Here is a 72089-nt window from a genome sequence, read left to right as displayed (position 1 = left end):
AGGAAGGGGCGCTTCTGTGGCTGGTGGGGAAATAGTAGAGGGTGCTGCTGTAACCGGTGATGAAGTAAAAAGGGGTTATGCTGTTACTAGTGGGGATATAGTCTAAGGAGGAAGACTGGGCTGTGGGTACCTGAGCAATATCGGGTCCAGAACTGCCGAGGCTGCGTGCAGTGTTGCAGAGGGGGAGGAAAGGGAAGCCAGACAGGACTCATGACCTGGAGAAGCAGGGGGATGAGAGAGAGTGTAGCGCGGGAAAAGTCAGAGAGTTCCCGCCGGAGAAAGGAGAAGGCAGGGGCCAACTGCGCTCTGCGAAGTGACGTGAAGCGTGGAGCAGAGACCCGGCAGGGGTTCAGTGAGGGCTCCCGCGCAGCATTGAGCGTGCAGAGTTGGGCGCTGAGCAAAGCAGCGTGGCGTGGGTGCACTGAGGAACGAGCACCAGGAACAGGATCGTGGGGTGCGTATCCAGCTATTGGTGGGTGTTCAGCAGAGCACATGCCGAGTAGAGACTTGTGCAGAGCTTGACACTTCGGCTTTGCAGATTAATGAACTAGGGGCTCAATGGGCAAAACCGGAGACCCCCTGTTGCCGCCAGAACAGGGACTGTGTGTTGGGCGGGGAAGCCTGAAGACGCAGCGTCGGCCTCCGCTGGCATTCCATCACCCATCGGACTGCACGCGACTAAAGGACAGAAGAGTCACGATAAGCTGAATTTGATAGCAAGACTGTTGTGTTGTATCACAATTATACTGTTTTCACCTGCTTCCCCTCTCCCTGTTACCTGCCTGTTATCTGTGAGGAGTTTATTGCTGTAAATTAAACCACACTCTTGTTAACCCTTGCTCTGCATCCAGGCGTTACTGCATCCTTGTACCTGCTTACAATAGAAAAAGGTGCTGCTGTAACAAGTGGGGAAGTAGGAAGAGACACTGCAGTGACTAGTGAGAAAATAGGAATAGGTGCTGCTGTAACCAGTGCTGAAGTAAAAAGAGCCCCAGCTGTCATTAGTGGGGAACTAGAATGGAGCACTGCTGTGACAAGTGGTGAAGTAAAAATAGGCTCTGCTTTGACTAGAGGGGAGGTAGGAAGGAGCACTGCTGTGACTATTTGTAAAGTAAAAGAGGATCTACTGTGACTAGTGGGGAAGTAGGAAGAGGCACAGCTGTGATTAGTGGGGAAGTAGGAAAGAGCACTGCTGTGACCAGTGATGAAGTAAAAAGAGGCTCTGCAGTGACTAGTGGGGAAGTAGGAAGGAGGGCAATGCCGTGGCCCCTACCCATTTACTTCTCATACTGTCTCCATTTACAGGGTGGACCATTTATATGGGTACACCATGGTAGACCATGTATATGGATACACCTAAATAAAATAGGAATGGTTGGTGATATCAACTTCCTGTTTGTGGCACATTAGTATATGGGAGGGGGAAGTTTTCAAGATGGGTGGTGACCATAGTGGCCATTTTGAAATCGGCCATTTTGGATGCAACTTTATAAATAGTCCACCCAGGTGTATCCATATAAATGGATAAATGGCCCACCTTGTATATATACAGTATAGTATAAAAGGGGCTCTGCTGCGACTAGAGGAGAACCAAGAAATAGAGCTGTTGTGACCAATTCAAATATAGGAGATTTTGATTAGACTGCCAGGAAAACAATCTAAGACTAGATTAGGCATTCACTGTTACAGTATGTATATATTTTCCTAAATGGGCAATAATCACCACCTGGCTAGGTTGTGTGATTTTTTTAGGGTTTTCTGATGCTTTGACACATAAGCACCCTGCAAATGTCACCTGCAAATTATTCCAGCAAAACTATTCTAAATAGAGCTTGTTCTATTCGAGCTCTGCCGTGGGCACTAGCAGTAGTTTCCACCCACCTATGGGGGAGTGGGGGATTACCACACTCTGGGGAAATTGTGTAACAAATTGTGGGGTCCATTTTCTTCTTTTACTACTTATAAAAAAAAAATTTGTGGCTAAAACCTCTTTGTGAAAAATATCTATTGTTTTGTTTTTATTGCCCAACAAATTTGAGGGATCAAAATTCTAGCTACGCCTCTAGAAGAATTACTTAACGAGAGCAGCTTCCAAAACGTAGTCCTTTCTGAAGTTTTCTGCTCTTCTGGCACCTCAGGGGCTCTGCAAATATGACATGGTGTCGTCAATCCATTCCAGACAAATTTGTACTCCAAAAATCAAATAGCGCTTTCACTTTTTCGAGCCCTGCATAAAGATAGGTTTTGAAAATACCCTTGAAAATCTGAAAAATTGCCACCAACCTTTTAAGTTTTCTAACATCCCTAAAAAATCAAGAGTTTTTTTTTTTTTTTAAAGAATGCCAGCAGAAGGTAGACATATGGTAAATGTTAGCAATTAACTTTTTTTGTGGTATTTGTGGACGCAAACTTTACAAAATAAAAATTCAAAGTTTAAAAATTGTAATTTTTCAGCAAATTTCAAATATTTTTAGAAACGAGCAACATATTTTACATAAATTTACTACTAACAAAGTGCAGTGTCATGAAAGAAAATCTAATATTTATAAAAGATATTAGCACATAAAGTGACACATTTACGTGCATTTTATTTTTATCAGTTATTTATTTTCAGTTATTTGCTACACACAGCAACAATGAAATTATCATTGAGCAATTAGTGCACTGTGGGACTGACTCTAGACTTTAGGGATCCACAGTAACTTCTGATGTTTATTGTTAATTGCTTGTTACTGTGAACATAGAGCAATCTCAAAATTTACCTATAAGTAAAAAACTATGATAGTACCAAGCAATGGTCGCAATTTTTTAATTTATTTTCAATGAACTTGTTCATTAGTGAAACAGTCATATTGCATGCTGGACCGGTAAACTCTGATTTTACTATTTTACTGTGAATGTTGTTCCACTAAAAGTCACTGTCATGTTGCCAGTACAACATAACGTCCGTTTTTTGGGTACGAGTGGTATCCGTGAATTTCACAGATAGCACTAGTACCTTTGATAGGCTATGGGGCCATTCACATTCTCATGCCAAATATGCAGAAAATATCAGTTACATGTTTGATTGTGATCTGAGGGTTGGATCAGAATAGACAATGTAAGTCAATGGATCCATGGAAAAATTGGACTGCACTCGGATGAGTGTGGCCTGATTTTCAAGGACTGTCAGAATGGAAAAGTTGGAGAAATTGTTGTTGTTTTTTTCAATTTATTTACCTATGAGAAAACCTGATGATACTCGTACCACACTCAAAGTTTGATTAGAATAATAATAAAAAAAATCGGACGTCTCAATGAGGCCTAAGTGGCTTTGGAAGTTATGAGAGCTAGCTGACTTACATAGTAATTACGGTTCACCATATTCCGGAAGAACAATTTCTGCAATAATAATTAGAAGATTTCATATGGTTTAGATCTACAGAATGATGGGATTGAGAAAACTAACATGAAAACTACTAGTTCCATGTGGTACAGTGGCATGTACAGGTGCTTCTCACAAAATTAGAATATCATCAAAAAGTTAATTTATTTCAGTTCTTCAATACAAAAAGTGAATATTATATAGAGTCATTACAAACAGAGTGATCTATTCCAAGTGTTTATTTCTGTTAATGTTGCTGATTATGGCTTACAGCCAATGAAAACTCAAAAGTTATTATCTCAGTAAATTAGAATACTTTATAACACCAGCTTGAAAAAAGATTTTAAAATCCGAAATGTTGACCTACTGAAATGTATGTTCAGTAAATGCACCTTTGGCATACGTAACTGCATTGATGCGGCGTGGCATGGAAGCGATCAGCCTGCGGCACTGCTGAGGTGTTATGGAAGCCCAGTTTGTTTTGATAGCAGCCTTCAGCTTGTCTGCATTGTGGGGTCTGGTGTCTCTCATCTTCCTCTTGACAATACCCCATTGATTCTCTATGGGGTTAAGGTCAGGTGAGTTAGCTGTTTGTAAACCAGGTATTGGTACTTTGGCAGTGTGGACAGGTGCCAAGTCCTGCTGGAGAATGAAATTTCCATCACCAAAAAGCTTGTTGGGAGAAGGAAGCATAAAGTGCTGTAAAATTTCCTGGCTGTGCGGTCTTTGGTCTTGATAAAACACAGTGGACCTACACGAGCAGATGACATGACTCCCCAAACCATCACTGATTGTGGAAACTTCACACTAGACCTCAAGCAGCTTGGATTGTGGCCTCTCCACTCTTCCTCCAGACTCTGGGACCATGATTTCCAAAATGAAATGCAAAATTTACTTTGATCTGAAAACAACACTTTGGACCACTGAGCAACAGTCCAGTTCTTTTTCTCCTTGACCCAGTAAGATGCTTCTGGCGTTGTCTATTGGTCATGAGTGGCTTGACACAAGGAATGTGACACTTGTAGCCCATGCCCTGGATACGTCTGTGTGTGGTGGCTCTGGAAGAAATGACTCCAGCAGTCCACTCCTTGTGAATCTCCCCAAAATTTTTGAATGACCTTTTAACAATCCTTTCAAGGCTGCAGTTATCACGGTTGGATACAGCACTCTGTGAACAGTCAGCTTCTTTAGCAATGATTTTGTGGCTTACCCTCCTTATGGAGTGTGTCAATGACTGCCTTCTGGACATCTGTCAAGTCAGCAGTCTTCCCCATGATTGTGGAGCCTACGAAACAGACTAAGGGACCTTTTAAAATGCTTAAGTAGCCTTTGCAGGTGTTTTTTGTTAATTTTCTAATTTACTGAGATAATGAATTTTGGATTTTCATTGGCTGCAAGCCATAATCATTAACCCCTTCACCCCCGGAGCTTTTTCCGTTTTTCCATTTTCGTTTTTCGCTCCCCTCCTTCCCAGAGCCATAACTTTTTTATTTTTCCGTCAATTTGGCCATGTGAGGGCTTATTTTTTGCGGGACGAGTTGTACTTTTGAACGACATCATTGGTTTTAGCATGTCGTGTACTAGAAAACGGGAAAAAAATTCCAAGTGCAGTGAAATTGCAAAAAAAGTGCAATCCCACACTTGTTTTTTGCTTGCCTATTTTGCTAGGTTCACTAAATGCTAAAACTGACCTGCCATTATGATTCTCCAGGTCACTACGAGTTTATAGACACCTAACATGACTAGGTTATTTTTCACCTAAGTGGTGAAAAAAAATTCCAAACTTTGCAAAAAACAAAACAAAACAAAATTGCGCCATTTTCCGATACTCGTAGCGTCTCCATTTTTCGTGATCTGGGGTCAGGTGAGGGCTTATTTTTTGCGTGCCGAGCTGGCGTTTTTAATGATAGCATTTTGGTGTAGATACGTTCTTTTGATCGCCCGTTATTGCATTTTAATGCAATGTCGTGGCGACCAAAAAAACGTAAATCTGGCGTTTCGAATTTTTTTCTCATTACGCCATTTAGCGATCAGGTTAATGCTTTTTTTTTATTGATAGATCGGGCGATTCTGAACGCGGCGATACCAAATATGTGTAGGTTGGGTTTTTTTTTTATTGATTTATTTTGATTGGGGCGAAAGGGGGGTGATTTAAACTTTTATATTTTTTTTATTTTTTTCACATTTTTAAAAACTTTTTTTTTTTACTTTTGCCATGCTTCAATAGCCTCCATGGGAGGCTAGAAGCAGGCACAGCCCGATCGGCTCTGCTATGCAGCAGTGATCATAAGATCGCTGCTACACAGCAGATTTGCAGGTGTGCTGTGAGCGCCGACCACAGGGGGGCGCTCACAGCCACCGGCAATCAGTAACCATAGAGGTCTCAAGGACCTCTATGGTTACCTTCCTGACACATCGCCGACCCCCGATCATGTGACGGGGGTCGGCGATGCGCTCATATCCGGCCGCACGGCCGGATGCGGTAGTTAAATGCCGCTGTCTGCGCTTGACAGCGGCATTTAACTAGTTAATAGCGGCGGGTGATCGCGATTTCACCCGCCGCTATTGCGCGCACATGTCAGCTGTAAAAAACAGCTGACATGTCGCGACTTTGATGTGCGCTCACCGCCGGAGCGCACATCAAAGCGGGGGTCCCGACATGTGACGTACTATACCGTCACATGTCGGGAAGGGGTTAACATTAACAGAAATAAACACTTGAAATAGATCACTCTGTTAGTAATGACTGTCTATATAATATATGAGTTTCACTTATTGTATTGAAGAACTGAAATAAACGTTTTGATGATATTCTAATTTGTGAGAAGCACCTGCAAAAGTTCATCTTTATATATATTTTCATCTTTTACATTTTAAAAATTGCAAAAAGAAAAATGGGCCCATGCTAAAGTTTTGGGATAGTTAGTACCTAGTAGCACTCACTTTTGTAAGTATCACAGCTTGTAAACGCTTTTTGTAACCAGACAAGGGTCTTTCAATTTTTGTTTGAGGGATTTTCATCCATTCTCCCTTGGAAAATTCTTCCAGTTCTGTGATATTCCTAGCTCATCTAGCCACAAATTTGCAATGATGTTCAGATCAGGGGATTGTGAGGACCAATGTAAAACCTTCAGCTTGCACCTTTTGAGGTAATCTATTGTGGATTTTGTGTTTAGGATCATTATCCATTTGTAGAAGCCATCTTCTTTTCAACTTCAGCTTTTAGATGCTTTTATGTTTGCATCAAGAATTTGTTGAAATTTCATTGAATCCATTCTTCCCTGTATCCTTGAAATGTTTCCCATGCCATTGGCTGGAACACAACCCTTTGATTGATCCACCCCTATGCTTAATGGTTGGCGAGATGTTCTTTTCCTGAAATTCTGTGCCCTTTTTTCTCCACACATACATTTGATCATTGTGACCAAAGAGTTATATTTTAACCTCATCAGTCCACAAGACTTGTTTTCAAAATGCTTGCTTAGATGTTTGCTGACTCTGAGTTTTATGAGGAGGAAGGAGAGGTTTTCTTCCGATGACTCTTCTATGAAAGCCATATTTGTGCAGGTGTCTCTGTACAGTAGAACAATCTTTCTGAATATCTTTTGCAGTCAAGTGGGGAATCTGATTTACCGCTCTAGCAATCCTATGAGCAGCTCTCACTGAAATTTTGCTTGGTTGGACAGCTAATTTGCGCACCTTTCTCTTATGGAGCATTGCCTGTAAGATTCCAAACTTAGCAGTCTCTTTAACCAATGAACACAATGTGACGTATAGATTCATCCTGGAGCACAAAGTGACATGTGCTCATGACGGATATGTATATCATGCTGATCACACGGTACTGCTTCTCTACTGGTGTGATCGACTTCATCCAGGTGATTGTCACTGAATAAATTTGATTCAATGTGACACAGATGTTGCTGATTTCACTAACTTTAGGGGAAAACATGAAAAAAATAGGAAGTAACTTGTGTGGAGTTACTGAAAATCACCAGGATGCACAAATATCTGTAAAAACCTAGAAAAATAATGAAAATCTAGGAAAAAACAATACTGAAAATCTAGTCTTAAAAGCAGGAGTTGAACCTAGGAAGCATAGACCATTGGTAAATTTGATGCCCATTAGGCCAGTTACTCAGTAATGAACTAATCAGAGCATTTCGTCTGTTATTATAATTTGACAGTCATGGGACTCAGTATAATAATAAATGGAGTTTGCAGGTTCTTCTACAGCTGAGGGTCTGGTCTGGTTAAAGTTCAACTCCCAACATCAATAGCGACAGACACAAAGTTGGTGTTTGTTGCTGGACGAGCTCTCTGAGAGTCAGTCCAGGTGGTTTATTCTACATCATTTGCAGATTGTTTTTATAGATTGTCCCTTAATTTTACTAATCTTTCTAGATTTTAATGGATTTTTCCAGCTTTTTAATGATTTTTTCTGAATTCTGGTGTTTTTCACAGAATCCAACTGATTAATAAAATCAGCGTGACAAAAATGTTGCTGATTTCACTGATTTTAGGTGAACACATGAAAAGAATGAGAATGTAAAAAAAACCAAAAAACTCAGCTATTGATGTGAAATAAACCATCTGGGCTCTGATGATTTCCCCAGCAACAATAGGGGCAATGGGAGGAATATCATAATAAATAGAATTCTCAAGTTACTACTGAGCTGAGGGTCTGGTCCAGTGGTTAACGATCTACTCCCAGCGTCAACAGAACAAGAACATGCAGACTTGGGGTTTGTTGCTGGTTGAAGATCTGTCAAAGGCGAGATGAAGTATTTTGCAAATTTTTTTTTTTTCAGATTGTCAGTATTTTCAAGATTTTCAAGCACTGTATTGATTTTCACTGAATTCAACTGATTGAAAGCAAGTGACAAAAATTTTGCTCATTTCATGGTAAACCTGAAAAAAATAGGAAGTGATTACACTGTGTTCCAAATTATTATGCACAAAGAGTTTAGGAGTGATAAGGTTAGAATTTTTTTGTTTGTCATTTAAACTCATTGATGGTGATGTGTGTCAGGGCTCTTTATATCACTGAAAGCAATTGCAGATACCTGTGCATATTAGTTTGGCAGGTGTGTCCAAATAAAGGCATGACTACTTAAGAAGCCTGTTCCACATTATTAAGCAGCCTACATTTTTGGCCAAAATGGGAAAGAAAAAGGATGTGTCGGCTGCTGAGAAGCAACAAATTGTGGAGTATTTAGGTCAAGGCATGACTACAATCAACATTGCCAAGACACTTCATCGTGATCATCGCACAATCAAAAAGTATGTAGCTGATTCCCAGCACACACGTGTGCGTGCTGATAAGGAAAAATTGAGGACCCTTTCCAACAGGCAATTGCGTAAGGTTAAAAGAGCAGCTGCAAAAATGTCTGGTCATAGCAGCAGACAAGTTTTTGAAGCTGCTGGTGCCTCCAACGTCCTCAGAACAACAAGGTGCAGGGTCCTTCAGAGGTGCGTAAGCCATCCTGTTGACCACCTCTACCCACTGCACACAAGCAGAAACAGCTCCAGTGGGCCAAACGATACATGAAGACTGAATTCCAAACTGTTTTGTACACCGATGAGTGCCGTGCAACGCTTGATGGTCCAGATGGATGGAGTGGAGGATGGCTGGCTGATGGACACCCCATGAAAACACGGCTAAGGCGCCAAGGAGGAGGTGGAGTAATATTTTGGGCTGGAATCATGGGGAGAGAGATTGTCGGCCCCTTTATGATCCCTGAAGGGGTAAAGATGAACTCCATAATCTATGTGGAGTTTCTAAAAACACTTCCTGCCATGGTTCAAGAGGAAGAACCGTGCTTTCTGCAGCAAGATCATTTTCATGCATAATAATGCACCGTCTCATGCTGCAAAAAACACATCTGCATCTCTGGCTGCTATGGGCATAAAAGAGGACAAACTTATGGTGTGGCCACCATCTTCCCCTGGCCTCAACCCCATTGAGAACCTCTGTAGCATCATCAAAAGGAGTGTCTATGATGGCGGGAGGCAGTTCACATCTAAGCAACAGCTCTGGGAGGGTATTCTGTCCACATGCAAAACAATTGAAGCAGAAACCATCCAAAAACTGACAAATTCAATGGATGAGAGAGTTCAGAAGCTTCTTTCGAACAAGGGGTCCTATGTGCAAATGTAATATCACCTAGAATAAAGTCTTCACTTGAAAACTGTTTGATTTCATTTTGTAATAAGCTGATAATGCTTATAACTTCACAATTGACCATTTTTTTGTTCAAAATAAAATAAAAAAGGTTGAAAACTCTGCTGTGCATAATAATTTGGAACATGCATTTTGAGTGTTTATTTTTTTTTAAAAGATACTGTTTTCATAGGCAGTTTGTTCCAAAACATTGCAATTATACTAGAATAGTAGATGACTGGAAAATAACAATGACTGCAATTCAGATAGATAATTTAGAGAAAATATGAGGAAATATTATTTGCATAATAATTTGGAACACAGTGTATTGTGAAATTGCCGAAGATCACCAGGATGCACAAAAATCTGCAAAAATCTAGAAAATTTGTGAAAATCTAAAAAAAAATTGTGGAACTCTGGAAAAAAGTTAAAATGAAGAAAAATTAGAAATTGACATAAAAAAAATCATCTGGACCCTCAGGATATCCCTGGAAACAATAATTAACTCCCAAAATATTTGTTCTTGTAATGGTGGGAGTTGAACCTATGAAGCATAGACTATTTGTAGAACTGCTGCCCACCACACCAGTTACTTAGTAATACCCTAATCAGAGTATCTATTAATTATTATAATCACCCCAATAGTCTTTAATTTGACAGTCACGGGGGATCAGTATATCAATAAATTGAATTTTCAGGTTGCTGTGCATTAAACTCTTCTTCTGTAATTGATAGGGAACAAAACTATATGGGCAAAGTGGTTCTGGTTACCAGGAGCCAGAAAGATGTGAGCATGTGCAGCTAGGTTTTAGGCTCTGCCCACAGTAGGGCAGAGTAAAGAGCGCATGCGCCCGCCGAAAATTTCCCTGCACAGGCAAGAGAAACCCTTTTTTTGCAATTTCAGAGCTCAGACGTTTCCTGTAGTTCTTGACCAAGTTTGCACAAATCGTAGCAGGGATTTTGCCCCCCTCCTCCATACAGATCTCCAGATCTTCCAGGTTTTCGGGGCTGTCACTGGGCAACATTGAGTTTCAGCTCCCTCCAAAGATTTTCTATTGGGATCAGATCTATGTTCTTACTGAGGGAAGGAGGTTGACCCCATCCATCCTTCTTTCAATACGGTGCAGTTGTCCTGTACCAGCTGCAGAATATGTGAACCTGAGTATGATGCACTACCTTAATGGACGTTGGGTGGGTGGGTGTGTTGGGGGCTCTGTGAGAAGTGCTCTGAATTGGAGCAGTGCATTAGGATATTGACTTAGTATTGGGATAAAAATCGGGCAATTTATAACCTCCGTCAAAATATCACTCCTTCCTAAACTGCTGTATTATTTTGCAAATCTTCCGGTAAGGCTCCCCATGAGTGAACTTAAAGCCTTTCAGGTGTCCATGAGGTTCTTTTGGAATGATAAGCGGCATCAAATATCTAAGCATGTCCTCATCTCCCTTAAGTCACAGGGGGTCTTTCAGTCCTGGATGTTGTTAAATATTATTGGATGACTCATCTACGGAGGATTCCTTCGTGGTCCTCACTCTGGGCCTATAATAGGTGGACAGAGATAGAAAAACTATGGATGGATCCTGCCCATCCAAACTCATTGTGGGCAACTTCTTCCGCTAAAATATCAATCGCCTTGTTGAACCCTATCCAGTTCACGAGGGAGGTATGGACTACTTGTATGAAAAAGTTTGTCCTGGCTTCTCTGAACACTCCTGATTTCTTTTATATATCAGCCTTTGGTTCCTAACAGTTTGGACTCTATGAACCTCCTTGGATTGCTGTGGGATTATTCAGGTTTGCAGACTTGGTCAACGGGGACACGCTGGAGCTTCTTCCATTTGATTCCATTAAATCTAAATTTGAAATTTCTAACAAAGAGTATTTTCAGTATCTGCAAATCAGACATTTTGCCATCTCGCTTTTCGGTGGTATGAGGGTGTCTAACACCTACTGAATTTGAGATAATTTGCAAAAAGGGCACATCAACCAAGGGCTTAATCTCGGATATTTACCCAATACTAAATAGCCCTCAAGATGGCCAGCAACTTAAACACCTTTACATGAGTAGACGGGAGTCTATATATGGGGAGAAGTTTATCACCTCAATGTTGGCAGGTCATATGGGAAAGAGCGTCCAAATCCGCTATTTGTACTCTATACAAGGAAAACCAGTATAAAATATTAATGTTCTGGTACCATATCCGACTTAATTCACATATTGAATCCTCATCACTCAAACTTGTGTTGGCGCAGTGGGTCTGAGGTGAGCACCCCCTATCACATTTTTTTGGTCCTGTACTGGGATTGTGGGTTTTTGGGATGAGGTGAGAATTCTGATAAATAAGGTCTGTGATGCAGCGGTATGACCATACACAGTGAAACGGCAGTGACCCAAACAAGTTCAAACAAAACGTTCTTTTACTGTGTTACTTCACAGTCAATATAGTATACGGCTTCTTCATACAGTCCATTAATAATGCATGACTATATGACGCAGTCAATACACAGGCCGAACTTCCCTCTGTCCAGTTTCCCTGGGTGACCGCACGCCGGTAACAAGTCTCTGTACTCACTCAGAGCACTGCACTCTTTATCCTCTGGAGTGCAGCCGGGTACACGCAAGACAGCCCGAGACGCAGGGTGTCAGTCTCTGGTTCCTTTAGCCTCTGTGCTGCTCCACACAGAGAGAGCTCTGCAGACAACTGCCCTGTCTGCTTCCAAGAACACACTGACACACCTCCCCCACTACTACAGGGCTTTTTAATGTCACTGCTTCACTATTCTAATTACAGCCACACCTGTGTCTGTAGTACGCCCTCATGGCCTCACTACACTTCCATGCACATTCTGCAGAGCACATACAGCGCCCCCTAGCTGTAACAGGGGTCACTGCCTCACAGGTCTTATATGTTGAAGTGGGGCTGGATCCATCTATTTATTTACTTAACATTTTCCCTAAAGGGTTGGAGAAAAACCCAGCCAGACTATTACTTCATATTCTTACTGCAGCTAGGTCATTGATTGCCCTTACCTGGAGGCAGTCTTCCCCTCTGTCTTTGCAGCACTTATTAAATAGAATTGCAGACGTTCGCATGATAAGAGTACATGACAGCTTTGATGGGAGAGAGGGTAGACAGTTTTGACTCTATTTGGGCCCCCTGCGATTACTACTGGGCTCAGAGAACTGGTTGAGGACTGCCTCTTCTATTATTCTAAGGTATCTGCATCTTATCTTCCTTCCTTTCCCCTGTTTTGTCTGTCTTGTCTTGTGTATGTCTGGGATCCATTTATTAGTACTACAACCCCTGGCAAAAATTATGTAATCGCCGGCCTTGGAGGATGTTCATTCAGCTGTTTAATTTTGTAGGAAAAAAAAGCAGATCACAGACATGGCACAAAACTAAAGTTATTTCAAATGGCAACTTTCTGGCTTTAAGAAAAACTAATAGAAATCAAGAACAAAAAATGTGGTAGTCCGTAATGGTTACTTTTTTTAACCAAGCATAGGGGAAAAATTATGGAGTCACTCAATTCTGAGGAAAAAATCACTAGTATTTTGTTGCACCACCTCTGGCTTTTATAACAGCTTGCAGTCTCTGAGGCGTGGACTTAATGAGTGCCAAACCGTACTCTTCATCAATCTGGCTCCAACTTTCTCTGATCGCTGTTGCCAGATCAGCTTTGCAGGTTGGAGCCTTGTCATGGACCATTTTCTTCAACTTCCAAAGATTTTCAAATGGATTGAGATCCGGACTATTTGCAGGCCATGACATTGACCTTATGTGTCTTTTTTCAAGGAATGTTTTCACAATTTTTGCTCTATGGCAGGATGCATTATCATCTTGAAAAATGATTTCATCTCCAAACATCTTTTCAATTAAGGGGATAAGTGTCCAAAATATCAACATAAACTTGTGCATTTATTGAAGATGTAATGACAGCCATCTCCCCATTGCCTTTACCTGACATGCAGTCCCATATCATCAATGTCTGTGGAAATTTGCATATTCTCTTCAGGCAGTCATCTTTATAAATCTCATTGGAACGGCACCAAACAAAAGTTCCAGCATCATCACCTTGCCCAATGCAGATTCGTGATTCATCACTGAATATGACTTTCATCCAGTCATCCACAGTCCACGATTGCTTTTCCTTAGCCCATTGTAACCTTTTTTCTGTTTAGGTGTTAATGATGGCTTTCGTTTAGATTTTCTGTATGTAAATCCCATTTCCTTTAGGCGGTTTCTTACTGTTCGGTCACAGACATTGACTCTAGTTTCCACCCACTAGTTCCTCATTTATTTTGTTGTGCATTTCCTGTTTTGGAGACATATTGCTTTAAGTTTCTTGTCTTGACGCTTTCATGTCTTCCTTGGTCTACCAGTATGTTTGCCTTTAATAACCTTCCCATGTTGTTTGTATTTGGTCCAGATTTTAGACACAGCTGACTGTTAACAACCAACATCTTTTGCGACATTGCGTGATGATTTACCCTCTTTTAAGTTTGATAATCCTCTCCTTTGTTTCAATTGACATCTCTCATGTTGGAGCCATGATTCAAGTCAGTCCACTTGGTGCAACAGCTCTCCAAGGTGTGATTACTCCTTTAGATGCAGACTAATGAGCAGATCTAATTTGATTCAGGTGTTAGTTTTGGGTATGAAAATTTACAGGATAATTTTTTTCCCTCAGAATTGAGTGACTCCATAATTTTTACCCTATGCTTGATTAAAAAAAAGTAAACATTACTGACTACATTTTTTGTTCTTGATTTCTTTTAGTGTTTCTTAAAGCTAGAAAGTTGCCATTTGAAATAACTTTAGTTTTGTGCCATGTCTGTGATTTGCTTTTTTTTTTCTACAAAATTAAACAACTGAATGAACATCTTCCAAGGCCGGTGATTACATAATTTTTGGCAAGTGTTGTATTATTGTAGTTTTACTTTTGTTAACCTTATTCTTTAAGGTGATATTCAGTACAAAAAAATCCTTGGAGGAGCCAACGGGGTTGATATGTTTATAGGACTCTTAGGCTACTTTCACACTTGCGTCGCAATGCGTCGGGCCAATGTACCGACGGAACCTGTGAAATTTACTGCAAGACGTGGGCAGCGGATGCAGTTTTACAATGCATCCGCTGCCCATTCTGCAGTCCGGGGATTAGGGGGCGGAGTTTCGGACGCACATGCACGGTCGAAAATGGCAGACACAACGCACAAAAAACGTTACAAGGAACTTTTTGGTGCCGACGGTCCGCCAAAACATGACGCATCCGTCGCACGATGGATGCGACGTGTGGCAATCCGTCACAATGCGTCGCTAATGCAAGTGTATGGAGAAAAAACGCATCCTGCGGGCAATTTTGCAGGATGCGTTTTTCTTCAAAACGACGCATTGCGACGTGCGGCACACGACGCAAGTGTGAAAGTAGCCTTAGTCTTTCTGATCTCAATTCACGATTTTGTTATGTAGTGCTTTAGGCCTAGAGTCTGTTTTGTACAATGTATGTTTAACGTTGTTTCACCCAGGAGGCATTCGGGGCTTAATTCGATTTCTTTTGTATGATGGTACTGAATCTCATGGTCTGTTCAGACATGTGTAATTAAAATTTTTTCAATAAAAATGTACAGTTTAAAAACAAAAAAAAATTGGGCAATTAGGCCTTAAAATTTAAATCTCAAAATATATTTCCAGTTCACCACCTGACAGCACCATTGGAGGACGTCCTTCTTACCCTCAGTGGGACAGGAACAACAAGCGGTTAAAAGGACCCTCCCCACTCCACCTACCAGTGTTTTTCCTGTCCCACTGTGGATAGGAACAGCAAGCTTTTCCTCCGACGGTGCTGTGCAGATGGTGGGGATCGGGGGGCCCAGCCTTTCCCCACCGCAAGTTATCTGCTGCTGATACCTGCCATGGGGGGACCCACAGCCTCCCCAGTGTAGCGCTGCTCCTGGGGTCGGGTCCGCTTCCTCCGTACAGGGGGCTCTTGGTCCAGGCGCCTGTCTGCTGGGGGGGGTCAGTGCGGCGGCGGCTTCCAGCACAGCGGCCGATTCCAGCATATGCGGCCGCTTTCATCAGCAACAGCCGCCTCCTGGTCCAGTGGCTGCGTCACTTCCGGTCACGGCGAGCGCTGGAGCGCGGGACGCCAGCAGCAGCGCCGGCCTTAGGAGAGGCCTTTGGGCACGGACAGCCGCATGGACACGGAAAGGAGGGCAGGATCAACCAGGTAAAAAACATATATAAACAAAGTATGGGGGTCTATATGCCGCCAGCCATCCTGATAAGGAGAACCCGGCTAAGGTATCTCCATAATGGAAGAGACAGCCAGACCTGAGGGGCCAGATCAACCACAAGGGCACGTGAGTGGGCTAATCAAAGCCATACCACAATGCTTCTTATCCATCCCCCTACTCCCCTATTTACTACATAAATACTAGGATCTCTATGTATTTTAGTTAGAGCCTCCCATCCCTGCACCTGAAAAGAAAAAATCCGAAAGAAGTAAAATGCCCTATTTGTGCAGCTAGATTCCCAGAAAATTGGCGAAAGCCACTATGCAAGCCATGCACATCTAAAATCGTTGGTGAAGAACAGACTGCATTATTAACCAATATGAGAGCAATGATACGTCAGGAGGTTCAGGCATCCATCTTGAGCCTGGATCTTCCCCAGACAAGCCAGACAGAACCGCAAACATCGCGGAAAAGACCAAGAGAGTCTAGTCCTTCTTCGGAGGAAGAGGATTCGGAGGAATCGGACCAAGGAAGAGAGGAACCATTAGGAAGAGGAAAGAGATATCTCTTCTCGGCGGGAGATACGGATGAACTCCTACATGGAGTATGTAACACCATGCAGTAACAGGAGACGCCAGAGGAAACCTCAATTCAGGATGAAATGTTTGGCGGCTTGCATGCTCAAGTCACGAAAATATTTCCAGTTAATAATCATATTCGTTCCATGATTTTGGAAGAATGGCAGGAAGCGGTGAAGAGACTAGTAGTGCCTAGAGACTTCAGACTCCGTTTACCTTATAATGCGGAGGATATTAAAGTTTGGGATGAAGTTCCCAAGATTGATGTGCCATTAGCAAAAGTGGCAAAGAAGACGTCAATCCCGTTTGAAGACTCCTCAGCTTCAAAGGATCCAATGGATCGCAAAGCAGATGGACTGCTCAGGAGAACTTGGGAATCCTCGGCAGCAATAATACGGGCCAATATAGCAGCAACATCGGTAGCCCAGTCCATGCATTTATGGATGGACGATTTGGAGGAACATCTCAAAGCTAAAACCTCCAGAGATGTTATTCTCAAATCCCTTCCGTTGCTAAAACTCGCAACAGGCTTTATGGCGGACGCTTCAGCAGAATCTGTACGCTTCGCTGCCAGAAGCGAGTCTTTGTCCACTGCGGCCAGAAGAGCTATCTGGCTAAAGACTTTGTCAGGGGATATCCAATCAAAAAATGAACTGTGTGGAATCCCATTTTCAGGGAGTAAAGTATTTGGGCCTATTATAGATGACATATTAGAAAAAGCCTCAGACTAAAAGAAAGGGTTCCCTGAGGAAAATACAAAAAAGTACCAGCCCTTTCGTAGATCCCGACCTAGTCAGAAGACAGACTACAAGGGGAAAGGGAAGTCTGGGAGGTGGTCTTATCCCAAGGGTGGAAAAGGTAGAGACTCCATCTTCCCGGGTACAGGTACGGGAAAGCCAAATAAATGACATCAAGGTGGGAGGTCGGTTACAGAAATTTCTAGGGGGTTGGCAGAAAATATCCAAAAATCCATGGATTCTGCAGGTGATTGCTCAGGGGTACAAACTAGAGTTATCCAGCCTTCCCCCAGAAAGGTTCATAGTAACCAGACCCTGTCCTCTATTAAACTTCCCTATGTGGACAAACATCCAAGAGTTGTTAAAGTCAGAGGCAATCATCCTGGTACCAGTCTCGGAGAGAGGCAAGGGCCATTATTCACACCTGTTCTCAATAAAAAAAAAACATCGGGGGACTCCTGAACGATTATAAATTTAAAACCCTTGAACAGGTGGATCAGGTACAAAAGATTCAGGATGGAATCTATAAGGTCCACAACACCTCTCATAGACAAAGACATGGTGATGTGCACCTTGGATCTAAGGAATGCATACTACCATGTCCCAATACACGCTTCCTACCAGAAGTTTCTGAAATTTGCCCTGACGAACAATGTATCACTTCAAGTTCACGTGTCTCCCCTTCGGCCTTGCTTTGGCGCCCAGGATATTTACCAAACTAATGTCAGAGGTACTAGCCTATCTAAGGAACCAGAATATTGCCACAGTGCCATATCTGGACGACTTTCTGATAATGGCGAAATCAGAGAAACTTCTCAAAATAGACTGCAACTTCACACTCTCCGTTCTACAGGATCTGGGGTGGATTGTGAATTGGGAAAAATCATGTCTAGTCCCAAATTCCAGAATTAAATTTTTGGGGGTCATATTAGATTTCAACGCCAGAACATTTTTTTCCGGAAGACAGACAAAAGGCGTTGGTCAAGAGCATACACCAATTCAGAAAAAGCACTTCCTCCATAAGAGAAGCAATCAGGATTCTAGGCTTAATGACGGCATGTATACCCTGTGTGATGTGGAGCCTGTTCCACTTGCGGGGGTTACAGAAAGAGATCTTGTAACAGGAGGCAGGATTCTCTGGAGAAGATGATTATTTCTCCGTCAGGAAATAAATCCCTAGCCTGGTGGACCACACCAGAAAACCTGAAGGTGGGGGTTCCATGGGTCCTCTATCCCTGTGTCACCGTTACCACAGACGCCAGTCAGCTCATATGAACTCGAGCGTGGGAACTTTTCAGAATATTTTCTCACACTCGAGTTCATATGAGTTCATCCAGCAGGGGGCGCATCACCGCAACTCGAGTTAACTACAGTACATTCCCCTGCATGCCATTCATTCACCAAGGTTTACAGTCAGGAGCACAGCTGCATTAGCAGAGCTCCTGGGTGTAAAATGATTTAACCCCTTCAGATGGATTTACAGCGTGGGAAAAGACTGAACGATGGTGTCATGATCTGTACTTTTGCCCTGTCCTGTATTTGAGTAATATGCCATTTGATGTATGTAACTGTTCTCTGGTTTCTATTAGCTGTAATATATGTATTTTCTTGTGCTAGGAGTTTACCAGTAACAATGTCTCCTTCCCCCAATACTTGCAGCCCTAAGCTATATTGTAATTAAGCTTTGTCAACTAGTGAAGGAATAGCCATTCTTCCTCACAGCAGGTGGCTAGTCAAATGTACATACTACGGAGCCGAACAGTCTAGAATCTTCTGATGGACTCAAACATTGAATAGAGGGTGTGACCCCTACCCCCCTTCATGGGCGGATCCCAGGAGCTCAGACAATCCATTCTTATTTTGAAATCAGATGTGAGTTGACTTTGGAAGGAGAAGGAGTGGGGATTCTTAGCTGAGGCAAGACCCCACGTACATCTGTGACTGTGGAAGCGAACGGGGCGAGACTTGAGCTGAGGACATATCTCGTCGTTCGAGGGATTGTTTTGTGATCGTTTGGACTCGTGTGGACTATTGTTTTGATAGCTGGCACAAGGATTATCGGGAGGTGCCCCCGAACCGGTTCCGTTGGACTAATTGTGGACTCTGTAGATCTACCTGCATGTGTTGTTCCAGCGTTCTTGATAATAAATCTGTTGAATCATCCCTTGGCCTGTTGTCCCTTCCTACTCTGCCGTACACCCCGTCACAAACTGGTGGCAGCAGCGGGATCAGAGCAGAAGGAATGGAGGACAACGGCCCAACATCGGGAACCAGCACCACAGAGTACCAGAACTGGACTTTGGGGAGCCTACAATCAAAGGCCCGTGAAGTAGGAGTCCGTTTTAAAGGACTCTCCAAGGAGCAGCTAATTGCGGCTTTGGAAGGAGTTTGCCTGCAAGATGACGCTGAGGAAGGATCCTCACAGCAAATGGAGGAAAGACTGCAGCCGGAGGTAAATACCCAAAAAAGTCAGTGGGTTGTGTGGTACGAGGAGGAGTTGGCATTGCTGGGAATGGACACCACCATAGACGATAAGAGAGAGGCCATTCACAGAGCTCAGGAGAGGGAGAGGGAGGCCATTCACAGAGCCGAGGAGAGAGAGAGAGGGAGGCCATTCACAGAGCTCAGGAGATGGCATTGCTGGAGAGGCAGATCGCTTTGGAAGCAGCTAGAAGCTCCAGACAGACTATAACCCCAGCACCCACCATGAGGGAACTCCCCAGTGTCCCGCAAAGACTTCAAGCTGTTTAATGAGGCTGCAGGCGACATTGAGAGCTTCTTCCAGGACTTTGAGCATCAGTGTCGATTAATGGAAGTCCCGGACAGGGAGCGAGTCCGACATCTGGTGGGGCTCTTAGAGGGTGGAGCTGCCGCAGCCTATAGAGCCATGGGCCCTCGAGAGAACTGTGAGTATGCGGAGATTAAACTGACTATTCTAGAACATTATGCTGTGACGCCAGACACTTACCGGACTCAGTTCCGTACTTTAGCCTGCAATGAGGAAGTGTCTTTCAAGATGTATGCCCACAGTCTCAAACAAATATGTAATCGCTGGCTGGAAGCAGAGGAGGCCTTAACCTGGGAGACCTTTCTCCAGGTTATCCTAAAAGAGCAGTTTTACTTTAAGTGCCCTGCTGAGATCCGGGAATGGGTGCGTGAGAGACCAGTCACTGTGGAGGAAGCTGCAGCTCTAGCTGATGAGGTTCTCACCATCAAGCCTCAGTGGAGGGTTCTGTTAGAGGATCGAGAGAGGCCTACCAGCCCCACAACCCCGGTGGCCCCCAGTTCTTCTGTCCCCATTGTTCCCCGCTCCTCTAAGCCACCACCTCATGCTGATACCCGTGTAAATGTCCCTCAAGTTGCTTCTACTGCGTTTTCTGGAATACGACGAGGAGAGGAAGTAGCAGAGCGCAGGTGTTATGGCTGTGGGCATCCAGGGCATCTGCAGGCCTCATGCCCAGCCAGCTCATGGAGGAGTCGTCCTCAAACCCCTACAGCACCTTCAGGTGGGGGCCGGCCTCCAGGTTCCCTTACCCTTCACCCAAGAGGACGCCTTGGATGGAGTGAGACCCAGCACAGATGCTATCGATGTGGGCAGCCGGGACATCTGCAAGCCTCCTGCCCAGCTGTTCAAATGAGGATTGATCCTGTACCCAGTCGTTTTATTAATTATGTACAGCCAAGTGCCATGGAGGAAGACGTGTCACCACTACGTGAGGACTGGCCTAGTGCCTTACCCACCCATGTTGCACCACTAGGAGTTTATGGTGTGCGACCTGCAGCTATGATGACGTCTGCTCATCGAGGTAAGCACTTGCAGGAGGTCGTGCTGGATGGACAGAGACTTATTGGATTTTGTGACTCGGGGGCTTTCCTCACACTGGCTGATCCCCGAGTGGTTCGGCCTGAGGCAATCCATAGAGGACCTGGGATTGTTATTGAACTGGCTGGTGGACATTGGAGGACTATTCCCACAGCCACTGTGGATCTGAACTTTGGTTTTGGGGTCAGGCGATGTTTGGTTGGGGTGATGGGAGGTCTGCCTGCAGATGTTCTCCTGGGCAATGATGTGGGAGAGCTACGATGCCAATTCGTGGCTGCATGAAGACACATGTAAGTTACGCTAAGCCTGTGTGTACTTAACCAGCGACCTGTAGAGGTCCCTAGTACGTACACAAATTGGGAGGGGAAGGGATTGTCATGATCTGTACTTTTGCCCTGTCCTGTATTTGAGTAATATGCCATTTGATGTATGTAACTGTTCTCTGGTTTCTATTAGCTGTAATATATGTATTTTCTTGTGCTAGGAGTTTACCAGTAACAATGTCTCCTTCCCCCAATACTTGCAGCCCTAAGCTATAATGTAATTAAGCTTTGTCAACTAGTGAAGGAATAGCCATTCTTCCTCACAGCAGGTGGCTAGTCAAATGTACATACTACGGAGCCGAACAGTCTAGAATCTTCTGATGGACTCAACCATTGAATAGAGGGTGTGACCCCTACCCCCCTTCATGGGCGGATCCCAGGAGCTCAGACAATCCATTCTTATTTTGAGATCAGATGTGAGTTGACTTTGGAAGGAGAAGGAGTGGGGATTCTTAGCTGAGGCAAGACCCCACGTACATCTGTGACTGTGGAAGCGAACGGGGCGAGACTTGAGCTGAGGACATATCTCGTCGTTCGAGGGATTGTTTTGTGATCGTTTGGACTCGTGTGGACTATTGTTTTGATAGCTGGCACAAGGATTATCGGGAGGTGCCCCCGAACCGGTTCCGTTGGACTAATTGTGGACTCTGTAGATCTACCTGCATGTGTTGTTCCAGCGTTCTTGATAATAAATCCTTTGAATCATCCCTTGGCCTGTTGTCCCTTCCTGCTCTGCCGTACACCCCGTCACAGATGGAAGGTATGGAATATTGTTGTTTGTTTTTTTTAACATTATTTCAGGTGACAAGGGTCTTCAGGAGGATAAAGAGTATAATAAAATATTAAAACACCATGTGTCTTTATTTCATTAAAATACTTTTTAATAATGCGTGTTTTATTAACCATTTCATACTATTGGATTAATAATGGATAGGTGTCATAATTGACGCCTCTCCATTATTAACCTGGCTTAATGTCACCTTACAATAGCAAGGTGACATTTACCCTTCATTACCCCATATCCCACCGCTACACGGGAGTGGGAAGAGAGAGGCTAATTGCCAGAAGAGGCGCATCTTACAGATGTGCCTTTTCTGGGGTGGCTGGGAGATGTTTTTAGCCAGAGGGGTCCTATAACCATGGTCCCTCTCTAGGCTATTAATATCTGCCCTCAGTCACTGGCTTTCCCACTCTGGCGGAGAAAATTGCGTGGGAGCCCACGCCAATTTTTTTCGGGATTTAACCCTTTAATAGCTAGAGACCCCAAATTTTACACAGAGACACTTGTTACATTAGTAAAGAGGAATATGTAATAAAAGAAGGGGTATGAGATGGTTTACTGTATGTAAACCATGTCTCATATCCTGTCGGGTTTGTTAAGGAGATAGCAGAAAAGCCGGTAATTAAATTGCCGGCTTTTCCTATCTAGCGCTGAATTAAATATATATATATTCTATGTGTACACATTTATTCTACCTATTCTATTCTGTCAGTGTGATTTTACTGTACACCGCACTGAATTGATGGCTTTTCTATAGAACACCGATGCGTATTTCTCGCAAGTCACACGCATGGTCGGTGTGTAATCCGTAATTTTCTTGCCCCCATAGACTTTCATTGCCGGATTTTTTGCGCAATACGCTGACAAACGCAGCATGTGCGATTTTCTATGCCCGTAACATACCGTATATTACGGATGCGTAACATACGGCAGATAGGAGCTGCCCCATAGAGAATCATTGGGCCGTGTGCAATGCGTATTTTCTGGACGTATTTTCCGCGCTCATACGTCCGTAAAACTCGCTAGTGTGACGCCGGCCTAAGCATACTGTCCGACAATGACAGCCGTGGCATTCCTAAGACACCAAGGGGGCCCGAGACATCCACCTCTGCAGCACCTAGCAGATCAGATTTTCAGATGGGCAAAGAAATTGGTCAGATCCATCTCAACAGTTCACCTGGAAGGTAACAAAAATCAGGTGGCAGATTTTTTGAGCAGAACGCCTGTAGATCCCGGAGAATGGGAAATAAATCCAGAAATACAGTTATATGAAAAAGTTTGGGCACCCCTATTAATCTTAAGCTTAATGTTTTATAAAAATTGTTTTTTTTGCAAAAGCTATTTCAGTTTCATAATCACTGTTCAATAACTGTTGGACACAGTAATGTTTCTGCCTTGAAATGAGGTTTATTGTACTAACAGAAAATGTGCAATCTGCATTCAAACAAAATTTGACAGGTGCATAAGTATGGGCACCCTTATCCTTTTCTTGTTTTAAATACTCCTACCTGCTTTTTACTGACTTACTAAAGCACTTTTTTTTTGGTTTGTTTGTAACCTCATTGAGCTTTGAACTTCATAGCCAGGTGTATGCAATCATGAGAAAAGCTACTTAAAGTGGCCACTTGCAAGTTGTTCTCCTGTTTGAATCTCCTCTGAAGAGTGGCATCATGGGCTCCTCAAAACAACTGTCAAATGATCTGAAAACAAAGATTATTCAACATAGTTGTTCAGGGGAAGGATACAAAAAGCTGTCTAAGAGATTTAACCTGTCAATTTCAACTGTGAGGAACATAGTAAGGAAATGGAAGAACACAGGTACAGTTCTTGTTAAGGCCAGAAGTGGCAGGCCAAGAAAAACATCAGAAAGGCAGAGAAGAAGAATGGTGAGATCAGTCAAGGACAATCCTCAGACCACCTCCAGAGAGCTGCAGCATCAACTTGCTGCAGATGGTGTCACTGTGCATCGGTCAACTATACAACGCACTTTGCACAAGGAGAAGCTGTATGGGAGAGTGATGCGAAAGAAGCCGTTTCTGCAAGCACGCCACAAACAGAGTTGGCTGAGGTATGCAAAAGCACATTTGGAGAAGCCAATTTCTTTTTGGAAGAAGGTCCTGTCGACTGATGAAACCAAGATTGAGTTGTTTGGTCATACAAAAAGGCGTTATGCATGGCGGCAAAAAAACACAGCATTCCACGAAAAACACTTGCTACCCACAATAAAATTGGTGGAGGTTCCATCATGCTTTGGGGCTGTGTGGCCAATGCCGGCACCGGGAATCTTGTTAAAGTTTAGGGACGCATGGACCCAAAACTGGTCCCGCCAAATTCAGGTGACAGGTTCCCTTTAAGACTTAACCCAGCCTTCCTCCACAAAGTAGTTTCCTCCACGAACATAAATCAAGAGGTAATTCTTCCCTCGTTCTGCCAACACCCTAGAAACACGAAGGAAGGGGTCTATCATAACCTTGACGATAGACAGACGGTTCTAAAATACCTGGGGCGACGAAAGGTTGGAGATGGGACACTAACTTGTTCATACAGTACGGGGGGACCAAATAGAGGTTGTAAGGCAGCAAAATCAACCATTGCTAGGTGGATTAAAACTATGGTAAACCTAACGTATACAGCCCAAGGGAAAGATCCCCCGGATATCCTTAGAGCCCACTCAACCCGAGCTATTGCTACATCATGGGCAGAGAGGGGGGAGCTTCAGCAGAGCAGATCTGTAGGGCTGCGACTTGGACCAGTCTTTCTACCTTTGCCAGACACTATAAACTAGATGTCTTATCAGAACAGTTAGCTTTTGGTAGAAAAGTATTACATGCAGTAGTCCCACCCTAGATTACCATTCCTTTGATATTCCTCCAATGGTGCTGTCAGGTGGTGAACTGGAAACCGGTAATTAGACCTACCGGTAATTGTATTTCCAGGAATCCATCCTGACAGCACTAGTTCCCTTCCACTGCAAACTCTTAATATGGACTAATGTGATGTAACATTGGTGTAAAATTGTTAATAAGCTCTCTTTTTGCATCCATCCAGATGTGGTACTTAGAAAATCACTGGTGGGTGGAGTCAGGAGGGTCCTTTTAACCGCTTGTTGTTCCAGTCCCACTGAGGGTAAGAAGGACGTCCTCCAATGGTGCTGTCAGGATGGATTCCTGGAAATACAATTACCGGTAGGTCTAATTACCGTTTTAGGCTACGTTCCCAGTGTGTCTTTGTTGAATATTTTACGTTCTGTTTTTCTTCATAGAGGTAGAAAATCTGCAACATCAAAAACTCACCAAAAATTTAACTGTGGGAACATAGCCTTAAAGGGGTATTCCTATCGCCAAGATCCAATTCCAGTATGTAGTAGATATATTAGCAAATACCACCAATTAGAAATGTAGTATAATTCTTCTGATTCGCCATGTTTCTTTCCTCATGTGCAGGCATTGCAGGACCTTCAGTATCCATGGTTACGACCACAAGTAACTATATAAGTCATTATAACTGGTCATAACCATGGGTACCGAAGGTCCTGCAACGCCTGCACGAGGAAAATAGTAGTTACTCACCGATAACGGTGTTTCTCTGAGCCCATGACGGCACCACGGAGAGAGGGGATCCGCCCACCAAGGACAGGAAACCTACAGATAAAAAGGCGGTACCTCTCTCCCGCATCAGTTTGTTTACAGAGCATAAAGGGAACATCAGGTTAATTACAAATGTTTCAACATTACTAAACCTTAATAAAGATACCGCGTGTTTATTGCTTATATACATAACTAAACATAATAAAAGTGTGCACACCCATGCGTGAGGGAGGGAATGTACGGGTGCCGTCATGGGCTCAGAGAAACACCGTTATCGGTGAGTAACTACTATTTTCTCTGTCCCCCATGACGGCACCACGGAGAGAATTGCAGAGACTGTACATTAGGGAGGGACTACCGCTTCCAGAACCCTTCTACCAAAAGTAAGGTCTGAAGAAGAAGTTAAGTCCAACCGATAGTGCTTAAAGAAAGTCGAAGGTGAAGACCAAGTAGCAGCTCTACATATCTGGTCTATTGTTGCTCCGGCTCTCTCTGCCCAGGAGGCCGCCATCGCCCTAGTTGAATGAGCTTTAACTTCCCCTGGAGCTGGCACCCCGCTTGAGGTATACGCGAGGTTGATGGCATCCCTGATCCATCTTGCCAATGTACCCTTGGAGGCATTTTTGCCTTTCCGAGGGCCCTGAAAACACACAAAGAGAGATCCTTCCTCTCTACACTCCCTAGTAGCCTCCAGGTAATGGATGAGACACCTTCTAACATCCAATGTGTGTAGTGATTTTTCCCCCTCGTTTTTAGGGTTAGGACAAAAGGAGGGAAGAGAGATCTCTTGGGACCTATGGAACCGGGAGGCCACTTTTGGTAAGTATGCCGGATCAGTTTTTAATACCACCCTGTCCTCCAATATTAGTGTGCAGGGTGGCCCGGCTGACAAGGCTTGTATGTCGCTAATTCTTCGGGCTGAAGTGAGGGCTACCAAAAGGGAGGTTTTAAAGGATAGAATCTTTAAGGGAAGTTCTTTTAAGGGCTCAAAGGGGGCTTTGGTAAGGGCTGTGAGAACTAGATTTAAATCCCACTGTGGGGCTCTACGTGAGGGTAGAGGCCTAGATCTTTCTGCCGCCTTAACGAATCTGGAAACCCATCGATTCTTTGCTAGATTGTAATTAAACAGTGCCCCAAGTGCGGCAATATGAACCTTCAGTGTATTAGTGGCTAGGCCTTTTTCCAGTCCATTTTGCAGAAATTCTAACACCGATTTGAGAGGGATTCCTTCGGAGACTTTAGCCCCTGAAGAAGAGAGGAATTTTTTCCAGATTTTACCATACTGCTTAGTAGTTGTTAATTTTCTACTTTTTAAGAGGGTTGACACTAGACCTTGAGAAAAGCCTTTCTCTATCAGTAACCCCCTCTCAAATTTCAAGCAGTCATGTGTAACCTCGCTACCTGCGGGTGTGATACTGGACCCTGGAATAGGAGATTGGGCAGGTCTGGGAGTATCCAAGGGTCTGTTATGGACATCCTTCTGGCCCAGGAAAACCAAGTTCTCTTCGGCCAGAAAGGGGCAATCAATATCACCCGGGCGCTGTACTCCCTTATTTTCCTCAGAACCGCTGGTATCAGTGTGATAGGGGGAAATGCATAAGCCAGTTGGTGCTTCCAAGGAATCATGAAAGCATCCAACGCCACCGGGTTCCCTGCTGCGTTTATGGAACAAAAGGTGGTCACCTTCCGATTTAGGTTGTTTGCGAAGAGATCTATTGTCGGAGATCCCCACATCTCAGTTATCCGATTGAATATGGACTGGTTCAGTTCCCATTCCCCCTGTTTTAGGCAGACCCGACTCAGGTAATCTGCCTTGAAATTGTCCACTTCTTTTATGTGAAGTGCCGTCAAGGATGCCAAATTTTTCTCGGCCATCTGTAAGATTGAATGTGTCACTTCCATCAGTGGTTGAGAGTGTGTTCCCCCCTGATGGTTTATGTAGGCCACTACCACCCTGTTGTCTGAAAACAATCTTACATGATGTGAGTGAAGGGGTTTTTGGAATTCTGTAAGAGCGAATTTTACTGCCAGTAATTCCCTCATGTTGGAGGATGCTTCTTTTACGTCGTCTGACCATGTCCCCTGAACCACTAGATCGTGTAGGTGAGCCCCCCAGCCGATGGGACTTGCGTCTGTGGTTACTACCTTTGACACTGGGATCACCCATGGTAAACCGCGGCCCAAATTGCTGTCTTTTGTCCACCAATCTAGAGCGAGAATTGTGTTTAACGAGAAGGTGAACTGACTTTCTAAATTTCCCTTCAGGGAAATTTCTTCTGCTAATATCTGCCATTGCAGTTCCCTTGTATGCGACTGGGCCCATTGGACGGCAGAAATGCAGGCTGTCATGGACCCCAGGAGAGACATTGCTTCTCGAAGCGATATAGAGGGGAGATCTCTTGCCCTGGACACTAACCCTATCATCTTTTGGATCTTTTCTTGGGGTAGGCGGCATTCCTGGGAGATGGAATCCAGCGTGGTTCCCAGGTACTCCTGAATCTGATTCGGTATTAGTCTGGACTTCTTCAGATTCAGGAGCCACCCCAAGCTTTCCAAAGAGTCTATAATTAACTCTAATTGGTTTTTGCAATGTTGGGGAGAGTTGCCTATTATCAGGAAATCGTCCAGATATGGGACGATTAGGGTGTTTTGTTTTCTCAGGTCTGCCATGACTTCCGCTATCAATTTGGTAAATACCCTTGGGGCTATTGCGAGACCGAATGGTAGGGCTGTAAACTGATAATGCTTTACCATCCCTCCTATTTCGATTGCCACCCTGAGGAATTTTTGGAAGTCTTTGTGAATGGGGACGTGGTAGTATGCGTCCTTTAAGTCGAGTACTATCATGAAACAATGCGGAAACAACATTTTGACTGCTGTCTTTATTGTTTCCATTTTGAAAGGTTCCACAATCAGGTGTTTGTTTAAGTTTTTTAAATTGATGATAGTCCTGAAAGACCCGTCTGGCTTTTTCCTGAGAAAAATCGGAGAGTAGAACCCTCTCCCTTTTTCCTGGAGGGGGACCTCCCGAAGAACCCCTTTGTTCAATAATGTTGTGACTTCCTGTTCCAGAGCTATCCGCTCCTGCGGAGAAGCTCTCTGAGATGTCACCAGGAAGGACGGCTGAGGGAACGTAAGAAATTTGAATTTCAGTCCCGATTCTACCAAGTCCAGAATCCAGGCACTGCTGGTTATCTTTTCCCAGGCTGAGAGGAAGAGGGACAATCTTCCTCCCACCTGGGGCAAAAGTTCATTGTGAGGGTTTTTTGGTATCGGTGGGCTTTTGTTGAAAATAAACCCTTTATTCTTATTCTTTTTGTCTTCCCATCTGTCCTGTGGCCTAGGGGGCTTCCTACGGAAGAATTTTTTACTCCGAAAAGGACGTTTGTAAGATGGGTATTGCAGGACGGGAAAGGACTTCTTTTTGTCCCCTGCCTTTTCCAAAATATCATCCAGAGTAGAGCCGAAAAGAAATTCTTCCTCACAAGGAATATTACAAAGTTTTGTCTTTGTTTGGAGGTCTCCGGGCCAACATTTGAGCCAGAGGGCTCTTCTGGCTGCATTGGAGAACACCACTGATCTGGCCGAAAGCCTGATGGAGTCTGCTGACGCATCGGCCAGAAAAGCGGCTGCCCCTTTCATTACTGGTAGGGTATTTAGTATACTGTCTCTGGATGTTTTATCCTTGAGCTGGGATTCCAGCTGGTCAAGCCACACCATAAGGGAGCGGGAAGTGCAAGCTGCGGCCACCGCTGGTTTTAGGCCCCCTCCTGCTGCTTCCCAGGAGCTTTTTAGGAAAGCATCCGCTTTTTTATCCATGGGATCCTTTAAGACCCCCATGTCTTCAAAAGGTAGGGCAAACTTTTTTGACGCTTTAGCGATTGCTACGTCTAATTTGGGTGCTTTTTCCCAAAAGGAGCATGCAGGGTCTTCAAAAGGGTATTTCCTTTTGGGTGTAAGCAGGGCCTTTCTTAAAGTTTTTTTCCACTCTTTGTTTATTAAGGCTTGTATTTTATCATTAAGGGGAAACACCCTTCTTTTTTTCTGCTCCAGTCCACCGAACAGGATATCTTGGACTGATTTTTTAGTGTGGGAATCAGCAAGACCCATGGTACTTCTGACTGCTTTAATTAGGGAGTCCGTTTCTTCTAATGGGAAGCAACTACGACCTCCCTGAGAAGAGGATGATGAAGAATCGGAGGAATTTGAACTAATTTCCCCGCTATCCGAGTCACTAGAGTCAGATATAGGGGTTTTTTGTTTAGTTTTTTTACGTTTTTTACCCTCCTGGAGAGACTTAAAGGTATCTTCCACCTGAGTTTTAATTAGTGTTTTGAGTTCTGTGGCGAACCCTGGAAGCCCTTCACAGAGAGTCTCTTCCATACAGGATTTACATAATCTTTTTTCCCATGAGGCAGGTAAATCTTCTTTACAAAGTGCGCAGATCCTGTGTTTGGACTTCCCTGCGCTCTTCCTTCCCTAAAACAAGCAAGAGAAAGGTAGGCTCTATTAGCCAGAGCATTCACGGAGATCACTCCCCACCTGGTGTACCCTTCAGTACCGGCTGTGGATGGTCCGTATCAACTGTATGGTGCTCCTTTGATCCGGATGCAGCACTAGAATTTTTGCTGTGCTGAGATCCAGACCACGCTCCGGCTCCACGCCGCTGGACATGAGAGGCCCCTTGCCCCTGCTGCCGGTGTTTCTGCTGCTGCTGCGGTGCCTGCGGTTGCTGCGCTGGTGAGCCCTGCAATTCGGGGTCACTCATAGCTGCTGGGGAATGCTGGCTGTACTCCATTAGAGCAACTAGCCAGGGAGTCAGGCCCCATTTAAATATTCTGCGCGCCGATTTTCGCGCGCTCCCCGACGCTTAGCTGTGCGCGAATCCCAGCATGCCCCGCGATGTCCCAGCAAGCCCTGCGCCGCCCAGAATGCCCTGTCCGACCAGAAGGCATTGTGGCACCCGCGCAATCCAACCAGGAAGTCCGGCAACACGCCGCTGGTGTTTCCTGATGCGCCGTTCGAGCGTGCTTTGTCGCACTGTGCTCCACCTATGGAGGGACCCCTCACAGTGGATTTCGCGCGGGCGTGCCATCTGGAATCCCCACAAAGTGAGGATTCCTCTAGGAGCCGCAGCGCTGCTGCTGCGGTCTCCCGCTCACCCTAGAGACCTACTGATCCCAGCGGTGGCGCTTCGGGTGGCCCAGCCTAGCCGAGGCAGGGAACCCCCGCTGCCTGAGCCGGTCTGACTGGCCCCGGAATCCAACGACGATCTGAGGTAAGATCTGCTGCAGGTCCCGTCAAGGACAGGAAACCAAACTGATGTGGGAGAGAGGTACCGCCTTTTTATCTGTAGGTTTCCTGTCCTTGGTGGGCGGATCCCCTCTCTCCATGGTGCCGTCATGGGGGACAGAGAAAGAGACCTAGCAAATCACAAAAAAACACCAAGGTTACTTACGGGTAGCCGGTTTTTCCAGAGCCCATGACGGCACACCTGAGAGAGGGGGTCCGCCCAGCCAGGACAGGAAACCCTACTGAAAATAAAAGGGCGGTACCTCTCTGTCGCTTCAGTTGGTTTTCAGAGCATGAGAGGCCCCCCTGGTTAGTACACATGGCAATCCAACACCACATTATATTAACTAAACACACCCAAAACAATAGTGCACACCGAAAGGGTGAAAAGGGGGGGAATATACGGATGCCGTCATGGGCTCTGGAAAAACCGGCTACCCGTAAGTAACCTTGGTGTTTTCCCTTCCCCCATGACGGCACACCTGAGAGAATTTTGTAGAATGAAACCTTAGGGAGGGACCACCGCTTGTAGCACCCTTCTACCAAAGGTTAGGTCAGCAGAGGAAGAAAGATCTAGCCGGTAGTGCTTGAAAAAGGTTGAGGGTGAGGACCAGGTAGCGGCCTTACAAATTTGATCAATTGATACCTCAGCCTTTTCTGCCCAGGAGGTAGCCATGGCTCTGGTGGAGTGAGTCTTGATGCCTTCAGGAACCGGAGTGCCACCCGCAGAGTAGGACAAACTAATGGCCTCCCTGATCCCTCTAGCAATGGTACTTTTAGCTACCCCGCACCCTCTTTTGCTACCCTGAAAGGCTACGAATAGGGTTTGGTCTTTCCTCCACTGACTAGTCATAGATATGTATTGTAACATAGATCTTCTCACATCTAACATGTGGAACTTTTGTTCCCCTGGATTTTTAGGATTACTACAGAATGAAGGTAAAGTAATCTCTTGACTCCTATGGAACTTTTGAACCACCTTGGGGAGATAAGCCGGGTCTGGTCTTAGAACAATCCTATCATCAAAAACCTGAGTATAAGGAGGACATATTGACAGGGCCTGTAAATCACTTACCCTACGTACCGATGTTAAGGCTACTAGTAGAACTGTTTTAAGGGTAAGTAACTTAGGTGATAACTCCTGCAAAGGCTCAAAGGGCTGTTTAGTCAGGGCTTCTAAGACCAAATTTAGATCCCAAGGAGGGATTTTTGGGATAATGACCGGCCGAGATCTACTACAAGATTTTATAAATCGTGAGACCCATCTATTTGAGGCAAGATTACAATTATATAGGGCCCCCAAGGCTGAAACCTGAACTTTAAGGGTGCTGGTTGCTAACCCAAGATGTAATCCTGCTTGCAGAAACTCTAGGATAGGACCTATTGGAGCCACCTCCCCCAATGGTTCACCCAGGAAGTCGAGGAATTTTTTCCATGTCCTACCATAGATCCTAGAGGTTATGGGTTTTCTGCTTTTCAACAGGGTGGAGATTAACCCTGGAGAGAATCCTTGGCGACTTAGTAACGCCCTCTCAAATTCCAGGCTGCGAGATGGAAGCCCTTCACCTGAGAGTGGGTCACTGGGCCCTGGGTTAGCAGGTCCAGAACCTCTGGCAGGATCCATGGGTGTTACCGACATCTGCCTTAGAAGGGAGAACCATGGTCTTCTTGGCCAAAAAGGAGCTATGAAGATGATTTTCGCCTGATCCTCTCTGATTTTTCGGATCACAGCTGGAATCATCACTATCGGGGGGAATGCGTAGGCCAGAGAAAACTTCCAAGGTATCAGTAGGGCATCTACTGCGAAAGGATGTTCTCTCGGAATCAAGGAGCAGAACTTTCTGACTTTTCTGTTGTGAGAGTTGGCGAACAAGTCTATCTCTGGTGTGCCCCAGGCTTGGACTATTTGTTGAAATATCTGGGGGTTTAAGGACCATTCCCCCTGCCTTAAGCCTCTGCGACTCAGGAAGTCCGCTTGAGTGTTTTCTATGCCTTTGATGTGCGACGCCGACAGAGATGACAGGTGTTGTTCTGCTAGTTGAAAGAGTAGATTTGATGCATGCATGAGGCCTTTGGACCTCGTCCCCCCCTGATGGTTGACATACGCTACTACTGCTCGATTGTCCGTCAGGATTCGAGTATGATGACCCCGAAGTAAAGGAAGAAAATGTCTTAGGGATTTCTCCACTGCCCATAGCTCTTTTTCGTTTGATCCATAGTCTTTCTCTCGTATGGACCAGGTCCCTTGTACAGAGTGAGACCTCAGGTGAGCCCCCCAACCTGTACCGCTTGCGTCGGTCGTGATGATGTCTATGACCGGATTTTGCCACCGGACCCCCATTGTCAGGTGATTTTTTTCCGTCCACCAAACTAGGGAATCCCTTACGCCCAGGGAGAGACATAGATTTCCTTCTAAATGCCCTTTTAGCAGTCTTTGAGCTGAGAGAACTTCCCACTGTAGTTGTCTTAGGTGGAATTGTGCCCATTCTACTGCCGGAATACACGATGTTAACGAGCCTAGAAGGGACATTGCCTTTCTCAGAGTCATTGTTGGCTGGCGTATTGCTGTACTGGCCAGGTTTATTATTTTGTCTACTTTGTTTTCTGGAAGGAGACAGAGCTGACGTTCGGAGTCCAGTATTAACCCCAGGAAGGACTGTGATTTTACTGGCAGCAGTCTGGACTTGGGGATATTTATTATCCAACCCAGCTCCCTTAGAGTTGATGTTACCACTGATACTTGATGAGTGCAGTGGGACTCTGACCTTCCTATTACAAGGAAATCGTCCAGGTATGGGACAATGACTACATCCCGGGACCGGAGGTACGACATTACTTCCACCATCACCTTGGTGAAAACCCTGGGAGCTGTAGACAGACCGAACGGAAGGGCTGTGTATTGATAATGCTTTATCTGATTCTGGATATAGAGAGCTACTCAAGTATTTCTGATATTCCGGATGTATTGGTATATGGTAATATGCATCTTTCAAGTCTATTACTGCCATGAAGCAGTGTTGGAAAAGAAGTTTTATGGTCGTATTTATAGACTCCATCTTGAAAGAGTAGTTCTCTATGGATTGGTTGAGTTTTCTTAGGTTTATAATAGTTCTCCAAGAACCATCCGGTTTTTGGATTAAGAAGAGGGGGGAGTAAAACCCCTCTCCTTCCTCCCGAAGCGGAACCTCCTGAAGAACCTTTTTGTGGATAAGTCCCAAGACTTCGGTTTCTAGGGCAGATTGTTCCTGCAGAGACTTCCTTCGGGGAGTTATTATAAAGTTTCTTCTGGGTGTACAGATGAATTTTATTTTGAGGCCGTCTCTGATAATATTTATGACCCAGGTACTGGGGGAGATATTTACCCAGGCCGGAAAGAAGAGGGAGAGTCTTCCTCCCACTTCTGGCGTAATGTCATTGGGGGGATTTTTTGGCCGATGTAGAGGGCCCTTTAAACATATAGCCTGAGCCTCTCTTATCCCTAAAGTCCCAGTTTTTTCTTTCCCCTGGGGGGCGACCTCTATTATATCTTCTCCTCTGAAAAAAGGGCTTTTTGGACTCTTTAGGGATATTGGGAAAGACTTTCTTTTTATCTCCTGCATGTTCCAGGATCTCTTCAAGCTTTTTCCCAAAGAGAAGTTGGCCATCACATGGGATAGAGCACAGCTTGTGTTTAGATGGCAAATCCCCCGGACAACCTTTGAGCCAGAGGGCTCTTCTTGCCGCATTAGACAAGCTCGCTGCTCTGGCCGTTAGTCTTGCGGAATCCGCAGAAGAGTCTGCTAAAAAGGCTGCTGCTCCTTGCACTAAGGATATATTGGCAAGGATGTCGGTTCTGGGTACCTTGTCTCTTAGCTGATCCTCTATCTGCTGTAGCCAGACCATTAGAGCGCGGGCCGTACATGTTCCAGCGAATGCTGGCTTCAGGCCCCCCGCTGAGGCTTCCCAGATATGTCTGAGAAACCCATCTGCTTTTTTATCAAGCGGGTCTTTAAGAACACCCGAGTCTTCTAATGGAAGGGATGATCTTTTTAAACATTTAGCTACCGCTCCGTCAATTTTTAGGATCTTTTCCCAGGGTTCAGAGTCTTTATCTTCAAAGGGATATCTCCTTTTGGATGAAGAGGGCAAAGAACCCATTTTTTCAGGTCTTTTCCACTCTTTCTCAATTAATGCTTTTATTTTTGCATTAACTGGAAACGTGCGTTTCCTCCTCTCTTCTAAGCCACCAAACAGGACATCCTCTAGTGACCTAGGTGTCTTCTCCTCTTTAAGACCCATTGCAGACCTAACTGCTTTGACTAATTTGTCCACGTCCTCAGTTGGAAAGCATGGACGACCTCCTGAATCACTGTCCGAGGAGGAACCTGAAGAGTGGACCGAGGCCGGGGAAGTAGAGGGAGATCGGGATGTTTTATGACTCCCCTGTCTCTGAGAGGCATCCGACTCTGTAGACGCCTTACGGCTTCTCCCTCTCGGTTCGCTAAGGGCCAATTTCAAGGAGTCTTTTATTTCAGCCTGTATTATGGCTTTAAGGCTAGTGGCGAAATTAGGGGTTTCTTCTTGTATAGTCTTACTAATGCAGTTAGCACAGAGATCCTTCTGATACTGAACTGCAAGCGGGTCTTTACAAAGGGCACACTCTCGGTTCTTTGTTTTACCGCTAGCTTTCCTGGACCCCTAGTGATCAAAACAGAAAAATGGACCCTGTTACCATAAGGGATACATTCACGTAGATCACTCACCACCGCCGACAATCAAGGGTACCGATTTTGGAGGCTGGACAGATGCACGTGAAGCGTCCCTCCTGGACGCCGACGAATCTTGCCGGAACGACCACTGTTTCTACCACGGCTGCTCCTGGTATGCTGGTGGCTCGGCAAGGCATCTGGTGAGAGCTCCTGCTGCTGCTGTGAAGGCGGCTGCTGCTGCTGCTGCTCCTGTTGTCCTACTTCCATGGTGAAGTTTTGAACATGAGCGCGTCTTCTGTGGTCCAGCACCCTTTTATGGGGGGACCACTGCACTCCCCGCCTCCTCCGGTGCCCAATAGTGGCCCCTCCCCTTCTCTGCCATGCCGCAGGAGTCTCCATTCACCAGCCGGCGTTTTCTTCATGGGCGCCGCCATCTTGGATCCGGCGCCCGCCCCTGACGTCACACGGGCACGCCCACTCCCAGCGTGCCTGGCTTGTGACGTCAGACGAGCGACCCGGAAGCGGCCGCCGCGCCTGGACGCCGGCAGAGAGGGGAGGGCGGCGTGGCAGCCATGGAAGGAACCCGGTCCTCCAACCATGCTGCACAACGCCCGCACGGACACAGCGACTCCGGGGGACCTGCGGACGGCACCTCCAGGACCCGAACCTCCAACGCACAGGCGCTGCCTGTTCTTCCACGCCGGGACGGGACCTGGGTAAGTTGAACCGCCGTGTTCAGCACAAGGGTCCCTGTCAGGACAGGAAACCCAACTGAAGCGACAGAGAGGTACCGCCCTTTTATTTTCAGTAGGGTTTCCTGTCCTGGCTGGGCGGATCCCCTCTCTCAGGTGTGCCGTCATGGGGGAAGGGAAAACTATACTACATTTCTAATTGGACGTATTTAATAATATTCTTGAATTGTCCTTTAAAGACAATTTTGATCCGGATTTTTTTTTGCCAAAATAAGCTAAAAATACTAATACATTTTATTTTTAAACAGAGAATTGACAAGTTTAGCCTGCACTAATCTAATGTGCATGGGGGGCCTTATAATTATACAAAGAACTTTTTCAGCTACTAATAAATAATAATTTAAAAAAAATAACTGGGCTCATTCAGGTGTCAGTGATTTTTCTCATATGAAAAGGTCAGGCCCAGTTTCATGATTTTTTTTGTGTTCGTTTATCAGTTTCATCACTGTATTAAAAAAAAAAAAAAAAGTGATTACGGTTTCTCAGTCTTCTCATAGCAAGCAGTCTGTGATAAACAGAGGAATAACATCCAAGAGGTTTTTTTTTTCTTGCACCCATAGGCTTGCCTTGGAAAATTTGATGCAAAACTCTGATGAAATCAGACGTCTTCATGGATTTGTGCTGACCATTTCGTCCTCAAAGTATACACGAGCATGTGAACAGCCCCATATGTGATACAAAATACTATTGTGAAAAACACTGATGGAACCTGTACCAGAAAAAAAAAAACTGACATCTGAATGAGCCCCTAGGAAGACCATGATCGGCCACCACCAATCCATAATACAGTGGATTTTGTTGCAGAGATACAACTTTTGCTGTGTGATAACAGATAATGGACTATTCACAAGAGAAGCTTTATTTATTTTTATTTTTTTAAGACAATGAAGGGAGATATTTAGAAACCTAACCCCGTGCACCTCAAGCAGCTTTAGTGGTGGAAGAAAAAAAACCAAAAACAAAACCTACAGCTTACCATTAACATTTATTAATCTTATAAAATGGCAACAAGTACAAAAAGCAAACAAAACCTATGAACATATATTTAACTCACCTATATAGCACCATTAATTCCACAGTGCTTCACAGACATCATCATCACTGTTTCCATTGGGGCTCACAATCTAGATTTCCTATCAGTATGTCTTTGGAGTATGGGGGGAAAACCGGAAAACCCAGAGGAAACCCACACAATCACGGTGAAAACATACAAACTCCTTAAAGATGTTGTCCTCATTGGGATGTGAACTCGGGACCCCAGCTCTGAAAAGCAACAGTGCTAACCACTGAGCCACCATCCTCTGCTCTGAACAAATTTAAGCTTTGCTCCAACAGGCTGCTATGGGCAACAAAGGCAGTTTTGTTTTAAGCCAGTTCCGATATACGATTTGTTTTAAGCCAGTTCCGATATACGAGACCTAACATCTTCATGAAACCATTAAAGTCCCAAGATTTGCATTAAAAAAAAGCTGGTAAAATATTGACATGGCAAGCTCAGTCTCTAGAAATTTATTAACCCCTTCCCAACCTGTGACGCCACGTAGGCGTCATGAAAGTCGGTGCCAATCCGACCTGTGACACCTATGTGGGGTCATGGAGGGATCGCGTCCCTGCAGATCGGGTGAAAGGGTTAACTCAAATTTCACCCGATCTGCAGGGACAGGGGGGGTGGTACTTCAGCCCAGGGGGGGTGGCTTCACCCCCCGTGGCTACGATCGCTCTGATTGGCGGTTTCACTTTCAACAGCCAATCAGAGCGATTTGTAATATTTCACCTATGAAAATGGTGAAATATTACAATCCAGCCATGGCCGATGCTGCAATATCATCGGCCATGGCTGGAAACCCTGATCTGCCCCCCCACCGATCGCCTCCCCAGTCCTTTGTCCTGTGCTCCGCTCCCCTCCGTCCGCTTCCCAGTCCTCCTGTCCCCTCCCCTCCTCATACTTTCCGAGCCTCCCGATTTCCGTCCGTCAGCTCCATGGGCGCCGCCATCTTCCAAAATGGCGGGCGCATGCACAGTGCGCCCGGCGAATCTGCCGGCAGTTTCGTTCCAGGTACATTTTGATCACTGTGATAAAACCTATCACAGTGATCAAAATAAAAAAAAATAGTAAATGAACCCCCCTTTATCACCCCCATAGGTAGGGACAAGAATAGAACTAGGGTTAGGGCTAGGGTTAGAATTAGGCTATGTGCACACGGTGCGGATTTGGCTGCGGATCCACAGCGGATTGGCCGATTCGTAGCAGTTTTCCATCAGGTTTACAGTACCATGTAAACCTATGGAAAACCAAATCCGCCGTGCCCATGGTGCGGAAAATACCACGCGGCAACGCTGCATTGTATTTTCCGCAGCATGTCAATTCTTTGTGCGGATTCCACAGCGTTTTACACATGTTCCTCAATAGGAATCCGCAGGTGAAATCCGCAGAAAAAAAACACTGGAAATCCGTGGTAAATCCGCAGATAAAATGCAGTGCATTTTACCTGCGGATTTTTCAAAAATGGTGCGGAAAAATCTCACACAAATCCGCAACGTGGGCACATAGCCTTAGGGTTAGAATTAGGGCTAGGGTTGGAAATAGGGTTAAGATTAGGCTTGTGGTTATGGTTAGGGTTGAGATTAGGATTGTGATTAGGGGTGTGTCGGAGTTAGGGGTGTGTTTGGGTTAGGGTTGTGATTAGGGTTATGACTAGAGTTGGGATTAGGGTTTGGGGTGTGTTGGAGTTAGAATTGAGAGGTTTCCACTGTTTAGGCACATAAGGGGTCTCCAAACGCAACATGTAGCCACCATTGATTCCAGCCAATCTTGCGTTCAAAAAGTCAAATGGTGCTCCCTCCCTTCCGAGCCCAGACATGCGCCGAAACAGTGGTTTACCCCCACATACTCAGGACAAACTGGGCAACAACTATTGGGGTCCAATTTCTCCTGATACCCCTGCGAAAATAAAAAATTGCTTGCTAAAACAATTTTTGAGGAAAGAAAAATGATTTAATATTTTCACGGCTCTGCGTTATAAACTTCTGTAAAGCACTTGGGGGTTCAAAGTGCTCACCATACATCTGGATAAGTTCCTTGGGGGGTCTAGTTTCGAAAATGGGGTCACTTGTGGGGGGTTTCTACTGTTTAGGCAGATCAGGGCCTCTGCAAATGCAACCTGATGCCCGCAGACCATTCCATCAAAGTCTGCATTTCTAAACGTCACTACTTCCCTTCCGAGCCCCGACGTGTGCCCAAGCAGTGGTTTACCCCCACATATGGGGTATCAGCGTACTCAGGACAACCTGGACAACAACTTTTGGGGTCCAATTTCTCCTGTTACTCTTGTGAAAAAAAATTGAGGGCTAAAAAATAATTTTTGAGGAAAGAAAAATGACTTTTTATTTTCACGGCTCTGCGTTAAACTTCTGTGAAGCACTTGAGGGTTTAAAGTGGTCAGCGCACAACTAGATTAGTTCCATGGGATGTCGATTTTCCAAAATGGGGTCACATGTGGGGGAGCTCCAATGTTTAGGCACACAGGGGCTCTCCAAACACAACATGGTGTCCGCTAACGATTGGAGCTAATTTTTCATTCGAAAGTCAAATGGCGCTCCTTCCCTTCTGAGCCCTGCCGTGTGCCCAAACAGTGGTTTACCCCCACATGTGAGGTATCAGTGTACTCAGGATAAATTGCCCAATAAATTTTAGGATCCATTTTATCATGTTGCCCATGTGGAAATGAACAAATTGAGGCTAAAAGAAATTTTTTGTGAAAAAAAAAGTACTGTTTCATTTTTACGGATCAATTTGTGAAGCACCTGGGGGTTCAAAGTGCTCACTATGCATCTAGATAAGCTCCTTGGGGGGTCTAGTTTCCAAAATGGGGTCTCATGTGGGGGAGCTCCAATGTTTAGGCACACAGGGGCTCTCCAAACGCGACATGGTGTCCGCTAAAGATTGGAGCCAATTTTTCATTGAAAAAGTCAAATGGCGCTCCTTCCCTTCCGAGCCCTGTCGTGTGCCCAAACAGTGGTCCCCCCCCCTCCATATGGGGTATCGGCGTACTCAGGACAAATTGTACAATAACTTTTGGGGTCCAGTTTATCTTTTTACCCTTTGGAAAATAAAAAAAATTGTTGCTAAAAGATCATTTTTGTGACTAAAAAGTTAAATGTTCATTTCTTCCTTCCATGTTGCTTCTGCTGCGGTGAAGCACCTGAAGGGTTAATAAACTTTTTGAATGTGGTTTTGAGCACCTTGAGGGGTGCAGTTTTTAGAATGGTGTCACTTTTGGGTATTTTCAGCCATATAGACCCCCTCAAACTGACTTCAAATGTGAGGTGGTCTCTAAAAAAAATGGTGTTGTAAAAATGAGAAATCGCTGGTCAAATTTTAACCCTTATAACTTCCTAGCAAAAAAAAATAATTTTGTTTTCAAAATTGTGCTGATGTAAAGTAGATATGTGGGTAATGTTATTTATTAACTATCTTGTGTCACATAACGCTCTCGTTTAACAGAATAAAAATTAAAAATTTTAAAATTGCAAAATTTTCACCAAATTTCCATTTTTTTCACAAATAAACGCAAAAATTATCGACCTATATTTACCACTAACATGAAGCCCAATATGTCACTAAAAAAACAATCTCAGAACCGCTAGGATCCATTGAAGCGTTCCTGAGTTATTACCTCATAAAGGGACACTGGTCAGAATTGCAAAAAAACGGCCAGGTCAATAAGGTCAAAATAGGCTGGGTCATGAAGGGGTTAAGGACCACAGGTAAGGTGGGTTTAAGCGTTATTTATGTATAGGACATGTTCATGTGTGACAAAGTTCCTTATCCAGGTAGTCAGTGTCCACAACACCAGTGGAACACCCTTCCCAAGATGGCATCCAGCACAGCAAAATAATATCTGGAGCTGCACCAATGAAGGTGCAAGAATTGGCTTCAGCGTTGTCATGCAATCTCTACGATGGAGATAATGGTTAAGACTTGAGAATCCAGACATGCAGACTACAGACACTGTCAGTAACAGCAAAACGCGTACAGTCAGCAGACCGACTGATCAACCCTGGGATGAAGGCCAAGGGAGTACAACGCCAGAACACTGGGCCAAACTCCAGACTCACTGCAGAGAGAAGAAACAGGTCATATAGCAGAACATTACATGTAATGGTGATGTGTAATGTGGGAGAGGAAGAAGGGGGTCCAAGTGGCTGGTCAAAGTGCTCATCATACCTACCACTAGTCACAAACCACTCCCAACTCCAATATGGCACATGTTCTGTCATCACTTATTCAAAGGCCTGCACAAAACCTTAGGTGCCTGGAGATCCACCCCCATATATGACCCAATACCTCCTGCACCCCATAATGTCCATACAGTGCATCCCAACATAAGGAATCCTCAGTACCCTACCAAGCGGAGCTGCAGAGCACCCCCCCCCATACCGTATATCCCCTGCAGCAGGAATCCAAAGTAACCCCACATACCAATAGCAATCCAGAGTACCCCCCCCCCCATCACTAGGAATCAACAGTCCCTGCCCAATGTCCCACCAGTGCACACACCCCTTATGACCCTACAGTGCAATCATCCCCATGTCCCCCTCCAGTTCACCCCCTCCCCATATGAACCTCATGTGCAAAACAACACCTCCATGTACCCACTCACCACCAGAAATCCACCCCCATGTCCATCAAGTGCATCTCCACACCAACAGTCCATAGTACCATCCCCCACGTCCTTACAGTGCACACCCACCACCATTATGTCCAGCCAGTGCACCCACACATCACCAGTTTACAGTACCACCCCCCATGTCCCTCTAGTGCACTCACTCCTACCCTTTATGTCCACCCAGTGTACTACCCCCACTGGCAAACCACTAACTCCCCCACATGTCCCTCCAGTGTAACCTCACACTACCAGCTATCCAGAATGCCCCCCACCCCCACGTATCCTAACACCAGGAATCCACAGTACACCCCCCACTAATGAACCCCCTCACCACCAGGAAGGCAATCCACATTACCACCCCCACGTTTCTCTAGGCACCCACCCTCATGTATCTCCAGGCCACCCTAACACCACCAGAAATCCACAATATCATCCTGTGCACCTCAACACCGCCAGTGTACCCCCATGCCCATCCAGTACACCCCCAATCCAGGGTCTCTCCACCAGTGTAGCTAGCCTCCCCCTAATGCCACGGCTCCATCCTGGGCACAGACACTTCACGAATCCCCGCCAGCCTCCCAGTCACGTGACTGGAATATATCACGTGACTCTTCCCAGCCGCTGGAGATTCCCGGATACCGACCTGACTACGAAAACTTATTACTGGCATCTGCTGCTAAATCTCTGCCCGCATGTCACCGGAGATCTGCACAGCAGCCAGAGCCGCCCGTATCCGCTCCGTTCTATGCGCGGTCACGTCACACAGGCGCCGCTCACCGGAAGTCGTGCTGCAGCACGGGCCGCTTTTATAGCTGCACCGGAAACCACTGCAAAAGGCGTCCCTGTCAGCAGCCGGCGCTGTGTACTGTGTGCATTGTGTCTGTAGCAACGTGAGCTGATGGAGGCGGATTTACTGGATACATTAGAGGCTCTGGGGTGAGTGTACCTACCTACCAGGGTGCAGCCGGCAGAGGGGCCCCATGGCTGCCGTGCCCTCCCCCACACGTGCTGCAAGACATTATATCATATATTTATATATGAGCCAGACTGTGCCCCCCCCCAACATGCGCTGCAGGATATATATGTGGGGGCCGGACTATGCCTGTTTCCTCCCCTCCAACATATATATAAATATGGGCTATAGGGGGCCCGGCTGCCCCCCATCTGCGCCTGCTGTGCCCCCTATAGTCTTAGATCAGTTCTAGAATGGATTGCACGTGTAAGGTGATAAACAGATAACGGTGGAGATGTATGGTGGGGCAGAACTGTGGAGAACTTTGTGGGAGAGAGAGATAAGTTTGCATTGTATTCTGTAGCGGATGGGCAACCGGTGCAATGACTGGCACAAGGTGGAGGCATCGGTATAGCAGCTGGACAGAAATATGACCCTGGCTGCTTCTTTCAGCACAGATTGGAGAGGAGAAAGTTTAGTAAGGTCAGTAGAGAGTTGCAGTAGTCCATAAGGCTGGTTTCACACATGCGTTTGGCTGGTCTGCGTACATCCTCCGTTAAGCTCCGCCTACTTCCGCATGCGTCCTGCGTACCTATCTTTAACATTGGGTACACAGGGACATGCGTTGCATGCGGCATTTTTACGTGCCCGCTGACCGCACGGGAATGCAAAAAGTTGCGTTCCCGTGCGGTTGGCGGGCACATCAAAACGCTGCATGCGGACGCATCCGCATACAACGCATGTCCCTGCGTACCCAATGTTAAAGATAGGTACGCAGGACGCATGCGGAAGTAGGCGGAGCTTAACGGAGGATGTACGCAGACCAGCCAAGCGCAAGTGTGAAAGTAATAGTTTTTTGGGTTTTTTTGCAGTCTCAAAGGTGAGACGTGGTCACATTCTGGATATGCTAAGATGCAGGTGACTTGAGTGAGTGAGCGATCGAATATAAGGAATAAAGGAAAATTCTGTGTCAAATATGACCCCAAGACAGCGGGCATGCTGCTTGGGAGTGATGGTTGAACCACCCAAGGTAATATCTATATCGGGAATAGGTATGTTAGTAGAGGGAGGAAACACTAAAACCTCTGTTTTCGAGAGATTCAGTTTCAGATAGAGGGAGGACATGATGTTAAGGTACCATCACATTTAGCGACGCTGCAGCGATCCAGACAACGATCCCGATCGCTGCAGCGTCGCTGTTTGGTCGTTGGAGAGCTGTCACACAGACAGCTCTCCAGCGACCAACGATGCCGAGGTCCCCAGGTAACCAGGGTAAACATCGGGTTACTAAGCGCAGGGCCGCGCTTAGTAACCCGATGTTTACCCTGGTTACCAGCGTAAAAGTTAAAAAAAACAGACACTACATACTTACCTTCCGCTGTCTGTCCCCCGGCGTTCTGCTTCTCTGCACTGTGTAAGCACAGCGGCCGGAAAGCAGAGCGGTGACGTCACCGCTGTGCCCTGCTTTCCGGCTGGCACTTACACAGTGCAGAGAAGCACAGCGCCGGGGGACAGACAGCGGAATGTAAGTATGTAGTGTTTTTTTTTTTTTACTTTTACGCTGGTAACCAAGGTAAATATCGGGTTACTAAGCGCGGCCCTGCGCTTAGTAACCCGATGTTTACCCTGGTTACCAGTGAAGACATCGCTGGATCGGTGTCACACACACCGATCCAGCGATGTCTGTGGGAGATCCAGCGACGAAATAAGGTGCTGGCCTCCTAGCTCCGACCAGCGACATCACAGCAGGATCCAGATCGCTGCTGCGTGTCAAACACAACGATATCGCTATCCAGGACGCTGCAATGTCACGGATCGCTAGCGATATCGTTGTTCAGTGTGAAGGTACCTTTAGAGACAGCGGACAGACAATCCCTGGTATGTTGTACAGTGGCGGACACTGACAGCTTTGGGCCCCTGTGCAAGAAATGTGTCTGGGCCCCCCTCCCTGCCCAGCATCATACCTCCCAACTTTTGAAGATGGGAAAGAGGGACCAAGCTTGCGGCGCGCAACGTGCGCCGCGGCAAATTTTAGGCCACGCCTCTGGCCACACCCATTCATAACTAGTCACACCCATATCCACGTCCCAACCACACCCATTTAGCACTGCTGATCACACTTTCATAAAGAATAATTATAAATAAAAAAATATGGCCACACAGTGCTCCATACTGTATAATGGCCACACATGATGGTCAATACTGTATAATGACCGCAGAGAATGCTCCATACTGTATAATGACCGCACATGATGCTCCATACTGTATAATGACCGCACATGATGCTCCATGCTGTATACTGACCGCACATGATGCTCCATACTGTATAATGACCCCTCATGATGCTCCATACTGTATAATGACCGCACATAATGCTCCATACTGTATAATGACCCCTCATGATGCTCCATACTGTATAATGACCGCACATGAGGCTCCATACTGTATAATGACCGCACATAATGCTCCATACTGTATAATGACCGCACATAATGCTCCATACTGTATAATGACCGCACATAATGCTCCATACTGTATAATGACCGCACATGATGCTGCATACTGTATAATGGCCACACATGATGCTCCATACTGTATATTGACCGCACATGAGGCTCCATACTGTATAATGACCGCACATGATGCTCCATACTGTATAATGACCGCACATGATGCTCTATACTGTATATTGACCGCACATGATGCTCCATACTGTATAATGACTGCACATGATGCTCCATACTGTATATTGACCGCACATGATGCTCCATACTGTATAATGACCGCACATGATGCTCCATACTGTATAATGGCCCCACATGATGCTCCATACTGTATAATGACCGCACATGATGCTCCATACTGTATAATGACCGCACATGATGCTCCATACTGTATAATGACCGCACATGATGCTCCATACTGTATATTGACCGCACATGATGCTGCATACTGTATAATGACCGCACATAATGCTCCATACTGTATAATGGCCACACATGATGCTCCATACTGTATATTGACCGCACATGATGCTCCATACTGTATAATGACTGCACATGATGCTCCATACTGTATATTGACCGCACATGATGCTCCATACTGTATAATGACCGCACATGATGCTCCATACTGTATAATGACCGCACATGAGGCTCCATACTGTATATACTGTGCACTGTACTATGTGCACATATATAGTGTTATATACACTGAGCACTGACCAGGCTGCAGGAACTCACATTATAATATACTATATTATAATGTGAGTTCCTGCAGCCTGGTCAGTGCTCAGTGCATATAACACTATATATGTGCACATAGTGCAAATATATATCTGATATATAATGTGGGATGTCCTGGAGCCGGGCTCAGGGTCACACAGTGCAGGGTGAGGATCACTGTGACTTATTGCTGCAGCTTCAGCTTACATGCAGATCGGGTGACGCTGGAGCCGAGACCTTATCTGTATGTAAACTTAAGGTGGTGCAATAAATCTCACAGTACAGAGAGATCCTCTACAGAAAGCAGATAAGAAAGCAGGAGTGAGATGAAGCCCGTCACATACCTCCTGCCCGGGACCCCATGGCTTTCTACTAACTTCATCTCTCCTCTCCGGCGCGCAGGTGACGTCAGATCAGCAGACACACAGGCTCCTGCTGTGTCTGCAATAGGAGGATGCCGGCCGGCACTTGTACACTGCTAATACAGTGCGGGGCCTGCACCCGTGCACCGATCTACTGCAGCAGCACAAAGCCGGGCCCCTGTATGTCCCTGCCTGCAAGGGCCCCCCTCCACCTCCGGGCCCCGGTGCGGCTGCACCGGTTGAACCGGCGGTAGGTCCGCCCCTGATGTTGTATTAAGGTGGGGGTGATGTCAGGTGTATAATAAGGTGTAACCAGCAGAGATATGGTACTGGAAACCAAATCTGCTGATTGTTTGTCCAATAGGGACAGTATATAGTGAGGAGGGTGCTTAGGACTGAACCCAGAGGAACCCCGACAGTAAGTGGAAGAGCAGCCAGCAAAGGATACAGTGAAGGAGCAGTCAGAGGGGTAGGAAGAAAATGAGGATAGAAACTATATCCTTGAGGCCGATGGAGCAGAGCACAGTGAGGAGGAGCTGGTTATCCACAGTGTTGAAAGATGCAGAGAAATCCAGGAAAATCATCAGAGAGCAGTTACCATAGGATTTTGCTGTTAACAGATCATTAGAGAATTTAGAAAGGGCAGTTTAAGTTCAGTGTAAAGAAAAGAAACCATGTTGTAAAAGGTCAATAAGAGCATTATCTGAGAGATAGCGGATTACATGAGTGGACCAAGCATTTCAGGTGTCTAGAGATGAGAGGAAGATTACTGTAGAGACCGGTCTGTTGTTAGCTGCACAGCTCTGGGCAAGTTATGTTTTGTTTTTTTTTAAATTGAGTTTTGACGGTGTGTTTAGAGGAGGAGGGAAAGATAACAAAAGAAAAAGATAGGTTACTTAAGGGAGTAATGACGTCTCAGGTGAAGGACTGAAGGAAATGTGAGGGAATAGGGTCACTGGTGCAGCTGGTAGGAAGAGAAGAAGCAGGAGCATTGTAACTTCTGTGACAGATTTAAAGGTGGAGAGTGAGCTTTAGGTGCTTCATGTCCTGACAGATATGTTTGATTTCTTTTTTTTTTCTTGTAAATAAGTGGCCAGATCGTCAGTGCTGAGGTTGGTGGTTGGGGTCTGTACTTTAGGTTCCAGAATTGATGGTGGAACATTTTGAAGAGTCGTTGTGGATTGTCGTCTAGTGATATGATGGTTGGCGGTGAAGAAGACTTGTTTGACCAGATGGAGAACAGAGTTATAAGTATTGAGCACAAACTTATAGCAGATGAAGTCTTTTGTTGAAAGTGATTTTCTCCATAGACTCTTGGCACACCTGGAGAAAAGGTGTTTGTAGGGTGTGGTGTGTGTTAAAGTCCCTCATGATGAGTGGGAATGTCATAGGAGAGAAAATGTGGAATACAGGTGGCAAAGTGATCCAGGAACTGGTTGGTTTTGTCTGGAGATCGATGCACAACCGCCACTTGCAGGGAGGAGGGTTTGAAGAGTTTTAATAGTATGGATCTTAAAGGGAGGAAACATAAGCGAGGGCACCAAGGGGATAACCTGGAAAGCACATTGTGATGAATGACAAATGGAGATGTTCATATGTGACAAATGTTAAACAGCAGAATCAGGGAATCTATACCTGTATGAAGAAAGGAGTTTTAGCTTCATTCCATGTGTAACTATGCACACACTTCCATGATATTGCACTGATTTACCATCACACTAGTAAGGGCACTAGTTCTCATTTTGGTCTCCGTTTATCCTTTAAGGGACATTTATCATTCAAGATTGCTGAGTAGCATTCCAACATTTCAGAAAAGGATAAATTAGGCATTCGTCAAACACTGACTTTTTTTCTTTCCGTTTTAAAGTGTAATGTATACTTTATTATGAGACCTGACCCACATGAAATACGCTTACTCAGCACATAAGTGATTTCTACCGTTTTGTAATGAAATAATGCTTTGTGTTCATCTAGGTACCAGGGTCCCCTATTAGAGGAGAACTCCCTGGGTCCGGCCCTAGAAGGTGGTTTGTCTTCTCCTGAGTATTTTCAGCTCTTGAACTGGCTGACATCACAGATAAAATTGCTAGGTCACTTAGAAGAAAGCGTAAGTTCTGAAGGTGAGTGATGATATGGTCTCGTATTTCCTACTTCCCATTAAGCTCAAGTAATACCCAACAATATATGGAGCTGTACAGTAAGAATATTAATACAGACTTTCCTGCTAATGTTCTGTACAAATTGGGCTTTCAGAAATCCATTTCCACACTATACAAACAACCTACCGTATATACTCGAGTATAAGCCGAGATTTTCAGCCCAAATTTTTGGGCTGAAAGTGCCCCTCTCGGCTTATACTCGAGTCACGGTCGTCGGGTGAGGGGGAGAGGGCGCTGAGGCATACTTACCTGCTTCCGGCGCTCCTGGCGCTCCCCCTGCCCGTCCCACGGTCTCCGGGTGCCGCAGCTCTTCCTCTGTCAGCGGTCACGTGGGACCGCTCATTAGAGAAATGAATATGGACTCCACTCCCATAGGGGCGGAGCCGCCTATTCATTTCTCTAATCAGCGGTAACGGTGACCGCTGACAGAGGAAGAGGCTGCGGCACCGAAGACCAGCTGTCCGGGGGAAGGAGCGGGACGCCGGGAGCAGGTAAGTATGTCATATTCACCTGTCCACGATCCACACGCCGGGCGTCGCGCCATCTTCCCGGCGTCTCTCCGCACTGACTGTGCAGGTCAGAGGGCGCGATGACGTACTAGTGTGCGCGCCGCCCTCTGCCTGATCAGTCAGTGCAGAGAGACGCCGGGACGGGACGCTGAGGAGCTGCAAGCAAGAGAGGTGAGTATGTGTTTTATTATTTTTATTGCAGCAGCAGCAGCAATGGCACAGCTTTCTATGGCACAGCTATGGGGCAATTCTGAACGGTGCAGAGCACTATATGGCACAGCTATGGGGCAATTATGAACGGTGCAGAGCACTATATGGCACAGCTATGGGGCAATTATGAACGGTGCAGAGCACTATATGGCACAGCTATGGGGCAATTCTGAACGGTGCAGAGCACTATATGGCACAGCTATGGGGGAATTATGAACGGTGCAGAGCACTATATGGCACAGCTATGGGGCAATTATGAACGGTGCAGAGCACTATATGGCACAGCTATGGGGCAATTATGAACGGTGCAGAGCACTATATGGCACAGCTATGGGGCAATTATGAACGGTGCAGAGCACTATATGGCACAGCTATGGGGCAATAATGAACGGTGCAGAGCACTATATGGCACAGCTATGGGGCAATAATGAACGGTGCAGAGCACTATATGGCACAGCTATGGGGCAATTATGAACGGTGCAGAGCACTATATGGCACAGCTATGGGGCAATAATGAACGGTGCAGAGCACTATATGGCCCAGCTATGGGGCAATAATGAACGGTGCAGAGCACTATATGGCAGAGCTATGGGGCAATGAACGGTGCAGAGTACTATATGGCACAGCTATGGGGCAATAATGAACGGTGCAGAGTACTATATGGCACAGCTATGGGGCAATAATGAACAGTGCAGAGCACTATATGGCATAGCTATGGGGCAATAATGAACGGTGCAGAGCACTATATGGCACAGCTATGGGGCAATAATGAACGGTGCAGAGCACTATATGGCACAGCTATGGGGCAATTATGAACGGTGCAGAGCACTATATGGCACAGCTATGGGGCAATAATGAACGGTGCAGAGCACTATATGGCCCAGCTATGGGGCAATAATGAACGGTGCAGAGCACTATATGGCAGAGCTATGGGGCAATGAACGGTGCAGAGTACTATATGGCACAGCTATGGGGCAATAATGAACGGTGCAGAGTACTATATGGCACAGCTATGGGGCAATAATGAACAGTGCAGAGCACTATATGGCATAGCTATGGGGCAATAATGAACGGTGCAGAGCACTATATGGCACAGCTAAGGGGCAATAATGAACGGTGCAGAGCACTATATGGCACAGCTTTCTATGGTACAGCTATGGGGCAATAATGAATGGTGCAGAGCACTATATGGCACAGCTATGGGGCCATAATGAACGGTACGGAGCATCTATTTTTATTTTTGAAATTCACCAGTAGCTGCTGCATTTTCCACCCTAGGCTTATACTCGAGTCAATAAGTTTTCCCAGTTTTTTGTGGCAAAATTAGGGGGGTCGGCTTATACTCGGGTCGGCTTGTACTCGAGTATATACGGTAATTATCTATGGAACAGAAGTTGCAGAACGTTCTGCAACTAGTCTGCCAAGTGGGATACGCTCCAAGGCTGTGTTCCCACCATGAGTATTTGGTGCATTTTTGATGTTGCAGATTGTGGTAAACAGTAGGTAAACCGGTCACTTGCGTTTTTACATGCATTTTTTTTTAGTCTGTTTTTTGTCTTTTTTTGGGAGGGATGGGGGACGTCATGTTTTAAGTAAAGTTTCTTTGTTTTTGATACTTGAGAAAAAAATACTGATAGTCATGTGTAGCTTTTGGGTCACATGCATTTTTAGTGTGTTTCCGCAGAGAAATTGAATAAAAAAAAAAACGCAAATGTGTTTTTTTTAACCTGCAGGTTTTCCATATCTATTGCAATTGTATGGGGGTTATGTGCAGATTAAACACAACATAACCGCAAAAGAAATTGACATGTTGCGCATTTAAAAAGTTTTTGCTGTGTTTAAAAAAAAAAAAATTAAATAGTGTGCATGAGGTTTCTATAAATCCCTTACACTTTGCGGGAACTGTAAGGCTATGTGCATACATTGAGTATTGCAGCAAAGTTTTCTGCACCAAGAATCAGATTGTTGTCAGGAAAAAGCTTTGCGGAAAATCAGCGCGTTTCTGTTCTGATGCATTTTTACCATATTTACTTGAATGGGTGAAAAACAGTGTGAAAATGATGAAAGAATTGCCATGCTGCAGATTAAAAAAAAAACTGGTTCAGATCTGCAGGAAAAAAAAATTAGCAGCTTGTGCACGATGTTACAGAAATCTGATTCACTTTGCTGGTACTATAAAGTGCAGCATTTTCTACCCTTGAAAAACATATATAATAATAATACTTGGACACAATATGAATTGAAAATATGAAAACATTGTACTGATTGTAGGGAAAAATCTAAGAGTCCAATTTCGATTTCTAGGTGGTGATGTCGAAAGTGTTCAATTGGAAATAAGTGGTTTCTTGAAGGAACTCTCCTGCCCTTACCCTGCTTTGGTTTCTGGAGACATTAAAGACAGATTAAAGAAGAAGGAGGACTGCCTGAAACTACTGTGTGAGTACAGCGAAAAGAAAATCTAAGTGATCAAAGGCCGTCAGTAGTCATTATGGACCAATGGAGTCCAAAATTGATCCTAGTATCATGACTTCAATAATGGAGCCATGACAGCTCGAACAGCTGGACTTATAAAAAGGTTTTTATGTTTTTTTCTTTATGGTGACCATAGCACGGACTGGTATTTTTGGCATCAAAAGCAACAGAAGCCTGATAAAAGATGGCACCAGTAGTATGAACAGAGCCCGTGTGTTCTAGACCTGTGTGCAGCCATTAAAGGGAGTACTAGTGATGACCATAAGTGCTCGTTACTTGAGTTTGCCGAGAGTTCTCAGGTATGCATAGAGGGTGCTCGAGTGACATGTTCAAATCTCCGCTGCCGCATGTTTCGTGGCTGTTAGAGAGCCACAAACATGCGGGATTGCCCATGTTTGTCAGGCATCTTTTATGGCTGTCTACCAACCATGAAACATGCTAATCAAGAGAAACAATGGAAGCTTGTTTAAAAGGTATAAATACGAACTTTATTGAAAAAATGACACACTTAAAAGCCAAGCACTTATCAAAATAATGATAGTGCAATACAAAAAGAATGACAATTGACATAAGACACCAGACGAGTAAGGGTTTACCGCACAATTAATATTATATATTAAGGAAATGCCCCATGTTTCAAGAAAAAGGCATAAGTACTCAAATTGAACCTCAAAACCCCCATGCATATATATCCTCAGGGATACACCGTAAGTCCCATATGTAAGTTGTAACAGGGCCCAGACCCATACTAGTTGCCTATTACCAAATGCATGGGGATGAACAAGGACAGTAGGAATACCTCACCTAAGTGCGGATGAGCCTCAGCATGCACTTAGGTGAGGTATTCCTACTGTCCTTGTTCATCCCCATGCATTTGATAATAGGCAACTAGTATGGGTCTGGGCCCTGTTACAACTTACATATGGGACTTACGGTGTATCCCTGAGGATATATATGCATGGGGGTTTTGAGGTTCAATTTGAGTACTTATGCCTTTTTCTTGAAACATGGGGCATTTCCCTAATATATAATATTCATTGTGCGGTAAACCCTTACTCGTCTGGTGTCTTATGTCAATTGTCATTCTTTTTGTGTTGCACTATCATTATTTTGATAAGTGCTTGGCTTTTAAGTGTGTCATTTTTTCAATAAAGTTCGTATTTATACCTTTTAAACAAGCTTCCATTGTTTCTCTTGATTAGCATTCTTATAGTGCATGGAAGTATATGCTTTTGTGGGGTGACTGACATCAGTCACCACAATGAATCTGGTATTTTTGTCAACCATGAAACATGCGGCCGTGGGGATTCAAATAAGTCACTCGAGCACCCGCGATACTCTGTGCATAGCTGAGCAGCCTCGGCAAACGAACATAACGAGCACTTGCAGTTATCACTAATCAGTATGTCTTTTCACACCAGCACTGTCGTTCCAGAGCTTTCCTGCTTGGGAATGAATCCTTTTCAGTGCTTTTCTCTACTGATGAAATCTAAAGTACAAGCCTGTAGCCAGTGTTAGAGGAGAAGAACTCTGGACCCTGGCGGACACATCTGCCTGCTGAACAGTGGCTAAGTTTTTGCGTCCGTCTGAAATGATGGACTCCTCCAGAATTATGCACACAAGCCATTTGATCTTTTTCCCATTACACGCTATGGCTCTGTCTCAGGTTTTCATCTGATTTCTGTTTTTCATGGATTCACGTGGAACAGCCGCCAGAAGGGCCAAAATGCAGTGTTAATAGCCACTCGGTGGTACATCATTCTTTAAGGTGATGCTAAACTGCCACTCGGACTTCACGCTTCCTTTTGGTAGAAGGTTTTTGTGATGCCCTGTAATTAGGTTTCACTCAGGAGGGATAGGGTAGCCATATATTCATGTGTAATGATTAAAGCATATGGATTCATTCTGGATTCTATGTGACTGTGCCCCTTCACCGAAAAGTTGGCTATAACTGACCTATAATATGATAAATGCATACTTTACCTGATATTGACCTCTGGATTGTCATAAATGTTACTAAACTCCCTTCTTAGACAATGGATATGTCATAAATGTCTGACAGATGCAAGCCCCTTCTCTGGGACCTGCATTTGTGTACAAATGCGGGTCCCACCTGCCTGCTGAGTGTGTGTGTATATATAGTACAGACCAAAAGTTTGGACACACCTTCTCATTTAAAGATTTTTCTGTATTTTCAATTCATGACTATGAAAATTGTACATTCACACTGAAGGCATCAAAACTATGAATTAACACATGTGGAAATAAATACTTAACAAAAAAGTGTGAAACAACTGAAAATATGTCTTATATTCTAGGTTCTTCAAAGTAGCCACGTTTTGCTTTGATGACTGCTTTGCACACTCTTGGCATTCTCTTGAAGAGCTTCAAGAGGTAGTCACCGGGAATGATTTTCAATTCACAGGTGTGCCCTGTCAGGTTTAATAAGTGGGATTTCTTGCCTTATAAATGGGGTTGGGACCATCAGTTGTGTTATGCAGAAGTCTGGTGGATACACAGCTGATAGTCCTACTGAATAGACTGTTAGCTGCTTTTTTCCTGCCATAATACAAATTCTAAGTAAAGAAAAACGAGTGTCCATCATTACTTTAAGAATTGAAGGTCAGTCAGTCTGAAAAATTGGGAAAACTTTGAAAGTGTCCCCAAGTGCAGTGGCAAAAACCATCAAGCGCTACAAAGAAACTGGCTCACATGAGGACTGCCCCAGGAAAGGAAGACCAAGAGTCACCTCTGCTTCTGAGGATAAGTTTATCCGAGTCACCAGCCTCAGAAATCGCAGGTTAACAGCAGCTCAGAATAGAGACCAGGTCAATGCCACACAGAGTTCTAGCAGCAGACACATCTCTACAACAACTGTTAGGAGGAGACTTTGTGCAGCAGGCCTTCATGGTAAAATAGCTGCTAGGAAACCACTGCTAAGGGCAGGCAACAAGCAGAAGAGACTTGTTTGGGCTAAAGAACACAAGGAATGGACATTAGACCAGTGGAAATCTGTGCTTTGGTCTGAGTCCAAATATGAGATCATTGGTTCCAACCACCGTGTCTTTGTGTGACGCAGAAAAGGTGAACAGATGGACTCTACATGCCTGGTTCCCACCGTGATATAGAAAATGTTCAGCACAGCCTAAAAGAGGAGGTGCATAGATATAGGTTCCCAAACCTTAATACGTGGAATAGTTACAACTAGCACACTCCAATGTGATGCAAAAAGGGGGGTGTTTAATATACATACAGTAGTCACAAACGTTTCGGTTTGCAATGGACCTTCATCAGTGTGCTAAATATAGCATGAATGGTATATATAGTAGAACCCCGGTAGGAATTAATTGATTCGCATCAAAATGTAAGTTTAACTGGAAAAATTGCACTGAAAACAGTTTTGAATGGTAGGTCAGTCCGGCTAGCGGGAGGGGAAGAGGCACGAGAGCCACGCGGTATCCGCTGCAAGTCCCCACCGTGAAGCATGGAGGAGGAGGTGTGGGGGTGCTTTGCTGGTGACACTGTTGGGGATTTATTAAAAATTGAAGGCATACTGAATCAGCATGGCTACCACAGCATCTTGCAGCGGCATGCTATTCCATCCGGTTTGCATTTAGTTGGACCATCATTTTTCAACAGGACAATGACCCCAAACACACCTCCAGGCTGTGTAAGGGCTATTTGACCAAGAAGGAGAGTGATGGGGTGCTACGCCAGATGACCTGGCCTACACAGTCACCAGACCTGAACCCAATCGAGATGGTTTGGGGTGAGCTGGACCGCAGAGTGAAGGCAAAAGATCCAACAAGTGCTAAGCATCTCTGGGAACTCTTTCAAGATTGTTGGAAGATTATTTCCGGTGACTACCTCTTGAAGCTCATCAAGATAATGCCAAGAGTGTGCAAAGCAGTCATCAAAGCAAAAGGTGGACACTTTGAACAACCTAGAATATAAGACATAATTTCAGTTGTTTCACACTTTTTTGTTAAGTATATAATTCCACATGTGTTAATTCATAGTTTTGATGCCTTCAGTGTGAATGTACAATTTTCATAGTCATGAAAATACAGAAAAATCTGTAAATGAGAAGGTGTGTCCAAGCTTTTGGTCTGTACTGTGTATGTGTGTGCGTGTGTGTGTGTGTGTGTGTATGTATGTATGTGTATATATATATATATATATATATACACACTGGATGGTAGCCCGATTCTAACGCATCAGGTATTCTAGAATATGTATGTAGTTTGTTTATGAAGATTTTAGAATAATACATTGAATACACAGGATTCGGCCAGCCGTGACCAGTTAGCGAAGCGTGGTTCAAATTCCGCTCCAATTCGCGGCCAGACTGCGCCTGTCGCTGATTGTTCGCGGCCGGCCACGTAGTATATAGCACAGCCACGTAGTATATAGCACAGCCACGTAGTATATAGCACAGCCACGTAGTATATAGCACAGCCCACGGAGTATATAGCACAGCCCACGGAGTATATAACAGCCACATAGTATATAGCACAGCCCACGCACGCAGTATATAACACAGGCCACGTAGTATATAGCACAGCCATGTAGTATATTGCACAGCCATGTAGTATATTGCACAGGCCACATAGTTTATTGCACAGCCCACGCAGTGTATAGCACAGCCCACGTAGTATGTAGCACAGCCCACGTAGTATGTAGCACAGCCCACGTAGTATGTAGCACAGCCCACGTAGTATATAGCACAGCCCACGTAGTATATAGCACAGCCCACGTAGTATATAGCACAGCCCACGTAGTATATAGCACAGCCCACGTAGTATATAGCACAGCCCACGTAGTATATAGCACAGCCCACGTAGTATATTGCACAGCCCACGTAGTATATAGCACAGCTCACGCAGTATATAAGAATGTGGGCATCATATCCCTGTTAAAAAAAAAAGAATTAAAATAAAAAATAGTTATATACTCACCTTCCGTTGGCCCCCGGATCCAGGCGAAGCGTTTACCGACGCTCCTCGTGCACTCCGGTCTCAAGAGTGCATTGCGGTCTCGCGAGATGATGACGTAGCGGTCTTGCGAGACCGCTACGTCATCATCTCGTGAGATCGCAATGCATGGAGCGGTCACCGGAGCGTCGCGAGGAGCGGGAAAGGCCTGTTTTGGATGCGGGGGCCGACGGACGGTAAGTATATAACGATTTTTTATTTTTTAAATTATTTTTAACATTAGATCTTTTTACTATTGATGCCGCATAGGCAGCATGAATAGTAAAAAGTTGGTCACACAGGGTTAATAGCAGCGGTAACGGAGTGCATTACACCGCGGCATAACGCTGTCCGTTACCGCTGCCATTAACCCTATGTGAGCGCTGACTGGAGGGGATTATGAACAGGGTGGATTGATTTAAATCACGCCGATTTAAATCATGATTTAAATCACGATTTAAATCAAAAGATTTTTTTCTATTTAAATCGGATCGATTTAAATCATGATTTTAATCATGATTTAAATCACTGATTTAAATCAAAAGGTTTTTTTTAATATAAATCACGATTAAAATGAGAAGTGAGAGCAGTGCGCATGTGCGCCCATAGTTACACGGACGAAACTAGGGGCAACGATCTAACGCCAGGGTGAGGGGGGGACCCCAAAGTAAGTAAAAATCTTTTTTGTTTTACTATATGGCAATAGGTAGGTGTTTAAAAGCAGCATGTCTTAATTGTATAAACTATTAATAGCCTCCACATTTTGTTCATACTGCCCCTTTAATTCCACACTTCTAGCTTGGTTTCACTTTTGGTTTAGTTTCTTTTTCCATTCAGTTGACATGCCCAAACTTGTTGGATAGTCAGCATCCTACAGAAACCTCTGGAAGAGCATGGCATTGTGAATGTTACACATATACAGCCTTTATTCTACTGAGTTAAACAACTCAGCTTTATCTCATGATGGAAGAACCTTTGGATGGTAAAATATTTTCCTCAAAAAGCAGTTTATTGAAAAAAATCCGATTTAAATCAAAAAAATCCGATTTAAATCAAAAAAATCCGATTTAAATCAAAAAAATCCGATTTTTTTGATTTTTTTAAAAAAACATTGATTTTTATCCACCCTGATTATGAAGCGGGCACTGACTGCGGGGAGGAAGGAGCGGCCATTTTGCCGCCGGACTGTGCCCATCGCTGTTGGCTCGCGGCAAAACGGCCACGACCAATCAACGAGATTGGGGCGGGATTTAGCACTGCTTCACTTTTTACTATTGATGCTGCCTATGCAGCACCAATAGTAAAAACATAGAAGGTTAAAAATAATAATAAAAAAAACTAAAACATTACATTCTCACCTTCCAGAGTCCGCCGCCGTCCGCGCCAGCCTTTCCCGCTCCTCGCGCTCCGGTCACAAGAATGCATTGCGGCAATGAGCCGAGATCACGTGGCTGTCTCGCGAGACCACTACATGATCACGGGTTATTGCCGCAAAGCATTACTGGGAACGGAGCATCACGAGGAGCATCGGTAAAGGCCTCAGCTGGATCCAGGGGCCGACGGAAGGTGACTATATACCGGTAACTATTTTTTATTTTAATTGTTTTTTTAACAGGGATATGGTGTCCACATTGCTATATACTGCGTGGCCTGTGTTATATACTACGTGGCTGTGCAATATACTACGTGGCCATGCTATATACTAAGTGGGCTGTGTTATATACTACGTGGCTGTGCATTCTAGAATACCCGATGCGTTAGAAACGGGCCACCATCTAGAATATATATATATATATATATATATATATATATATATATATATATATATATATATATATATATATTATGTTTACTATGATTTTTATAAAAACCACACCAAGCAGCCCAGTAAGTGACACATCGCTGGTATCGGGGTCCCTGCCCCTGCATCATGCTGCTCTCAGATTACATAGCAAAAACTTGGTCGCAGATTCACTTTAGGCTTTACATGACAAAATCCCCTGCTGATTGGATTAAACTCTGGCAGTAGTCTGTGGTTCTATTTTCTGTTTTTCAATTTGCTTACATTCTTAGCTGCTGATTCCATATTTTTCAGTCTCATATTAGGCGAGATACAACTAACTTGTCTGTTGTGTCCTGTAGCCGTCACCTAGTGTGACCTTCATCTTACGCTGTTGTTCATGTCTTCCAGTATTTTTAGGTTCAGAGCTTCAGGCCTTACAAATTCTACAATACAAAAAGAAAGACTCGAGTTCGGGTGATGACGCATATAAGGAGACCAAAACTATCTGTGAAGCTCTTCGGCTTACTGATCAATCATCTTCAAACATCTCCTTAATGTTAAAAAGCATAGAGGAAAAGGTGGGGACTTGTTTTATGTGCCAGCTTCTACCAGCTGCTCTTCATTTCTGATGGTATAACTACCGTATATACTCGAGTATAAACTGGGATTTTCAGCCCATTTTTTTAGGCTGAAAGTGCCCCCCTCGGCTTATACTCGAGTATTTTGTCCCAGGGGGTCAGCGGGGGAGGGGGAGCGGCGGCTATCACATACTCACCTGCTCCTGGCGCGGTCCCTGCATGTCCGATGGTCTCCAAGCAGCTCTTCCTGTGTTCAGCGTTCACGTGGTACCGCTCATTAAAGTAATGAATATGGACGCATATTCATTACTTTAATGAGCGGTACGTGACCGCTGAACATAGGAAGAACCTGCCGGCTCCTGGAGACCATCTGACAGTGAGAAGCTGCCAGGGACCGTGCCGGGAGCTGGTGAGTATAACGGGGGAGGGTTAGCATTCCGATATTCACCTGTACCCGTTCCACTGCCGGGCGCTGCTCCATCTTCCGCGTCCTCTGCCTGTGACTGCTCAGGTCAGAGGGTACGATGACGTAGTTGGTGTGCGCCCTCTGCCTGAACAGTCAGAGCCGGAAGATGGAGCGGCGAACGGGGAAGGTGAATATCGCAAGTGCCGGGGGCCTGAGCGACGAGAGGTGAGTATGTGATTTTTTTAATGTTAATCTCAGCAACAGCATATGGGGCATAATCTATGGAGCATTTTATGGGGCATAATCTGTGGAGCATTTTATGGGGCACAATCTGTGGAGCATTTTATGGGGCATAATCTATGGAGCATTTTATGGGGCATAATCTGTGGAGCGTTTTATGGGGCATAATCTATGGAGCTTTTTATGGGGCATAATCTGTGGAGCATTTTGTGAGGCATAATCTGTGGAGCATTTTATGAGGCATAATCTGTGGAGCATTTTATGGGGCATAATCTATGGAGCATTTTATGGGGCATAATCTGTGGAGCATTTTATGGGGCATAATCTATGGAGCATTTTATGGGGCATAATCTGTGGAGCGTTTTATGGGGCATAATCTATGGAGCATTTTATGGGGCATAATCTGTGGAGCATTTTGTGAGGCATAATCTGTGGAGCATTTTATGAGGCATAATCTGTGGAGCATTTTATGGGGCATAATCTACGGAGCATTTTATGGGGTTTAATTTATGGAGTATCTTATGGGGCCATCAACCTTTATACAGCATTATATGGGGCATAATCTATGGAGCATCTTATGGGGCCATAATCAACATTTATACAGCATTGTAAGGGGCAAATGTTTCTATAGAGCATCTTATGGTGCCATTATTAACCTTTGTGCAGCATTATATGGGGCATATTTTAATATGGAGATCTTATGGGGCCATCATGAACTGCATGGAGCATTATATGGGGCTCCTGATTCAATATGGATATTCAAAAACACTTAACCTACTGATGTCTCAATTAATTTTACTTTTATTGGTATCTATTTTTATTTTTGAAATTTACCAGTAGCTGCTGCATTTCCCACCCTAGGCTTATACTCGAGTCATTAAGTTTTCCCAGTTTTTTGTGGCAAAATTAGGGGTCTCGGCTTATACTCGGGTCGGCTTATACTCAAGTATATACGGTAAGTAGAGGTAATTATTTATTTTAAATGCTGCAATTAATTTACTATTATATATTCTGCAAAATCTTGTCATAAGACCCTCTTACTTAATGAGGTTATGACCACCGCATACAGTTATTATTTTTAAAATCAGAAACCTTATCTGGTGCATTTGTTGTCTAGCTCAGACATGTCAAACTCTGGCCTACAGGGTGATTATATTTGGCCATGTGGGGCCATTATTCTGTATGGAGCACTATGTGAGGCCATTTTCTGTATGGAGCACTACGAGGGGCTATTATTCTTTATGAAGGACTGTGAGGCCATTATTCTGTATGAAGGACTTTGTTGGGATATTATTCTGTATGGAGCACTACGAGGGCCATTTTCTGTATGGAGCACTATGTGGGGCCATTATTCTGTATGAAGAACTTTGTGGGGCTCATTATTCATTATAGAGGGATATGTCGGGGCTATTATACTGTATGGAGTACTATGTTGGGTCTACTGTAATGTATGAAGGACTACCTGGGGACCATTATACTGTGTGGGAACTGCAATTGTCGCATCATACTGTATTGGGGGTCACCAAACTTTACCAGGTGTTAAAGGGGGTGGTTCAGTAGGGTCATACTGTGCATGTGGAGAGTACTGTGGAGGATGTCACACACTGTGTTTGAAGGACATTTTTGTTGGCATCATACTGTATGGGAGCAATGAAAGTGCAATCTAGGGAGTTCAGTAGAAGGAACATTCCTTAGCATGGGCTGCAAAGTTATGAGATGTTCCCCTTCTGTGACCCCACCTAATGTTAAGGGTTGTTTTTTTTTTGGAGATGGGGTGGAGGAAGAATAGGAAGTTCTGCTATGGGGCCCCATAATGTCTAAGTACGCCCATACCCAATTCTCCTGTCATGTAATCTTACTCTTAAGAACTATTAATTAAAATGTACTTAGTTTGTGGAACAACCCCTTTATGACCTTTTGACGTATCCATACTTCCAGGTCACCTGGCACTTACCGACCTTGGATGTGTGGATACATCGTGGCGATTTTGCATTGCTGCCGGGTGTCAGCTGATTCTTCAGCTGACACCCGGCACTCCGTGTAGGAGTGGAGCCCGCACCACTCCTGGCATTTTAGCCAACTAAATACTGCAATCGAAATCGGTCACAGAGGAAGGGATCCCCCTTTGCACTCCGTTCGGCGCCCCCGCGACATCATCGCGAGAGACTGATCGTTGCCATGGTGACCCAATGTCATCCTGATGATAACCGGGTCACCAGAGTTACCAAGCATGCTAGATCATGCTCAGAGCATGCTTTAGCAAGTTGTGGAATAAAACATGATCAAAAAGATGAAAGTAAATAAAAATGGTACCGCTGAAAATGTCGTTTTGTCCCACAAAAAATAAGCCACCATACAGCTCCATCAGCGGAAAAATAAAAAAGTTATAGCTCTCAGAATAAAACGATACAAAAATAAGTTTTTCTATAAACGTGTTTTAAAAGCGCCAAAACATAAAAAACATAGATGTGTTATTGCTGTAATCATACTGACCCGAAGAAAAAAGCAGTCTTATCACTCTTAACACACGCGGAATGACATAAAAAAAATCAATTCCTGAATTGCTGGTTTCTGTTCATTCTGCCTCCCAAAAATCATAATAGAAAGAAATTAAAAAAAAAAAAAAGTCATGTGCCCGAAAATGGTACCAATAAAAACGTCAGCTCGTCCTGCAAAAAACATGCCATCACATGACTGTCAGCCGAAATATGGAAAATATATAGCTCTCAAAATATCAAATGGGGTTACTTGAGGTGATTCTGCTTTTCTAGCACTCAGGGGCTCTGTATATGGAGTCTGCAAACTATTCTAGGAAAATCTGCGCTCCAGGAGGCAAATAGCGCTCCATCTCTCCCAAGTCTCTCCGTATGGCAAAGTAGTACTGTACAGCCACATATGGGGTATTGCCACGTTCAGTAGAAATTGTAGGAGAAATAATGGTGAAATTTTTACCCATTTCCCAGTGTGAAGATCCCCTTGTGAAAATACAAAATTTTTGGCTTAAAAAAGATTTTTGTGGGAAAAATGTGGTGTTTTGTTTTTTTGTTTTTTTTCCCACGGCTCTGTTATACCGAAGCACCTAGGCCAAGCGATTCTTCTGGCCGCCTCTTCTCTATTACGCACAGAAGTAATCATACCTGTTCCCCGTAATGAACGGTTTTCAGGGTTCTACTCCAATCTTTTCATAGTCCCGAAGAAAGACCGATCGTTTCCTCCGATTTTGGACCTCAAGCGATTGAACCATCACGTTCGGATCCGTCTTTGCAGGATGGAGTCCCTATGTTTGGTAATCACCTCCATAGAATCTGGAGAATTTATTTACATTCAGGATGCTTATCTCACATTTCTGTTTGTGTTCAGCATCAGAGATTTTTATGGTTTGCGATCCAGGAGGATCACTATTCGCTCCAAGGGATTCTCATAATTCCTTACTTGGACGATCATCTGATCCAGGGGCCGTCCAGCCGAGACTGCGACCAGAGTCTTCAGATCACCCTGGACACTTTGGTCTACCTCGGCTGGATTGCCAACAGAGAGAAGTTCTCCCTGACCCTAGCTCAGCACCTGGTGTTTTCTGGGCATGAGGTTCGACACAGCCCAAGCCCACGTCTTCCTTCCAAAGGAGAATTTTTTTCTCTCTCCCTGGGGTTCCGCACTCTAAAGCTACCAGCTCCTCTCCCCCTGCGGTCCTGCTTGAGAGTTCTGGGGATGATTGTTGCCGCCATGGAAGCTGTGCCCTTTGTCCAGTTCCATACGTGTCCTCTTCAGCTGGCCCTCGTGTCGGCTTGGGACAAGAGGACAATCTCTCTGGACCGACCTGTGCTTCTGCCTCTCAAGGTGAGGCAGTTCCTACCTGATGCACACTATCAGCCTCAGTCCTACGAGGGAAGTTTTTCCTTCCTCTCCTCCGGTGGCAGGTCATCACCACCGACGCCAGTCTCCTTGGTTGGAGAGCGGTCTTTTCTTCATCACCGCAGGGTTGCTGGAACGCCCAAGAAGCCATTCGCCCCATCAATCTCCAGGAGATCAGGGCAATTTTCTTTGCCCTTTGCTACTGGCATACCCTCCTCACAGGCTAGCTGGTCCGCGTACAGTTGAATGACGCCACTACCGTGGCTTTCATAAACCAAGAAGGTGGGACACGCAGCAAACAGGTTATGGTACAGGTAACAAGGATTCTGCGATGGGTGGAACGTCACGTTCCCGCAATATCAGCCGTGCACATTCTGAGGGTGGGAAATTGGGCAGCGGATTCTATGAGCCGTCAGGGTCTCGCATCAGGCGAGTGGTCACTCAGCCCCACAGTTTTCAGCCAGATGTGCCAGAAATGGGCACACCGGACGTTGACCTGATGGCATCTCGGATGAACCATAAGGTTCCTTGGTACGTAACCAGGTCCCGGGATCCCTAGCCTAGCATCGGTTCCGATGCTCTAGTAATCCCGTGGTCACATTTCCAACTGCCTTTTCTTTTTCTGTCCCCTCCTTGATTCCGAGAATCTTGAAAAAGATAAAAGGCAGAAGGGATTCCTGTAATCCTGATCGCTCCAGACTGGACATGACGGGCCTCGTACGCAGATCTGGTTAACAAGCTCATGGACGTTCCCTGGAGGCTTCCAGACCATCCGGATCTTCTTTTGCAAGGCCTTCACAGTCTTTAAGTTTAAAGGCATTGCCGTTGAGGCCGCAGTTCTGATAGAGGCTCGTTTTTCCCATCAGGTCATTCAAACCATGATTAGAGCGAGAAAACCAGCTTCCTCATGTGCCTACCACAGATACTGGAAGGCCTTCTTCCGGTGGTGTGAGGACAACAATTTGGTTCCTATGTCCTTTTTCCTTCCTTCCATCCTTGGTTTTCTACAAGCGGGTCTTGACTCGGGTCTATCACTCAGTACTCTTAATGAGCAGGTTTCCGCTCTGTCAATTCTTTTCCAATTAAATCTGGCGTCTCCTTCCTAGGTAAAGACTTTTCTTCAAGGAGTCGCCCACCTGGCACCTCCTTATCGTTCCCCGATAGATTCATGAGATCTTAACCTTGTCCTTGGCGCACTCCAGCACGCTCCGTTTTGAGCCCATTCAGGAAATTCCGTTTTCTCTTCTGTAATGAGAAGTTGCCATTACAACCATCAGGTGAGTTTGAGTCACCAGGCCTCGGCTTTACAGATTTGTAAGGCCGTGACCTGGTCATCTTTGCACACCTTTGCAAGGTTTTACAGGGTTCATAATCATGCCTCGTCTGATTGTTGGTCAACTTTTAACCCTTATAACTTCCTAATAAATAAAATTGTTTCAAAAATTAAAGTGAAGTAGACATGTGGGAAATTTTATTAAGTATTTTGTGCGATATGACTCTGATTTAAGGGCATAAAATTAAAAGTTGCAAAATTTTTACCAAATTTCCTTTTTTTTTCACAAATAAACGCAAGTCATATTGAAGAAATGTTACCACTGTCATGAAATACAATATGTCACGAGAAAACAGTCTCTCGGAATCACTGAGCGTTCCAGAGCTATTACCTCGTAAAATGACAGTGGTCAGAATTGTAAAATTTGGCCTGGTCAGGAAGGTGAACACAGGCTCAGCGGTGAAGGGGTTAAGTTTGTTTCTATATGAAAAAGTTTATCATTTTATATTTGATGATGAGGAAAAACTTCCTCAATTGTAGACCTTTTTTTAATAAATAACAAGGTTGGTTTGCTACTTTTGTCCAAGTTTATAATTTTGAGGTTGACATCCCTGGTTTAGCTGATCCTCACCCTCCACAGACCCTGATAAATCCCTTTCACGGCCATACCTTCAGTAAGATGTTATTGCTCATGTATGCACTGATATTATTTTGTATTCTTAGAATTTAAATTGATTTATTATTTGCAGGTTACGGAACTTTTACCAAAACTGAAGTCTGCCAGCGTTAACCAGGCCCTGCTCAATGTGGATCTGACTGCTCAGCAGCTGGTGAGGAAGCCATGTCCGATACAGTATACTTGTGGGTGAGGGGTGTATGTAGATAGTACAGGGTCTGCAGAACCACAGAATGATTAAATTATTACTTGTCAGCCATATTAAGCAATGCTATCGTCATGAGGCTGTGTGGAAGCACATGGGCTCCCGGCTGCCTTTCTACGGGGTCTCCATATACACTCCTCGGTATGCAGAATAACTCTGTAATATGGAATCCAATGGAGATTTATATGAGAAAATCCTCTGTCTCCATATGAAATCTAAGAACTACAAAGGAACGATAAGGCACCATAGATCTAGATGACGACCCCCAAATCTTAAGTTCCCAGGGTACAAACTAGAGTGGATCTGTAGGTTTGCTCATAACCCAAAATTGTATGTGCTTTGGAACAGGGCTGGCAAAACAAAAAATGAATCCTTCATCACTGACCTCTTCTGTTGCCTCGCTGCCCGCTATTTGGTTCTCTTCTTACCGCCATCTTGCGACACCTCTCAGACCTCTTCGTTATACGCCAGGGCTTCCGCCTGCATCCAAGCCACGGAGGTCACTTCTCGTCATTAGGTGGTGGTGCATGTCTTGTCGTGTTGACATTGCAACAATCGGTGAATTGTGAGGACTGAACGCCGTCCTGACCTGTAATGAAGAGATCAGAGAGGGGTTGCGCAATGGCTGAAGAAAGGCAATCGATCGGTGAGTAGCGGGCGGCCGGAGAGGTGAGCACTTAGGTCAGTATTAGTTTTCAGTTTTTATTTATTTTTTTAATCTTGCGTTCATAACTAGGAGTCGTACGAAATTTGGGATTGCTTGTTGTGGTGTCCTAGTCGTCCTCTCTGTATATGCATTACACCTAAATGATGAGCTTGTAAGTGATAAGGAAAATTAAAATCTTTGTCTCATTGGTCTTGACCATTAAGGGGCCAGAAAGGTGACAGGTACATGGGAGGGGGCAAAAAAAATCTAATATTGTGTTTGGCAGATACGTGAAACCCTGTTAACTTTGATCAGAGGATGGTGATGTACTGTAAATGACCGCACGGGTGCAGTATAAATAATGTAGATTTATACAACTCTCACATTCATATGATTGTAAAAAGGTTGAGACGTTTTATGGTATCCTTCAGTTTCCTCGTCAGGAGCGGTGACACCCGTTTTCCCTATATTGGTCATATTGAAGATCTATGAATCTTTCATCCAACCCATAAACATATAAAACATCACATCAGACATTTAATTTTGTGCGCCTCTTATATTATAGGAACGTCTGGAGAAAATTAATGACGCTCTCTGTAAAGAATACGAGTGCCGTCGCAGGATGTTAATAAAGCGGCTGGATGTCACCGTGCAGTCATTTGGGTGGTCCGACAAAGCTAAGGTGAATGAAGCAAAATGACACAGGAAGTGCAATATATGGGACGTAAAAAAGCTGATCCAAGAAAAATATATCTTTCTACTGTGTTAGCCAGCAGATTAAAAAATGATAAAAATTGAGAATCCTCAGTGGTTGATACTGTACTTTTTAAGGGCTAGCTGAAATGATGGGAACAAATCCCAAGCTTTCCAGACTACGGTCTCTTCACTTTGGAGTCTTAACAGGAGAGAAAATATATATGCAGTGACACTAAACGCCACACGAGGGCAGCACTTCCATATGAAGCTTCTAACGGTGCCACCTAGGATCCTGTAGGGCTTCCTTCCGATTGTGTCCCCTTGTAATTGCAGAGCGTCGCAAATCATAGTAATGAATGTAATAACACGGACAAGCATAACGAACTGGCGAGATCAGATCCTTCCAAGAAAGTGCCCATAAAATAAAGTATAAAACTTACAGTAGTTGGAAAAGTTTTGTCATGGCTAACCAAGGTGGGTTCCTTCGTGTCGTGTGACACAGGACACCAATGTGGCAGCATGAAGCCACGCCAACAGTATATTGTATCATTAAATGTTTGGTGTAATCTGGACACAATCCTATCTAACAGATTCGCCAGCACATTGACGGCACCACTTGCCCAACACTTGACCAATGACTAGCTTTGTGTGCGGGGGGGCCATGTAGGCAAACAATGAGACCGAATGTTCATTTCAGTGTGTTCACACCCAGTGCAGTGAGGCCACGTTTTTTTGTAATGAATTTATCAAACTGCATCGGTTCGGGTCTCCGCTACTGAATCACATGGAAAAGGTATTTTGGATGCAGTTATGGAGAGCTAATTGATTTTGAGTTTCACCTTACTAGGGTTTTCACAAATATATATTTTTTTTTTGATTGACAGTCTAGGGATGGGTTGTCCGTCCTTGTGATAGGTTGTCCATCTTCAAGATAGGTTGCCTGTCCTTGTGATAGGTTGCCTGTCCTTGTGATAGGTTGCCTGTCCTTGTGATAGGTTGCCTGTCCTTGTGATAGGTTGCCTGTCCTTGTGATAGGTTGCCTGTCCTTGTGATAGGTTGCCTGTCCTTGCGATAGGTTGCCTGTCCTTGCGATAGGTTGCCTGTCCTTGCGATAGGTTGCCCGTCTTTGGGATCGGTTGCCCGTCTTTGGGATGGGTTGCCCGTCTTTGGGATGGGTTGCCCGTCTTTGGGATGGGTTGCCCGTCTTTGGGATGGGTTGCCCGTCTTTGGGATGGGTTGCCCGTCTTTGGGATGGGTTGCCCGTCTTTGGGATGGGCTGTCCGGCCTTGGATTAGGCTGTAAGTCCTTGGGATAGGCTGTCCGGCCTTGGTTTAGGTTGCCCGTCCTTGAGATAGGTTACCCGTGTCTGATCAGCAGCAGTCCTGGGAATTGGACAGTCCACAATCAGCTGTCCTGATGAGGATCATCTTACTTTATGACCTCTATTTCTAGATTTATAATCCAAAATCACAGGTCAGAATACACAGACTATAACAGTTTAATTTGTGGAAAAGTTTTTTTTTCCCTTTTTTCATATGAGTGTACAACTATTTCTTTTATCTGTGCTTTTAGGCAAAAATGGATGAAATTGCAAGAGTGTACCAACCAATCCGTTACTCACTGTCCCCAAAAACGAGAATTTCTGTGCCGCATCTCTTGGCCGCCAGACGGGACTTCTCGAAGATAGTCCGTACTAGTAGTGGATCTGCCCGAGAAAAGATGGTGTGCCCCATCAATAAGGTAAATCGACTGGGATATATTTTGTTCCCTCCGCCTGCACACTAGCTGTACTAGCTGATGGACATTGGTCCAGCTTGATGCCTGACATCTTGATATAGAATATGTGAAGATTGTAGGTAGGGCTTCCCATCGCTGACTTTATGACCCCACAATCTTTCCTTGTAGCGTCTCCTGGTAATCATCATTTTCCATCCCACATATAACCCTACAGTCAGTGCTCTCCCTCTGCAGTGAGGACACCTCTCTTCAGTGCTTATGAAAAACATATCAATTTTGTTTTTTTCTGGTTTTGCTCTATACGCTTCTTAACGAGACGGAACAATAAGGGACCGGCACGACAGCTGGGGCCAAGACTTAGTCAGCCGGTCTCATCTTTCAGTCACTATGGAGACCTAGCAGCGGATGGGATCTGCTGAGCTCTGATTCCCAGTCATGGTGTATGTGCATGATATGACATGACCATATGCTGTATAATCATTGTGAGCACAGCTAGCCCACCGGCAGCGCTCCAGAATAGGACAGAGGCGACTGTGAGATCTTATTGTCCCGCTCTTTGTGCCAGAATACAGTTTTCCATGGTAACAATGCACGGATTGATAGATATGTATTTTGCTCTTATATTGAAACCTGTTGGTATCACAAAGGGAGGATCCCCCTGTTATATGCCAGTCTCTCCCTGCCCACTCAGCAGTGATTGACAGCTGTGGTCTGTGCTCCGACACACACAGCAGCCCATTAGTTACTGTATGTATAACTGCACTGAGCTCATCAATAATGGGTCTTTATCGTTCCTACACACAAGACAATACAAATTGCAATGGTTGCAAAGTTGGGCAAAGCCTTTTAAGGGTTTGTTCCTTTTCGAATAAGTTTCTATCTAAACTTTGTCATAAAACTGAAGTAATCTTACCCGGATCCAACGGCTAGTCTCGGCTTCCAATCAGTGAGCTCAGCAGGAACGCCCCGCTCTAAGCCGCTGAGCTCACTCATTGGCTGTCGATGTGACATCCATGAGATGCAGACACCCGGATAGACTCGCTGGTGAACCTGGGGAAGGTGAGTGCAGGGTGGCTTGCTTCTTTTATTAATGGGGAACAACCCCTTTAAGTAATGAATTGCTACATAACTTTGGACCCATTTAGATAACCAGAAGGTTCTTTTTCTGGGTAATATCAGATGTGTTTGGATAATGACTATTTTACTTGTTCTCTCTACATCGCACTTCAGATTCTCATGGGCAGGGTGCCGGATCGAGGAGGAAGACCTTCAGAGATAGATCCTCCACCTCCAGAAATGCCACCATGGAAGAAAAGACAGGACGACGGAGGAAGAGGAGGCTGGAGGGGAGGTGGACGAGGTGGAGGTGGCGGTGGTGGTTATGGGAGAGGAGGGTACAATGCAGGTGCAAGGGATTTTAATAGAGGTGGACAAGGAAGCTACCAGGGCAGAGGAGGATACGGTGATGGAGGCTATGGAGGAAGAGGGAACTATAGGAGATACTGAATGGTACATACATGTTTTCTACCAGTGGTCGTTCTGAAAGCCTCCTAAAGCACAATGTCTTCTTCTGTGAAGGCATCAAGTGAAGCAGCTAGCGTTCCTCATTTTTGCATCACAACGTATTTATTTTTCTACGTTCGTAACAGGAGATCATCGAGACAGACTTAATGTTGATATGACATTGGAGAGTGGACACTTCTCATCTGCGGCCTGAATTCTGAACATGTAGTTGCTGAGATTCGGTCTTTGTGAAGACTTGCAATAACTTTCATATATAAGTCAAAAATGAATTAATAGTTTTGTTACAGTATCTGAAACGTGAAGGATTTAGCTTGTAAAACATTAGTAAGCCGACATGGTGTATATACAGTGGGTATGGAAAGTATTCAGACCCCTTTAAATTTTTCACTCTTTGTTTCATTGCAGCCATTTGGTAAATTCAAAAAAGTTCATTTGTTTTCTCATTAATGTGCACTCTCCACCCCATCTTGACTAAAAAAAAACAGAATTGTAGTAAATGCAAATGCAAATTTATTAAAAAAGATAAACTGAAATATCACATGGTCATAAGTATTCAGACCCTTTGCTCAGTATTGAGTAGAAGAACCCTTTTGAGCTAGTACAGCCATGAGTCTTCTTGGGAATGATGCAACAAGTTTTTCACACCTGGATTTGGGGATCCTCTGCCATTCTTCCTTGCAGATCCTCTCCAGTTCCGTCAGATTGGATGGTGAACGTTGGTGGACAGCCATTTTTAGGTCTCTGCAGAGATGCTTAATTGGGTTTAGGTCAGGGCTCTGGCTGGGCCAGTCAAGAGTGGTCACAGACTTGTTCTGAAGCCACTCCTTTGTTATTTTAGCTGTGTGCTTAGGGTCATTGTCTTGGTGGAAGGTGAACCTTCGGCCAAGTCTGAGGTCCAGAGTAGGGTTGAGCGACTTTCATTTTTTTAAGATCGAGTAGGGTTTTGGGAAACCCGATTTTGTCCAGAGTCGAGTCGAGTGCAGTCGGCCGATTATCGCTAAAAGTCGGGGATCGACCGAAACACGAAACCCAATGCAAGTCAATGGGGAAGCATAGTCGGCAGTGAGTGGAGGCCAGGAAAACACCTACAGTGCCCATTTTAATGCCAAAAACATCCATTCTTGTTTCTGAAGCTTGCCAATCTTAATTAACTGTATAATAATAGTTGGGCATAAGGAATTGGGGGAAAGTTGTGGGGGGAGTAGGGCTGGCTCAAGTTTTTCGTGGGCCCAGGAAATGCGGACTACGTCACGGCGGTGTTGCAGGGAAAGGTAAGTATTTAAAAGTTGCAAGTGCTGTGATCCTGAGCAAGCAGGGGGGGCCCACTCGTTCGCATTGCCACTGGCACAGGGCCCCTCAAAGTACGGCGGTGTGTTTGCATGGCGGGGGCGCCTCCCACCAGCAGCGACACTTTTGCGTACTCTGAGGGGCCCTGTGCCAGTGACGTCGCCAACGAGTATGCCCCCCCACCTGATGAAGGAACCTGCACTTTCATCTGCACCTTCCTCTTTGTCCCTGTGTAAGGTGGTATAACATGCGGGAAGGGGAACCTTACTTTCAGCAGGGTCAGATTCTGGCTGTGTAGAGTACAAGGGGAATGTAGTGGTCTAGGTCAATGT

General features: G+C 44.8%; 1 protein-coding gene across 1 annotated transcript; it reads left to right on the top strand.

The window, feature by feature from the left end:
- The first annotated feature begins 42795 nt into the window (after positions 1-42795).
- On the top strand, positions 42796-71365 carry FAM98B (family with sequence similarity 98 member B). The gene is made up of 8 exons (XM_077263615.1): positions 42796-42929; positions 48506-48651; positions 51714-51845; positions 59046-59215; positions 65736-65816; positions 67079-67195; positions 68782-68949; positions 70177-71365. Exons 1-8 carry the CDS (start codon positions 42892-42894, stop codon positions 70450-70452), a joined length of 1128 nt encoding a protein of 375 aa, XP_077119730.1. The 5' UTR covers positions 42796-42891; the 3' UTR covers positions 70453-71365.
- The last annotated feature ends 724 nt before the right edge of the window (positions 71366-72089 follow it).

This window comes from Ranitomeya variabilis, chromosome 1 (genome assembly GCF_051348905.1).
Source record: "Ranitomeya variabilis isolate aRanVar5 chromosome 1, aRanVar5.hap1, whole genome shotgun sequence".
Lineage (NCBI taxonomy): Eukaryota > Metazoa > Chordata > Amphibia > Anura > Dendrobatidae > Ranitomeya > Ranitomeya variabilis.
Note: the sequence above shows the minus strand (reverse complement) of the source record. Positions and strands in the feature narration are given on the sequence as shown.

Bases quoted from the DNA above. Each gene is read 5' to 3' on its own strand.
- FAM98B (XM_077263615.1), top strand. From the start codon at position 42,892: ATGGAGGCGGATTTACTGGATACATTAGAGGCTCTGGG. The intron at 48,652-51,713 runs GTGAGTGATGAT...TTCGATTTCTAG, and splicing joins AGAAAGCGTAAGTTCTGAAG to GTGGTGATGTCGAAAGTGTT. The intron at 68,950-70,176 runs GTAAATCGACTG...ATCGCACTTCAG, and splicing joins TGGTGTGCCCCATCAATAAG to ATTCTCATGGGCAGGGTGCC.